This window comes from Alosa sapidissima, chromosome 5 (assembly GCF_018492685.1).
Source record: "Alosa sapidissima isolate fAloSap1 chromosome 5, fAloSap1.pri, whole genome shotgun sequence".
NCBI classification, from domain to species: Eukaryota; Metazoa; Chordata; class Actinopteri; order Clupeiformes; family Clupeidae; genus Alosa; species Alosa sapidissima.
Genome location: NC_055961.1, coordinates 34,749,767 through 34,810,714, shown reverse-complemented (window position 1 = coordinate 34,810,714; position 60,948 = coordinate 34,749,767). Strand labels below are relative to the sequence as shown.

At 41.0% G+C, this 60,948-nt stretch overlaps 6 protein-coding genes and 1 long non-coding RNA gene across 18 annotated transcripts; 4 read left to right on the top strand and 3 right to left on the bottom strand.

Annotated features, from left to right (window-relative positions):
• Nucleotides 1-991: 991 nt before the first annotated feature.
• On the top strand, nucleotides 992-10,132 carry LOC121709502 (serine-rich and transmembrane domain-containing protein 1). Of its 7 annotated transcripts, none has more exons than XM_042092939.1 (3): nucleotides 992-1,206; nucleotides 7,653-7,721; nucleotides 8,705-10,132. In XM_042092939.1, exon 3 carries the CDS (start codon nucleotides 8,748-8,750, stop codon nucleotides 9,075-9,077), a length of 330 nt encoding a protein of 109 aa, XP_041948873.1. In that variant the 5' UTR covers nucleotides 992-1,206; nucleotides 7,653-7,721; nucleotides 8,705-8,747; the 3' UTR covers nucleotides 9,078-10,132. The 7 variants fall into 7 exon arrangements, with proteins under 7 accessions (XP_041948873.1, XP_041948870.1, XP_041948876.1 ...); XM_042092936.1 differs by having other exon boundaries at nucleotides 994-1,206; nucleotides 7,653-7,700; XM_042092937.1 differs by lacking the exon at nucleotides 992-1,206 and adding an exon at nucleotides 3,796-3,850 and having other exon boundaries at nucleotides 7,653-7,700.
• Nucleotides 10,133-11,340: 1,208 nt separating this feature from the next.
• On the top strand, nucleotides 11,341-13,892 carry LOC121709501 (regulatory factor X-associated protein). The gene is made up of 3 exons (XM_042092935.1): nucleotides 11,341-12,120; nucleotides 12,529-12,639; nucleotides 12,956-13,892. The coding sequence occupies exons 1-3, from the start codon at nucleotides 11,743-11,745 to the stop codon at nucleotides 13,043-13,045; spliced, it is 579 nt and encodes a 192-aa protein (XP_041948869.1). The 5' UTR covers nucleotides 11,341-11,742; the 3' UTR covers nucleotides 13,046-13,892.
• A 201-nt stretch (nucleotides 13,893-14,093) lies between these two features.
• On the bottom strand, nucleotides 14,094-21,075 carry smad9 (SMAD family member 9). Of its 2 annotated transcripts, none has more exons than XM_042092930.1 (7): nucleotides 20,054-21,075; nucleotides 18,358-18,933; nucleotides 17,688-17,942; nucleotides 17,008-17,112; nucleotides 16,552-16,773; nucleotides 15,188-15,444; nucleotides 14,094-14,797 (listed from the first exon to the last, which is right to left on the bottom strand). In XM_042092930.1, the coding sequence occupies exons 2-7, from the start codon at nucleotides 18,767-18,769 to the stop codon at nucleotides 14,654-14,656; spliced, it is 1,395 nt and encodes a 464-aa protein (XP_041948864.1). In that variant the 5' UTR covers nucleotides 18,770-18,933; nucleotides 20,054-21,075; the 3' UTR covers nucleotides 14,094-14,653. The 2 variants fall into 2 exon arrangements, with proteins under 2 accessions (XP_041948864.1, XP_041948865.1); XM_042092931.1 differs by having other exon boundaries at nucleotides 18,358-18,860.
• Nucleotides 21,076-21,795: 720 nt separating this feature from the next.
• alg5 (ALG5 dolichyl-phosphate beta-glucosyltransferase) lies at nucleotides 21,796-29,115 on the bottom strand. Its single transcript, XM_042092932.1, has 10 exons — nucleotides 28,724-29,115; nucleotides 28,277-28,448; nucleotides 26,994-27,040; nucleotides 26,297-26,365; nucleotides 25,154-25,246; nucleotides 24,723-24,836; nucleotides 24,462-24,521; nucleotides 24,202-24,353; nucleotides 22,817-22,902; nucleotides 21,796-22,399 (listed from the first exon to the last, which is right to left on the bottom strand). Exons 1-10 carry the CDS (start codon nucleotides 28,787-28,789, stop codon nucleotides 22,284-22,286), a joined length of 975 nt encoding a protein of 324 aa, XP_041948866.1. The 5' UTR covers nucleotides 28,790-29,115; the 3' UTR covers nucleotides 21,796-22,283.
• A 353-nt stretch (nucleotides 29,116-29,468) lies between these two features.
• Nucleotides 29,469-31,809, top strand: exosc8 (exosome component 8). Its single transcript, XM_042092934.1, has 11 exons — nucleotides 29,469-29,546; nucleotides 29,826-29,862; nucleotides 29,944-30,007; nucleotides 30,100-30,173; nucleotides 30,264-30,309; nucleotides 30,407-30,512; nucleotides 30,592-30,637; nucleotides 30,719-30,815; nucleotides 30,929-31,049; nucleotides 31,262-31,365; nucleotides 31,584-31,809. Exons 1-11 carry the CDS (start codon nucleotides 29,530-29,532, stop codon nucleotides 31,694-31,696), a joined length of 825 nt encoding a protein of 274 aa, XP_041948868.1. The 5' UTR covers nucleotides 29,469-29,529; the 3' UTR covers nucleotides 31,697-31,809.
• Nucleotides 31,810-32,385: 576 nt separating this feature from the next.
• supt20 (SPT20 homolog, SAGA complex component) lies at nucleotides 32,386-46,349 on the bottom strand. Of its 4 annotated transcripts, none has more exons than XM_042092927.1 (24): nucleotides 46,176-46,349; nucleotides 45,591-45,681; nucleotides 45,440-45,475; nucleotides 45,200-45,325; nucleotides 44,923-45,049; nucleotides 44,653-44,756; nucleotides 44,240-44,356; nucleotides 43,997-44,050; nucleotides 43,278-43,417; nucleotides 41,761-41,917; nucleotides 41,546-41,602; nucleotides 41,361-41,432; nucleotides 40,992-41,161; nucleotides 40,673-40,705; nucleotides 40,458-40,575; nucleotides 40,105-40,201; nucleotides 39,535-39,684; nucleotides 38,999-39,314; nucleotides 38,429-38,559; nucleotides 35,449-35,504; nucleotides 35,216-35,326; nucleotides 34,891-34,987; nucleotides 33,910-34,010; nucleotides 32,386-32,882 (listed from the first exon to the last, which is right to left on the bottom strand). In XM_042092927.1, exons 2-24 carry the CDS (start codon nucleotides 45,591-45,593, stop codon nucleotides 32,736-32,738), a joined length of 2,520 nt encoding a protein of 839 aa, XP_041948861.1. In that variant the 5' UTR covers nucleotides 45,594-45,681; nucleotides 46,176-46,349; the 3' UTR covers nucleotides 32,386-32,735. The 4 variants fall into 4 exon arrangements, with proteins under 4 accessions (XP_041948861.1, XP_041948860.1, XP_041948859.1 ...); XM_042092926.1 differs by having other exon boundaries at nucleotides 38,429-38,562; nucleotides 46,085-46,348; XM_042092925.1 differs by having other exon boundaries at nucleotides 38,429-38,562; nucleotides 46,176-46,348.
• A 10,138-nt stretch (nucleotides 46,350-56,487) lies between these two features.
• Nucleotides 56,488-58,186, top strand: LOC121709505. 2 transcript variants are annotated; one of them, XR_006031967.1, is made up of 4 exons: nucleotides 56,488-56,574; nucleotides 57,299-57,384; nucleotides 57,685-57,772; nucleotides 57,875-58,176. It is a non-coding gene; the product is annotated as an uncharacterized LOC121709505 (long non-coding RNA). The 2 variants fall into 2 exon arrangements; XR_006031966.1 differs by having other exon boundaries at nucleotides 57,685-58,186.
• The last annotated feature ends 2,762 nt before the right edge of the window (nucleotides 58,187-60,948 follow it).

Sequence of the window (60,948 nt, the reverse complement as noted above, 5' to 3'; positions counted from 1 at the left end):
CACACAAACATCATATGTACACAAACACACACACACACACACACACACAAACAAACAAATATCATAGACACACACACACACACACACATAAAACACACACACACACACACACACACACACACACACACACACACACACACACACACACACACACACACACACACACACACACACACACACAAATATACGCACACATACTCAAATATTAAGAGAGATTCATCCCGAGTGCATCTTCTGAGGAGGACCAGCAGGAGACAGTCATTCAACCAGCACTCTCTCCCAGCAAATGAGCGTCCACCTCTCATTATGACCCACTCAGCTGGGAAAATAAAAACCCTGACAACAAAGAGCGCTAGCCGGTGAGAGGCCCTACAGATGCATCCCTGGCCCAGAGGTGGTGATTAGCCCTGTCAGATTGCAAGCTCACTGGAGCGGACTGCTGAGGTGGAGGGAGGACACCATCTTGTCAATGTGAAGTGCTTCCGCAATAGAAACTTAATGTTGTTGTGGATGTAGAGAGAAGGTTGAAGCATAGTCATATCACCTAATTAATGTTTGACCTGACCTGCTCTCATGAGATGTGGATTTGTTTGATTTGAATTATGTTGTGCCAAGTAAAATGCGAAAGTAGAATGTTTAATCAAAAGCATATTGTGAGTTTTTGAATTATGGAGTTTCTCCAACCAGGCCTCTGAACTCCAAAGAACCTCTGTGTCTGTGTGTGTGTGTGTGTGTGTGTGTGTGTGTGTGTGTGTGTGTGTGTAAACATAGAGGGCATAGCAGGGGAGAAAGAAAAGGGTGAGGGATCACTCGTGGGGACAGAGGGAGGTTGTGATAAAGGGGGAAAAGAGACAGTCTAAGAGAGAGGGATTGAGCAGGGCGAAAAAAAGAGATGAAAAACAGAGGAGACACAGGAAGCAGGGTGAAAGAAATGCGCAGAGAGGGATGGGGAGGGAAGGAGAGAGTGGAGGAGGAGGAGGAGGGAGGGATGGAGAGAGGGAGAGTGAGAGAGGGAGAATTCAAGCAGAACAGCTGTACGGTCAATATCCTGTGCACAGTTGTGAATCAGTGCTATAGAGCAAGTGCTCTCTCCCTCTCTCTTTCCTTCTCTTCCCTTTTCGTTCGTTTCAAGGCAGGCTACCAGATACAATGGAACGATACAGAATGGACTTCAACATTCCTCAAAGCAGAGTCGTCTGTTAACAGGTAAGTGTTCACTTTTTACTGTCATTCGTATAAGCAATTAGGGGATGTTGTCAACACTGCCTGTTTCATGTATTCAGTATATTTTTGTCACACATGAGGTATACCCTCTAGATGGTGTAATGTGTTTGGAATATGATAACATGCAGCAATATTGAACAAAGCAATCAATACAAACAAAGTACACACACCCATGGACACACATACACACACACACACACACAGACACACACACACACACAAAGGTGTAGGACATTAGCAAAATGATAGGTCAAATGTTGTTACTGCTATGTTTTATCCATACCCAGCCATCCACTGAAATTCTTCATTTAAATACAACTGTTCATTTTGTATTACAGTCACTGTCCTTTCTCTCTCTCTTTCTCTGTCTCTCTTTGTCCATCTCTCTCCTTCGCCTTCATTCACTCCATCTTTTGATCTCTTGTAGAACTGTTTCTGTATGGGGTCTCAACATAATGACCACATTCCCACTTGAGTCATGCAACCCTCCAAAATTAAATCTCAGCCCACAGACCTTCCTCTGTAGTGCTGGTGGGGGGAGAAACATCCTCATCTCTCTAAAACTCCAGCTGGGAGAAAGTAAGAAAGGATGTGTGTGGGGAGATTGATAGATACAGAGGGCATGTTTAGAAGCAGGGATTAAAAATCACGGCTGATGTGAACATTTTTTAAAAAAAGAAAACGTGACGCCATGCTTAGAATAAATCCAAAACAGATGATGTCATGTACGTCAAAGATATTCTTGAAAGGGATGATGAACACAATACTTGTAGGCAGGAATAGATGGCCAATGGCTGGAGAGAGAGAGAGAGAGAGAGAGAGAGAGAGAGAGAGAGAGAGAGAGAGAGAGAGAGAGAGGAGAATGAAGTGAGGGAGGTATGAAGAGACTTGTTTGTGCTCAGAAATTCAATGGGACAGAAAGGGGGGAACACATAAAAGACGCCCACTGTGTCAGTCACATAGCTATTTGAGGACTCAGACTCCAACTCACACCAGCCAACCGGGCTATGAAAGCATGAGAATGCCACCACAGACATAACATGCAAGTGCTTTTATTTTAGGGAACAAAACAGACCACATGAAAGAAAAGCGACTCAGGAGGAATTCCTATGCATCTGGATTCGATTGTCACAAAAAAGAGAAGAGGATGAGGGATGAGAAAACAATACATATGGAACACGCTTTCATGCCCACATTTGCACAGATATGAACCATGGTGGGCACAGCCAGACACTCTGGAAGTACCATACATGATACAGTAACACTTTACTTGGATAGTCCGTCGACAGAGACTTAATCATCTATAAGACTCAAGTTCAGTATGTATATTTATTGTCAAACAATTACTGAACATCAACTTTAAGGCATCCTATGTGTTCATCTTAATATAACAGCTTCAAAGTCATTTTGATGGTAAACTAACTTGCATTAGGGAGAATGGTGCATCTTCCCAGCTGTACCCTACCTGTCTATGGAGAGCCAGCCTTTCAAGTTTGTTCTCTCCAAGAATCACAAATTGCTTAATTGTGCAATAGCCTACTATTTGTAAATTGTATAATATTATCGTGTCAGTCAACATGACTCTTTGGAGATTATCTTTGCTGGTTTGTAAACAAATGCACATGTATCATGTCTAGGGGGAATTTACAATTCTCCTTATTTTTCACATAATACCACTCATCCCTTCTATTCAAACAAAGATCAAAGTTATGACATAGGGAGAAATGACCAATTATTATGACCGCCGCTAGCGAAGCTAGCGAAGTGGTCATATAGGGATTGTCAAAGTTTTTTTTTTTTTTTTTTTTCCCCCGTCATCTACTTCCTGAATGTTTGGTCAACGATACCCGGGACACCGAACCACCGGGGCACATGAAATTTGGTGGGTATGTAGCCCCACTAGACTTTTACGGAAAAATTTCGTTTGGTCCCCGGGGGCCACTCCCCCTCTGCGCTGGGCCCCCCGAAACTCAAAAAATGCAGTTTTTCCTAAATAACTACCTGAACCGTGGCACAGAGGATGAAGAAATTTTTATGGTATGTTGGTCTCAAGGGCCCACATCAACCTAGCCCATAATAACTCATTTGTGATTTGCACCCCCCCCCCCGGTAAAAAATGAAAATGCAGTATCATTCTGCTTTAATCGCCCCTCTCTTCAGAACTGAGTTCAGATGTTCAGAACTGCACCAAATTTTATGTGTATGATTAACCTAAAATTCTCTGGGGGTATGCCAAGTTTCGTAGAATTTCATCCATGGGGAGGGTCTAAAAAAATTAAGTTATGTGTACATTTAGTGACTGTACACTCATTGGCCTGTAGATGGTGGTGCACACATATACACGCACACACACACACAGACACGTATACCATCAGTATCGGCAATTAGAACGGCCGATACATAATTACAAATTCGGTAGGATTAAAGGAAAACCAAATATTCATCATAATAATAATTTGGCTGCATTTCCAGTATTGGCGTCACGTAGTCGTTTGTCCACTAGATGGCGCATCGTTGCAGTGAGAAGTAATTTTGTTGGAAGTTAATCTAAAGTGGGTTGGAAAGACACTACGCTTCCTACAAGGACAAGACTACGGTAGTTTACCGCAGAGAACGTCTAATAAGGGTAGGATGCTTTCTGCATGACATGTAATTCCCATTTCCTCTTGAAGCCAAAATAAATCTGAGAATGTTTATCAGACATGCTTGTTTTTTACTGCAGGTAGGCTACGTTAATCCTATCAATAGCAGGTAAAATAATGTTAATGTTACCGTTAGCATGGTTGAGTGATGGAGGCCGATTTGATTATTGATTTATTTGTAGAAAACCATAAATGCGTTTATAGGCTACCAAGCAAATTGATAACAGCACTAATTGTATCTTTCGACTGTCATCTCATTTGCTTATGACCATAACCTAGGCTACTAACAGGAGCTAAGTGAGTTAGCTGCTACGTGATGGTTTTCTAATGGAAAATATATAGGCTACCTGAAAGATAACCTGTCTATGATGCATCCTAAACACATGGCACATTTCTGCTCAAAGTCTCAAAAAGCATCTGAGTCAACGTTCATTCCCAAACACCCATATAGGCTACTTCAATCCTCTATTTTCAAAGGTGATTCAAGTAAGTAAGAGCATGTCTCAAAGTAAAGTAACTGAAACTACATAAATTCGTCAAAGTTAATAATTAGTGTCAACTCGCCGCAATGTAGATTTATTAACGCACCCGTGACCTACATCTCCAAAATGCATCAGCCTAATGTAATGTACATTTAAACCAGATGTTTTAGAGCGCACGTTGAGATGTATTCAGGGCAGGGCTGTACCTACACATATTTGTTGCACGTGCTACAAAAATCATTCTTTGCGATGGATGATTTAGTACCAACGTTACACCGGTCAGATACAGTTTTGCCTATGGCTATACCGTGAGACTGAGGCGCTTTTTGTTTGTTTGAAGTGCGTGTTTAGGGTGTGAGAGGGGAGTCGATGTGCTTTGATTCCAGCTTGGTAGTTGTAGTCTATGCGATTAAAAATACGTGTGTCTGAAGTATCTAAACTTTAGCCACAGACCTTGAGCTACTGTACAGTGGGTTGGGTTCCATTTAGAAGTATCCACTTCATTCACCCTTTCCGTGATTCACACAGCTACGTGAATGTATTAGCCTAGCCTACTACTGATATGCAAAACTATTAACTTTTCGCCAAGAGGTGGCAGCTTAAGTCCGCTTGATACTGTAAGCCATTGGTTCCCAAAGGAGATTTTCTTTGGGTCGCCAGCATAGCTTAGTGACCTTATATAGCTTATAGTTTCTTAACAGCCACGGTTTTGTCCCTCTATGCATTTTTGCATTTAGAATAGCTCTGAAACCGGGGGGCGAACACGTCGCGGGGGGGGGGTTGCGCCAGTGCGTGGATATCTCAATCGCAAAATTAAACAATACAGTATTTCTATCGGGCGCCTACCATGGAGTAGGCTGGGTGAAAATCAAAAGATTGCGTCAAAAGATTGAGCTTGGTCTGGCGAAAGCCAGACTAACCATGGACCTCATAGTTGCAAAATGCAAGGGAACATAAATCAGCATATTATTTGCACAAACAATAACGGACAGTAGCTCTTCAACTTGGCCCGTTAAAATGTGTATGAACAGTCTCGCAACGCATTTCATGAAGACCCTTTTGGACATGTCAGTTATTTGCACCACTGGGTAAAACGGCATTTTGTTTTAGACTACTGGTATTTAATGTGTGCATTGACAATAAAGCTGAATGTCATATGAACTAGATAACTAAACTTATGAATATGTAGAAGAAGAAACATTCACAAAAATCGATGACATGACCTCTCTACTTGATAGCTGTTGAAAACTGCATGGAACAGACAAGGATTGTTTTGTTTAATAATAAATAAATAAATACATTATGCTGCTACCTTCTGCTTTTCCCAAATACAATTTAGCCTACAGGTGTACCTTTCAACAGTCCAGTTGCAATGGATGGACTGTGATGAACTGCCCTACTTGTGATTGTTTAGAGATTTTAAAGGTTTTATAACAATGCTACAAATTTTTTGGCAAGTGCTACAAATCTATTCACCTTTGCAGCGCCAGTAGGCAACTTTGTGTGCGGAATGTGTGCAAACACACATTCCAAACAAGCATACACAAAAGTTTCAAGAGTGGGGAATGGAGTAGAAGATGGAGACAAATTAATTAATATGATTTATTTTCGTGGAATGGATGTACAGGACTGAGCGGCGGTCATATTTTGTACCGCTATGCGGTACATCTAGTTTGTTAATGAGCTTTTTCCCACAAAGCATACCTCTGTTGAGTGATGCTCATGACTCAAATTCAACTCATTTTATAAGCTTCCGATGAACTTTTTCTTGAGTGTTTGCATTTGAAAATGGTTACCAGGAAAGCTGCAAACAATCACGTTCCTGTAAACGTTCCTTTCCTGTTAGACGATTATCCTCCCTTTTGTAGGCACTTCTGTGAGCAAACACTGGCGTGGGCCCGGGCCCTTGTCACGTAGCTGGTTTGGGATAGGTCCCACACTTACGTCTGGAATGTCATGACATTTGCCCACTCAGATGCCTCGCCATCAATTATTCATGACTTGCTAAAACGAGCGTGGAAAACAACGAGAGAGTGACCTTCTCTCCCCCTGACACAAGCTCGGCAGTCACTGCCGTGCCCTAATGGACTATTACTGCTCGCAAAATCAGTTAACAATCAAATGATCACAGAAATGTTCACGTTGCCAGGATACAAAAAGCATAATTAAACATGATTATTACCCTCTTCACAGAGAGCAGAGTATACAAGTGTTTTCATAAACAACAACTGAATCTATACACAACGCAAACTAGAAAGTCGGATGGAGATTGGAGAATTTTAAAAGGATAAGACAAAAGGGCTTTAATTTGGCACATCACAAACATAGAAACTGAACATGGGAGATGATTGGTCCTTCTGCATTCTATTGTCATGGTGGAGTTCTCGCATCTCACTGGTTGTGTACATGCTCACTTGCACTTGTGCTTGTTTGCTTACTTTGTTTACTACCGGTGTACACTGCAAATGGGAGGTGATTGGTCTTTTGTATTTGATTATAATGGTCACATCTCACTGGTTGCATTCCTGCTCACTTGTGACTTGTCTTATTTGTGAGAATGGTGTGTGTGGGGGTAAGATGAGCCATTTTGTTTCATCATTCTAATGTGTAAAAGAGATTTTGTTTTGTAACCTTCACACCAAACCAAAATGCAAGGTGTACAACTTCTGTAACCAACAACTCTTTGATAACGTATAAAGGTAAAGAGATATGCTCTCTGCACAAAAGTGGGTCTTCTGGCACATACTGAGTGAGCATGTGTGGTAAGTTGATCCAAAACAAAGATTTCAGGTAAAATATTTTTATTTTCTTAAAACAATAATTTAATTTCTACAAACAGTAACAAACATAACTGAGAATTTGGCAAATAGATTTAACTGAAAAATGGCCAAAACAGATTTAGGTCTATAACATTTTTTGTTGCCTGCTTACCTTTGAAATTGCCCATTTAATTGACTTAAATAAATCAGATTAATTTGCTGCACTAACCATATAGAATGAGGTCACACAATCAAGGCAAACTCAAAAATCTTACAGATGCAATACAAGTACTAGTTAGCTGGCTCAACTTACCCCAGCCCTGGTGGCTCATCTTACCCCACAACCACCATTTTGAAAGAAAATGCTTCTCACAACAAGCTAAGGTAACATTCATGATTTTGTTTAGCCCTCACATCATATCTTAAAAGGGTACCAATTGAGGTTTAATGCATCTGAATGTTGTTCTATTCATGTTTTCTCTAAATCACCCTAACTCATGAGTATATTTTTTACCACATTTGCCATGTGCTGTACCTTTCCACAGATTGTAAGGAATGGTGCCCTCTTCTGTGGAAGAATTTTTAGCTTAAAGGTCTGTAAAAACTGAAATAAGGTTTGTCTTTCTTGTTAGTAGTTTATTAATCTCTGCGCAGAGAGGTCTCATAAGCATCAGGCTATCAGGATACAAAGACAAAGTCTGTGCACCCAAGAGACAATCTGTTGTTTTCTCACACACACATTTATACCTCGCACAGTATCATAATCTCATTGTATCATTGTATCATTACACCCTCTCTGCACATACATGTACACATGACTTCAATACAATGGGTTATTTAAGAATCAAGGACATTAAGAACGTTTCTAACGTCATACGTTACACATGATTTGCCATCGGACCATTAGTTATTGAAACAGAAGTATCAAATAATAAGAACTTTAAGAACTAGATTAGTGTCAAACAGAAAGAGTGAATTCACACTGCATTAGAAGTTATACGGAATATCACAAGCTAGGCTAAACACAGAAGAGTCCATTCAAAAGTGTGAAATCATACAGAAACACAAGTATCAAATCAAAGGTTAAGGTCCCTCTTTGTCATTATCCCCTCACACTTCCTTAAAGTGCCGTCACATGATCAAAACATTTGTTTACAGTTTCCTAAAAGGGGTGGCTCATCTTACCCCTTTCTACCCTACTACCGTTATGCCAGTGACAAGGATGGCTACGAACCAGCTTTATAAACATAGGAAGCTGGGTAGAAAATAAAAATAATTAACTTTTTGGACCTTTTCTCATGTGGGGTACGAGGAACAACCCATCTGGTTAGAAGTTCAAGAAAAATGTCAAATAAATAACCATATAGCACTGACAGATAGAGACAGAACTATTAGGCCTACTCCTAGGCCTAGGTACATTGTTAACACACAATCTAAAGCATTTAGGGCATTTAGTACATTGTTTCTAATAATTTCTCACAAAGACCAATTACATTCTGATGATGTTATGAATACCTCCAAGAATGCTTTAAAAAGTAACCCATATTATAATATTAACTGACTAATTTATTCTAACTTTTTGTGTCTTTTTTTAAAGCCTGGAAACATATAGGAACCTAGGAACCATCCCCTCCGTTAAGATGTCGGGGCTGGAACTCTTGGCTGAGGAACTAAATGGAACAGTATTAGAAAACGGGACTTTTCTGAACTTCTCCCCGACCTCTGTCTCCACGGCGGCTGCCACCTCGTGGAATCGCCCAGAGAATGTCTACATTTATGTGTCCATCTTCCTCAGCCTGCTGGTCTTGCTGCTGAGTTTGCTCATCATCGCCCTCTACAGGCTGAAGAACATCATCTCCTCCAGCTCCTCTTACCCCGAGTATGCCAGCGAGGGAGGCAGCACCTTCACCAACATGGAGATCTGCAGCCTGTCCTCACAAAGGTCAACCATTTCCTCTCTGTCATCCTGAAGGACTGCTAAATGTCTGTGGACACAGAAAACATACATGCACACGAGGACACACACACACACACACACATAGCCTTCACACACACATACACACACACACACACACACACACAGAAAAGATTTACATTTGGGAGACAAAGGATATCCGGCGATGTGGATGGCAAAAATAGCTTGCTTACATCTGTTGTTCCATAATCCATATCAATGACTCATTCTCTAGCAATCAACAGCCTTTGAAACTGCTGCAGATTAAGTTAAGAGAACAGATAGAATAGAATATTGTTTTAACAGACCTTGATTCATAAGGGAGACATCTAGAGTCATCCAGTAAAGTTGTCTGCCATCTTAGGTCATATATCAGTTAATATATCAGTTAATGTCCTATATGTCAATGTTAAAAGCCAGTCGATTAACTCTTGAAGCAAATGTGTCATTCTTGAAAAGGTTTTGCCTGACCTCAAGGCTACAACATTGTGAATTTAAAATTTCAGTTGGTTGGAAAGCATGGCAGGAATTAAAAAAGAAAGTGTTCTAATCTTGGTACCATTGAATTAAGTATAATGGCCATGAAGATTTTTTTAAATGCCAACCTACAATTTGTTTTTCCTGTTAAGACACCATAATTAGTTCTTGGTCTTAGCTCAGGTCATGAATTATCTAAGTAGATATTTCATATTTGTTCGATATTTGTTTTGACGATGTTCTGGTAACTGATGAGATACTGTTTCTTTGCACTGACAGTTTAACGTTTGTTAGTTTTTTTCAACAGATGAGTTAAATGTATTTTTGATCAATGGTCATTAACAATGCCATTACAAAATTTAATACAATGTTTCCAATCACAAAACACTGAGATGATGCCTGGCTGAAAATGTATTTGAATATGGATCTAAACTCAAGATTTCTTCTGGGTTGAGATAGGAAATGACATCATATAAATAAACACATTTGGTATATTTTATAATATTTGATGCCTAACAGAGAAAGGCGTCCTCTTATGATTTATTGCTGTGCATGTCCTCTTATTTGAAACAGAAAGAAACTGATTTTGTTACTTAATGATTCAATCAATTATCTTTTTTTTCTTCTAAAGCAATTGAATATAACACAGTTAATATTTAAATGCATATAATCTGACTTTACTAATTACTCAATGTTGAAATTCTTCTAATCAGTAGACCTACATATTTAAGAACAGTGTTTATACCGGATCTGTGTTTGCATATTTAATACGTTTCATATACGTGTTTTAACACTGCATTTCGGTCGTTGCTTTTACCTTACCATTACCTTACGCATGCCAGCTATGTATCCGCCAGCTGCCTGCCAGTCTACTTCCAAAACTCCAAAGTTGCTTGCTGTCAGATTTGGTTCCGAGGGCACAAGTTCAGCGTATCAACAACACTCAATAACAGTTTATGTGATGTGTTAATTAAATTCCCAACAATTTCACAACAGCTAGTTCTGGAGTAGGCTAGGCCATTCAATAGCCCGCTTGCTTATGACGAGACTCAGGCTACGCAGTCGGCACCCGCTTCCTTATTTGTATTTTGGGTTGCCAGGTTTTAGCCTATGACAAAACGGTTGCAATTGAAACTAAGTGATCGTGTATTTGTAGGGTGTATTTCATACACAATCTGGCAACCTGAATGGATCAATGATTTTAAAATGAAGTTTGATGGCCATGCAAATTACGGGAGTTTTCCGGGAGAAATAACAAAACGGGAGGGTGCTGGGAGATGACCTTGAAATACGGGAGAAACCCGGGAAAAACGGGAGTGTTGACAGGTATGCATTAGCCTGTATATGGTATTGCAATGCATATTCTGGTGCACTGATCCAAAAGGCTATGTTTAATGGATCTCTAGAATGTTTTCATTTTATTGTCAAGAGCCTGTTCCTTACCATGCAAACGACCATGATAAACTTTAAATTCTACATAATCAAGTAGGCAAGGCTACATAATTCCCATGACCAAGGAAATGCTCCCAAAGTTAGTTCTTCATTAGGCATAGGCCTACAAATAAATTGAGATGCCAAGGAAGGCCTGATCCAAAATAAGTTCTTTCTGCAATTTTGTTTGATTAACTGAGCTTCAAATATTTTACAATAAGTCGATATATTACAAAAATAACGATTTTCTGAGCCAGCATGAGATTATGCAGCTGCATAATTTTCAATAGACTATCGCTTGAGTGTTGGCAACATTCAACAGACTCTCTCGTTTGAGTGTGATGGCACCGCTGTTCCACACGAGGGCACCCTCAATTTGGCAACGTTTCCTTCCTTCACTGCAAAAGTAGACATGCTAACGTAGGTATCTCACTGTTTGTCCGAGACGTTTGGTGTCTTTCTGCTAGCGAAAATGTTCGGTCTTACCGTTATCGGTGGCAATCGTGAGGATTGACAGTAGACTGTTATATGCAATACATCTAGCACATTGGATAGTGTCTGTCAATACCTGTGCTTTTCGTGGATATCTAAATCGCTAGTGCATATGGTTAGCTGACAACAACCAAGCTAGCGTTAGCCAGGGTGACATGTTAAGTCCATGTTAGATGCAATATCTTGGTCACAAGTAGGGCACTGTTCTGTTTAATCTGATATCATTAACCAACAATAGCAACATAAAGTGAAGTAGCCTACGTTAGAGTGAACATTTCAAAATGAGTGAAGAGGACTCCGGATGTCAAGCTAGCAACAAAGATACGGGGGAGTTGCCCACCAGTGGTGTGGAAAGCAGGAATTTGGTTACACCACACGAACAAGAGAGCATGTTCGATGATGATGATGAGAGCGATAATGTGGAAACATCTGATCCAAGAGACAGTGCCGCAAGCCCCGAAGAACTCAACGACGAGGAATCTTTTGGCGACAATGAGAATGTGTCGAAAAAGTGCACATACAGCGGGTGCACGGAAACCACTACGCAGGTGGCTAAAGCAAGAAAGCCTTGGATGTGCAAGAAACACCGTAACAAAATGTACAAAGACAAGTATAAGAAAAAGAAGAGTGATCAGGCAATGTCATCAGGGAAATTAGACGTAAGTGTTTTTCTTAGAAGCGTACCTTGACACTGCCAGGACAGATATGCACCTTCAATGCACATTATCTGCTCTGTTTTTAGTCATGGGATTTTCAGATTCGCAGTGTTACCTTACCTGTTTGTAAACAGTATACGTTAGGCTACATGGATTTCCCTTTCTGATGTGTTCTATTCATAGCATTGGGGTTTCATAGCTATGATGGAGAGATAATCTGTGTCACGGGAACACAGGAACTTCTAATTCTATTTTGCGGTTGTATTCTGTTGTGTGCTGTTCGAAAACAAGGTTTCTAAAATGGATAGTTCCGATCCTTATTTATGAGCCTTCTGAATATGAGCTTTAAATAACAATTCCCGTCTCGGTGATGGCCAGGATAAACCTAACTGCCTTGGTTGTTTATTTCAGGAGAGTGGAGAAGACAGACCTGTCTCTGTCACAAAACAGCGTCTCGGGACGATGGGTGACCGTCCGGCCAGACCATCACTCATTGAACAGGTTTTAAATCAGAAAAGATTGGTAAGCAAGAGATGTACAACTTGAATTCCTGTCGTAACTTTTCTTTAGGCCAGTTGAAGGAAAACTGAAACTCCGCTGGTGCTGTTATTGTTCTATACCCTGCTCTTTGCGTTTGCGTCAGTGTTTTTTATTTGGAACTTTATGACAATGATATAGGCAGTTTGTGACTAAATGGGATTTGATCATATTTCACATGATCGTTCAGCAGCCATGAAACTTAACAATACCAGCAGGTCAAGCACATTATCAAGGACCCTGTGAGCAGAATGCATATTTCACCATTTTTTAATGACTATGTGTGTTTGATATTTTCTAGTCTCTGCTTCGGAGCCCGGAGGTCATCAGTTTTCTCCAGCAGCAGCAAAGGCTCCTGACTTCCCAGCCCAAAACACAGTTGGACTATTGACCGTAATGGCAGGGCCATGGTCTGTGGTATGTCTCCACTCCTGCTTCCCCCATGTCCCTCATAAATCTTCACAATCAATCTTCTCGAGACTACAGAGGGAGTCCTGTTGATGCACTCTTTGTTTAACCAAGAGCGAGTGGAGTACCTAGGACTGCCATCTATGTCACATTGACATGGCATTATCAGTGGAGGGTAACGGGGGTGTACTGCACAATGTGTAGTTTGTATTATCCTGTGTAAAGCAACCCGTGTGAAGACTGTTAAGCAGTTTATTTTTTATTTAAGTTGTCATTTTTAACCGCATCATGAAGCTGCACATTTATCATGCAACAGTGGTCATCAATATAGTTTGCTTTTATGAAACAGAAAATACATATACATCCTATACATAGGTTCTTTCTAGAAATGTGTGCCTAGGTGTTCCTGGCTTAACTGGTGTGCACTGCAGGGTGGCTCTCATCTCATTCTGGCCTGTTGATTAATGGTTGTGATACTCCAGCACCTCTGACCAAAGTACTGGTGCAGTCAAACCCCAAACTTTTTAAATATTTGTAATTCATTTGAAATCCATTTTGTTATATTGAGTGTTACTTGATGTACTGTAGGTTTCATTGAAATCATGTTGTGGTGTGATCTGTTTTAGGCGTATGCTCTGTGTGGTTTTGCTGTTAGACGTGGGCATGAGCTTGTGGGGGAAAAAATGGAAAGCTGTTTCATGAATTTGTCTGGTTGGCATCATTCACTAGTAGCAACCTTTTCATTTGCTCTCGATGGCAGCACCATGATGATAATGATGCCAAGCTCATGAGATTGCAAATGAATAAAACATGAATATGAGTGTCATTGAGATTGAGTACTTGTGATGCTTAATATTACTTACTGCTACAGTATATTGACTGCATTGTGTTGGTATCTGACTAGCTGCTCCAGTCTGTCCTATTAAGTGCTGACCTTACTGGGAGAGTGGATAGAATTTCATTGGCTCAGTAGTCAGACTTGACAGGGAGGGGGGGGGGGGGGGGCTTGCTTCAAAAAGATAGAAACTCCGTTGAAGAAATGAACTTTATATATTAAAAACAATCCAACAAAACAAATACATGAAATGTTACACAGGTTGCAGCTCAGTAATGTAACCAACACAAGCACCATCTAACAAAATACCAGGAGTTTTAGTACCTATGTAATGATCCCATCCGTCTCCAGGCTCTTGGAGTGTTCATTGACTGCATTGCACATACAGCGAATTTCAAGCCAGAAGTAAAAATTATTTAAAAATAAAACAGAAAGCTTTTCAAAAGCTATTCTACAACTGTTTTGGAATATCAGTCAGTTTAACTTTTGTTGTCTCGCGTAACTGAAATGAACATGAATTGACTTTGACAGTGAAGTGGTCACAGACCTAAATTTAGTGCATTTTTCCGTATTTGAGAGGAACCGTATTTCAGTCTCAGAGAGCAATACAGTTCTGAAATATGATACTTCAAATATCTTGATTGTGTCCACCACAAATACCCACACTACATGCTCCACTCAAGACAGGGTAATGTGCTTGCTATAAAACAACACAATGCCGATGGCTTCTCAGCCCCCCCCCTGCACTTTTGCTTGTCATGACACGGAGGAGATGGGATTGTGTGGGGAGCCCATCTGGGTCAGGACCTTGTCTAACCACTGCAAAGGTCCGTGAAGGTGGATTTCGATCCAGCAAGGGGTGCTGGTGACATCCTGGCGGTGGTACTCTGCACCCCAACCCTAGGAGATAACAGGAGATATCCAGTTGACTCATGGAACAATAACTGTCTGAACTGTCTGTATAACTGGCTGAAGAATATCTACAGATATATATCCAGCACATGCACACTGGAACGTTAGGTCTGACAAATCGCATTTTAGACCACTGTAATTAGATAGTAAGGACCATTAGTGTTTTGGCAGTTGAGCCTTCCAGCAGCAAGCCAAAAATCAGTACAGCATGCCCAGTAAGCACAGCTACACACACTGGCATGTCTTTCAGAACTCCTCCCAAAGAAACAAAAACTGCATGCACGGCCCAATTCTCAGATTAGATGACCTCTAACAGTATAACAGTGACCACTTTCAGAGATCACTGAGGGCACAACGTTTGATGTTTGTCTCCAATACCTTGACGAAGCTCATGCGGATGGTGCACATCTTGGTCAGTTCGTAGACCACCTCAAAGCCGTGGTTGACAGACTGGGAGAGCAACTGGGCAAACAGCTGGTTGTTGAAGATCTTCAGGCTGCAGCCGCTGGGGATCTTACAGACAGTTGTTGCATGGAAACCGTGCTGGTAGTTGCAGTTCCGACTCTGCACAAAGATGCTGCTGTCACTCAGGCATTCCGCATACACCTCTCCACCCACATAGTAAAGATGGACACCTACAGGTAAAACAAAAGGAACAATCAGAATGTAAAGAATGGAACTACATACATTTATAATTATGCTAAACAACTTTTTACAGTCCCTAACAATATATCACATTGAAATGGCAGATGAAAAGTTGTGTCTTGCCTCTTAAAAATAACCAAGAATAACTAAGGAGCCAGGACTTTATTTAAATCTAAGTGACATACAAAACAATTATATAAGCTACAGAAGATTTCAAACATTCATTTTCAATAAATAAATCACTATCAGGAAAAAAACAGATAACACAGCTAGTCAACAGGAATGCTGAAATGCCATCATGTTGAAGTAAAGCTTTGAGGTTTTACAAGTTTGAAAGAAAAAAATAAATCTGGTCCTAATATTTCAAAGTGGCTTGAACAGATTTATGACCACAACCGCAAAACAGGAAAAAAATGCATCTGACCTTCTCGAGCTCTCTGTAGCAGAGTGGAAATGAGACGGTAAATCTAGTAGATGTCTTTAATCAATTTATTATTTACAAACCTCACTTTGCTTTTTCATCGCTTGCCAAGCGGAAACCTTAATGGCACCCATTCTCCGTGAGCGCGGACCGTCTGGCTTATGTCACTCTTCCTGGCTTCGATCCACAGAAAGGGGCTCAAGCTTGCGGACGAAATGCAAACTTGGCTTCCCTCCTGCCAAAGCCCCCCCCGGGGAGGGCGATTCTTACTGTCACTGCCGTCTCCCGTGGCAACGTTTTATCTTTACCCAGCCCTGGCACAGGGGCCAAGATCTAACACTGCGAGAAAAGCCAACATTTGGATAGTCTGGAGTTTCTCAGTCTAACGGGGCTCCTTAAATGTGGCGTCGACAGGCCAGTGTGGACTGGCGCCACACAAAGCGTGACAGACAACTATTTCTTTTTTTCCTCTTCCCCTTTCCTTTCTCTGTACCCTATTTGCAATAATAATGAGGTAAAAAAAAGCATATTCTACAATCCAAGGACTCAGATAATGAGTTCGAGAATATTTTCCATCTGTGTCAGTTTATTTATTCTTTTTGAAGTAGCCCCCACCCTCCCCTCAAAAATAGACAGAGCCAAACAACATTCACAAGGTCAACTTGGGCAGACACACCTTTGCCTATGTGCCGGCGCGTGTGCTCTATCGTGGAGTTGCGGTTGACATTGGAGAGCAGGCCGAGGCAGAAGCGGTTCTTGTTATTGGACGGGTCGGTGAAGCCGTCCACCAGGATGCTGCGGGACGAGGCGTGGAAGGTCTCACCCACGCGGTTGTTCAGCTCGTAGTAGGCCACAGAGCACCAGTACTCAGGCTCCTCGTAGCACACTGGCCGCATGTCTGCGAGGTCAGAGTTCACAAGTCAGACATAGCATCACTCACCGAATAGTAGAAACAGCCGTCAGACACACTTAAAATGTTAGGAATTGAGAGAGAACCTCAGATTTAACATCAGCAATTCATCAAAGAGTCTGCCAGCATGTACATGGAAGTGAGGGATCACGCAAGTACAGAACCAGGATCACCAGCTGCAGCTCTGTGAGCAAAACTAAAGAGTGGAGAACTGAGTCCTACCTCTGTGTGGGGCGGAGAAGACGAGCTTGTTGGGATTCTCATCCGGCTTCACATCCTCCGGAGTGATAGTCTCCATCATGGAGTAGGGAGGAGGAGGAGTCTCTGCTGTTTGGGTGGTATAGAGATATTTAAAATAAGAGGCCTAGTGAAGGAATGACATCACACAAGGACATGTAAAGGAGAGGCAAAACAAGTTTCTGGGAAAGGTGATGAGAAATGTTTTTTAGGAAACCACACAGCTGGTTCCATGAGATCTGCTTGGATGATCATGACAATTTGCCTACTGATGACTAAAGTTCTCCAGACAAAAAAGGTTGCCCAAATCAAAAGGAATGTACCAGAACAGCAATACTCAGGAACACTGCCCAGCAACATTGTTCAAAAAGTTGGCTTGTGTATCATCAGTTTAAGACAGCATGACAGTAACTGTCAATCTCTGTGGTCACATCACTTTAGCATCAACAGCTGCAAAAATATGACAAATAAGCATCACCAAGCTTCTGACACAGCTACACACATGCACTTGACTCCATGAACTTCACATGTCATTCTTATAAATGATCTGTTCATAATGACAAGCAAATTAAGACTACAGTGCTACGAGGTTAAGTAAATATATATATTAATCATGTTAAATTGTTGCCACATGTAGAGTTTGGACACTTGGAGGAGAGGCTTACCAGTGATGTGGTAGGGGCTCCCAGGGTCGGTGGCACTGCTGGGAGAGTCCGGGTAGCTGGCGGCATTGGGCGACTGTGTGAGCGACCCAGAGGGGGAGGAGAAGGAGTTGCACGGCATTGTGGGAAAGGACTCGGGGTAAGTGGCGTTCTGGGGCATGAGGGGCTCGTTGTGAATGGAGGCGTTGCGGAACTTGGCCAGTAAGCTATGCTGCGGGTTGAACTCGCTGTGCCGAGGCACGAGCACTGGTGGCAACACTGGCATAGAAGACAAAAAAGGGCATTGGTCAGGGGTACAAAAAGGGGTGGGGGGGGGGGGGGGGGGGGGGGGGGGGGGGGTAGGGGCTGGTGTCATGCACTTTTGAGAGCCATATTTTCCTAAAGGAGTTAGCCTTTAGAGCTTCATGCCAGTAATACCAGAACACAACATACAAACATGTCCTCCATATGCAACATGTTACGATGCAACATCTCTTGTATCTATATTTTGTGCTTTACTTTCAAATGTAACTCGTGAACATCAACATTTTAGAATAAGGATATCTATTCCATAGGTCACATTTTCTATACATCAAGGCAGGAGTGAGTGGGCAGACATATTCCTCCAGTATACACATGAGGCATCTCAAAGATCTTTTGGTGTCCAAGAGTGGCTATGGAGTAGTGACATTACCTGGTGTTTCAACACGTCGATAGTGGTATGGGTTGATGCAGATGTCCTTCTGCTTGGAGCCGAAGGGGAACTCGCAGCAGTCCAAGGCCTTCAGCTCGTGGTGAGACTGCAAGTCAGGCCAACGCCACACGCGGCAATAGATGACGTGAGGGAGGCCCTTTCGGTGTGACACCTGAAGCCTTCCGTCCAGCGAGCGTGGAATGGTCACACATTTCGTGGGCTGCCCCGGGCAGCTCAGCGCTCTCTCCAGCTCCTCCATGGCCCCTTTCTTCTTCTTGAGTTTCTTGACCAGGGAGTCTACGGCCTTCTCGGCCCACTTCTCCTCCTCGTCGCCCTGCTTCCAGCCCAGGAGGCGCTTCACAGCCGGGCTGGTGAAGGAGAAAAGTGAGGTGATGGATGTGGTGGAGTGCATGGTTGTGGTTGTGCAGTCTGTCCGCAGGGGACACAGTCAAAATGGCAGGAAGGCCAGAGGAGTGTTTGAACTCTGCAGCAAAAGAGGTTGCCTGTTCCAGGGATCCACAAAACAGCAGGTGAGAGATGAATGAGAGCAGGGAATAATTTTTTTCCAGGAAATATCTGGAGGAAAAAAATCATAAATATTTTTCACAAAACTGATGATAAAGTTAATTACTTATCAGTTACCATTAAAACATGATCCGACATTTTGACCTTCTTTTTTGACCTTCATCAAAATAACTCTTCACATCAGGAGATATACACGACCAGGCCAAGATTCTTACTTTTCTGAGTGTCTCCAATATTGTCAGCTTTTAAAACACATAACTATTTGCATGCCATCTCCTTAACAAGTAAAGAAATAGTGTCTTCAAATTCTGCCCGTCATTCATCAGTGACTTGATAAATAAATCAGTGTTGGGCAGATTATTTTCTCCCTTTAAAAAATATATATAACCACAAACACGGGCAGCTCCAGCAATGACCGCATGGACTCATGGCATCTAAACTCCTGCATAAGACTATGCCTTAAATACTCTTAAAAAACCAAACAAATAAAACCAAACCAGCTGAGCAAAACGTGACAGTTATTTAGTCGTGAGTTGCATGACTCGTGAAATCTTCGTTATTTCCAAACGTTCCTGTGCTATAGTCTACAACAGCAGGACAGTAGCCTCAATGTATTCTGTTGGTAAGAGGAGGGCGTTAAAGTTCAGTGCGACATACTTTTGTTCCATTCTTGTTTTCGTCTTTATGAAACTGGCGTCACCAAGTCTACGAGCCGAGATAGGCATAATCACCTAATGCTGTATCATAGGCTGCCTGGAAACAAGCTCTTGCATTGTTAAGGTTTACTAAAGGTTTTTAAGACTGTTCATGCTCATCGTCAAAGTAAAATGCTATAAGATAACTTCTCCATACAGGTAGGCTATATAATTCCCAACGCTATCTGAGACTGCGCGCATGTCATTGACAGACAATATAGGCTGTAGTCACACGCGCTTTAAGCTTCCACAAGATAACCCAGTCCTTGAAGTTTTGGAATAAAAGTAGCAAAATAAGTTAAGATATAAGTCACGTGACACCCACATAACGAGACAAATAAAGTCATATTACTAGCTCAGGGCAGTGCCAGAATCATTAAAATTACCTTAACAATAAAAAATATATTTTCACGTCTTTCTCCAACTAAAGAACATGATATGGATAAAGGAAATGGAAACGTCAGTTTATTTCTTACCTCACGTTTCTCCAACTTGACAGTCTTCACTTTCAGAATCCCTATGTCTGCCCAGAGGTGTACCGCGTATGTTTGCAGGGAGACGGAGACGCTCCAGTCGCATAAACCGGCGTCAGCCAGACGGGAGCCTCTCCGCCTTTGTGCGGAATTCATCCGCTGCGCTGGAACGTTCCCAGAATGGCAGACGCGGTGTGATAGTTAGGCGTGCGTCAATTCTTGTTCAGTATATCCACACACAAATAGCCAGGTTCAGCTACTTCTTTACAAAGAGGCAGCGTTAGTCTTGTAATAAAGGTATTATTCGCCTTCTGCCACGAGTTCTAAATGTAAAAAAATACACCTGCTCAGTTGAATTGTTTGAGCTGAGCTGTCTATAATAAAAACGTGTACACACTATAAAAACTAGGCTATTCCCAACAACGCATTAATGCAACCACCACCAACAAACTTGTTTGCCTATTACAGGTGCCTGGGGGGAAACAACGATTTACGCTAGACGGATCTACACATTGGTGCCAGTTAAAGACCTATTTTTTACAGTCCATGTTAAAGACGTGGTTATTCTCAACAGCGGTAAGATAAAAGGGGAAATCAGGTGTATAATAGATAGTTATCTAAACCTGCAACTGTCTTCGGTGTAATGTCAGCGCTAGACAACCAGCAAGGGGTTCACGGTCTTTTCCCCATTTAACCACACTCAATTTGACCCGGTCACTGGCTTTGGCGACGAGCCAGAAATCATCGATCGCTTAATTTCTAGTCCCGTTCATTGCGGAGGGATACAGTTTGATTGTATGTGCGCAGAGTGGTCCAGTTAATGACGCAAGCCTGAATGGCGACAGAAAGTCTAGGAGTTTGACATTTTCACAGTTTACAGCTACACCGAGGGGACCTAACAATACAATAATGTGGGCAAACATTTGTGATGTGACGTGTCATCTCATTGTTGGATTAGAGTTATTAGTTGATTCGTTCGCACAAAGGTGGAAGTAGGCTAAAAAAGATTCCACGGTGGCGGTATAATAGGCTACTAACCCACCTTTGTAAACGAAGGTAGGCTATATATATTTTTTTTTTATATATACCTGTGTAGTTTTAGGTTTCATCATTTCAAAAATAACCTCCAGATGAATAGAATGCCAACAGTCTAACGTTACACAAACAAGTGCACAAACTGCAATTTCAAACCGGCCAGAGACAGAGAGGGAGGGGGTGTGGAGGGATAGCTTCCTCAGACAGACTGACTGGAGAGGAGGAGGACGGGGCAAACAGGATGTACTCCCCACGGTACGCAGCAGTCCACAAAGTGATCTACATTAACAGGCCCTTAATCTTTGCCAGACCTCAGACTGGTCTAATAGAAGTTAACAGGGAGATTTAATTTGGATTCAAGAACTGTAACTGTACTTCAAGAGATGAACTTCCCTTAGCATTCCAAAAGTTGCATCACATATTTCACAGTCACTAACATGGCCATTAAAAAAAAGTAAATAAAAAAGTAAATAAATTATATATATATATATATATATATATATAGATCACAAGGATTGCAAGGATACAATTGTTGTCGGTGCAGTCAGCCATTGTGCAGGACCACGTTGGTTTATGTTTATATATTTCAATTTCTTAGCAGACACTTTTGTCCAAAACAACATACACTGTACTTTAATCAAGGACCAAACAAATCAAAACAGAGAGGTAGCTCACCGCTGCCCTCAGAATACCCAGCGAAACTCCATAAAGTTTTTCATTGTTGTTTATTTCAGTTTTCTGAGCCTGAGCTGCCTGCAGAGACCTTTCTTTTTTGACAGTGTACTCAAGGGATGGGCAGCTAGCGGATTGTGAGATGTTGTTTACTGAATGTGACAAAAAATGTTATGGGCTTGAAATTACATATGATCGCTAACTGCACCTTTAAGGTGAAGACATTGAAAGACCAACATTTCCCACATTTCAGCTTTTATTGTTTATTATTTGGCAGATTGCATTTGGTCTTTCACCAATCAAAACATTCTACATTTCTAACCCTTCAAAAAAGACAGTAAGGAAAAACATACAAAAATTATGATCTCATAACAAGCTCTACAGTGTCAGTGTTTGACACATAAAAAGTAACTGTTCACTGACTGAAAATACAGTGCATGTAATTTGTGGCTGTCACCAAACATGATACCTTGGTGCAACTCACAAACATCTGCTTGTGAATTAGCATGAATTAAGGGCAGGGGCTCTACTGGGTCTTTCTAGGAGACTCAAGCCTCCAGGCACCAGTGATATAACGCAGTCTGATGAAGATGAGGTCTCTGCCCATCTGCAGCCAACTCCAGAAGGGTACCAATTTTGATCCTGACAAGAAATTGACCATAGAACATAAAACACACAAAAAAAAACCCCACTGCAGGTGATTACCAGGGGGTATTGCAAGTGTGTGGTTTCGTGACAAACTTGTGTAATTTAATCAGAATAAGTGACAACAAACAACCACAAGTGAAAACAAAACCGTAGAGCCATTTCTTATGAATCACATACTTGGAATACCCCTTTGGACTGACATTTACACAGCAATACTTTTTAGGATAATTTAACTTCAGTTCTTTTTAACTCTATTTTACTTTATTGTTGTGGAAACTTATTTTCTAATAATCTGCTTTACCATAACCATATTTCCTCAAAATGTGCCTAAACAGACCAAAATAATTTGCAAAGTTACAGACAAAATAGAAGCAGCATACATTTAAAAAAGTTAACCCGTTTCAAACTCACCTTCAATCTCTGTCCAATTAACAGCCACCTCTGCTATTGGTATTTTGAAGCACTGGGCAATGTACAAAAGTTCAACATCAAAAGCCCTTTAAAAGGAATCACAGAAAATAATCTAAGTCCACACATAACTAAATAACATGGAGAGAAATCTCTAATCTCCAAAGCCTTTCAGTAGGAAATACTTAAATGAGATCAACTACACCACCATACCACCACCAACAGCCTATTTACAGTTTTTCTCAGTTGCTTTGGCACATTTTTCATATCAGAATGGTAATTCTCAAAACTGATTGTTCAAACTACATATCATCTTATCACTTGTGCACATCACTGTAGCAGTTTCTCCTCATTTTGAAAAAATAGCCATTCTTTCATATATCCATGCAACTGATTTTGTACAAATGTCTGCTGTTTTTTTTTTTTTACATTTTCAATGGCTAATGTCATGTTGTTCAAAATGCACTACTGGTTCCCTGCTGAATAGTCCTACCCCAGAAAACAAATTGGCCTTATTTCATCGCTTGTGTCACAGTCTGTCTAGCATATATAAATATATGTCACCTGACAGACAGGAACGTCAGGATGTATAGAAAGATGTAAGTGCACAGTTCTGACCCAGGGGTGTTTTACTGTATATTGGTCATTTTTAATTTGCACACTGCTGTAAAAGCCTTTGTTTACTTTATACTGTTACAATGTATTGTCAACAGAAACAATTTTGAAACATATCCATTGTCTTGATATGAACCCCCTCCACACATAACTTTGTAGTTTTGAAATAGAAAATAGTGCTGCCTTGCACATTGCCCATTAGAAAATACTTAAAGAGTAAACTGTGATATTGACAACAAAACAAAACAGTTTGACTATCTAGACATAAACAATGACATCATGAATAGTCATTTTGATTGCACTGACCGTTTTTTTGGTATACATTTGCTTTTGAGGCATAAACTAAAGCTTTTGCAGGTTATCCACTATGCGGTGCAGTTTGCACTAGGCCTAATTGAGTATTGTACTAACTGTTGTGCAAATCTGCATTATGATTCCAGAAATGCACCAAAGCGACTGAGAAAAACTGTAACACTGGTAAAAGCTTGCTAACATGTTGACTGTCAGCTTTTGCCATTATTGTTGGAGATGGCATGAATGATGGGTGTATTCAGGTGTTCCTCGCATGGCCACATATACCATCAAAATGAGTTTGAAGATGATACCTAAACTAGCTGCTCCTTCAAACATAACTCAAAAATTGGCAAATTGTTGCTTTCCATAGTTTTTGTTTTCTTGCAACTAAACATTTAACTGTATAATGATGTTAACTATTCATAACATCAGTTTGTATAGGAGTTATGTGCAAATGCTGATGAACAGAGATGGCATACCAGCGTTCTACATGCAGACTGCAGAACGTTTTCAAGGCTGCCTCTCGTGTGAAGAGCTTGAAACCACACTGTGTGTCCCTGATCCCCCTCACACAGAAGAACCAGACCAGGAAGTGGAACCCATACATCAGGAATGTGCGGAACATGGACCGCTGCAACAGGGCAGAACAAAGCAGACCGTATTACAGATAAAAGGCTACAAACAATGCAGCGGGAGGAAGCAAATGAGCAGGGCTGGAGAAATGTTAAGTGGTGTTTACCTGAGCAACCGACTTCTCCTCTAAGTGGGCTCTGGATCCACAGGCTATGGCCATATTATCCTGCAATAAACATCAGCATGTTAAAACAAGGAAGAGCACGGTCACAGTGGCAGGAGAGCACACGGAAATAACTGGAGGAACCATATCTCACATTATATCCGAGGCTTAAATCCTCTAAAGTGTAGTCTTTTTGTAAATTCTTTAAAATTCTTCTCAGCATATAGTCTTTAAATGGTTACTTAATGGGTTTAGCACACATACAGGCTTGGGACTGAGGTCCTTTAAGCCTGCCTCCACCTTCTCAAGGTCTTCAAATTTGGTGGCCCCATCGGCGTCGGCCATGAGGATAAGTTTGCCACGGGAGCTGAGAGTTCCCTAGGAGACAGAACATCGTAAACACGGCTCGGAGTTACTTCACAGCAAGAACCTTTGGGTTTCCTCACTCCTGGTAAGCTCAATGACATTTGTTTTAATACAACAAGTCAACTGTTGTGACAAGTATGACATGAGCCATGTCTGTATTTATGTCTCTGACCTTCTAGAATGGTCCATTCTTACACAGCAAAGGAGGGTGTATGTGACTGTCAAGATGTTTGATGTGTAAGAATACCATCATTATAACAACAATCATAAGGTAGTGTGCTATAATATTCTACAGAAGTAAACATATAGAAAGTATAGAGCTACATTACCATTCTGACTGCTCCACCCTTGCCACGGTTCTTCACCAGAGTTAAGACTCTCACTTTGTCTGCGCCATACTTCTCTGTGTAACCTAAGGCAACCTTAAAAATAATGAGTATTTGAATTAAACAATGAGTCATGAATTTGAATAAATGAATAAATTAAATTTCTCTTAGTCATGGTTAATAGACAGTTCCCATTAAAGGCAATGCCATTTTTACATACACTCTAGCAATAATGAATGACAACACCATTGATTTTACTTGCATACTTACTGAGATTTGAAGTGCCTCGTAAAGTGTGCATCCTTTGATAATTAAGATATGGGATATTCTGTGTCAAATCAGATAAGACTGTTGCTGCACCGTACCAAGTACCGGTAAGTGTTTTTATCTATGACTTAAACATGGTACATCATTGGCACTTTATACACAAAATGACTATAACTTGAGCTATTCCCACATTGACTTTCATGATCCTACTAGCTATACCACATACCATCTTAGTCCTATGAAATTTACCAAAATGCAACCACATCTCATTTTATATTTAATATATTAATGTGCATTTGTTGTGAAGGCCTCACATATTGCCTCAACATGAATAAAGTATTGTGTTTGCTAACAAAATACTGATTGATGCCATGTTGGTACAAAAAAATAGTTTACAAGACTCTCAATACCACCAGTTTTGCACTTTGTTCCAAATCTAGGGCCTTATATAAAACTAATGGACGATGTACACACGTTTAATGGTCCAGTCATACTGAGAACCTGTTTGTCTTCCATCCTACTAAGTCTGGACAGGCTAGGAATAATACTTTTTAAGATATATGTGCCCAAACATGGCCTCCAAGATAAGGGATTTATAAGGGAGTGTCAAAATTATACAAAAATGAATTAACAAAAATATTGTACAGGTCTTAGTTTTGGGACGTAAATATTAGGTAGACAAACTTTGAGCAAAGTCTGAGACGGTCCAGCAACCGTGTTTTCTGGATTCTGTGTGATTTGACAGGGAATGACCCATATATTTAACTAAAACATGGATACTACCCACATAAAAGGCAATTGACTTCTGAATCTACTATCTGTGAACACTGTTTTTCAACATTTCCCATCAATACTGAATAACAGAATGCAATCTTGTACCTTGGATGTCTTGTCTTTGCTGCCATCATCAACAATAATGACTTCATAAGAAAAGGTAGGCTTCTGCTTCTGCAAAGACACATGGAAAATGAAAATGAACTACATGCCACTTGTTTTCTGTGCATTACTGCCCCCTAAAGTTGGGAAGATGCATAACATGTTTCTCCCCAGGTTCCCCCAAGGGCAGATTCTTTTCAAATTCACACAAGATCTGCTTACATATAAACAGCAAGGTCTTGGTTGTTCATAGCCTAATTATGATTAGACAGACTATACAAGTTATCCTCTTGTGCACTGCTGTCAAGGTGCAGTCAGGGATTTTACGCAATTTAAAGCCATAACATTTTTTGTCACATTCAGCAATCATCTCCTCATGACCACTAAAGCTGCCCATTCTGTGAGTACACTGTAAAAGAAACTGGTCTCTGTAGGCAGCCCAGGCTCCGAAAACTGGAAACAAAAAGTGGGGGCAGCCTGTCCCCCAAACAAAAACGAAACCCTGCATTTAATTTCTCTGGGAATACTCAAGGTAGGGGGTGAGCTACCTCTCTGCTGCGTTTCATTTGGTCCTTGATTAAAATATAATGTACATTTTTCTGCACAAAAGTGTCTGCTAATAAATTTCAATATAAACATAAACAAACACCACTTCCTGCGTAATCCCTGACTGCACCTTTAAGAGAGCCAGTATACACACCTGTCTTTTCTCCAAGTACTCCATAGTCTCCTCCATCATCACAGGCACTACAAAAAGGAGCACAGGCAAATATACAAGTGAAAAAGATAACATTAAAATAACCTACATGTGGTTGGCTATATATGTGAAGATGAGAAAACATCTTATACAAGAAGGTATAAGAATTATAACCAGTGGTGGACGAAGTACACAAATCCTGTACTTGAGTGAAAGTAGAGATACACATGGTCAAATGTTACTCTAGTAAAAGTAGAAGTCCTCCTTTTACATTTCCACTTGAGTGAAAGTACAGAAGTACTTGCCTTCAAATGTACTTAAGTATCGAAAGTAAAAGTCCTGAAATGTATAACTAACAGTTGCATTTACTTTTGTTGAAATTATTCGGCACAGACATAGGCAGAGCCTTTCTCCTTCATTCAAGGACAAATTCAACTAATAATTGTTGTATGTAAAAACAAACTAATGTGATATCTGATCTTAGATACTTCCAAGTAATCACTTTTTGCTTTGTTGAATGCTTTACACTTTCGGACCAAATCAAGACGTTCCCTTTTGTGTTTGATAGATAGATATACAATGATAGACAATTTGACACTATCATTGTCTATTATTGTCTATCAGCATTTGCTCGATGGCGTCATGAGGCTAGTTATGATCAAGGGGTCAACAAGGTACAGTAAATTGTGGATATAACAATAACATAGGTTAGGCAACACCATTATTTAAAGCCTAGCTCACTTAATAGAAAATACAACACATGTTGTAAGTACACATGTATTTGGACAGTCTTTTTTCCAAAAGGAACTTCAGCGGTCACAAAATGTAGTCGAGTAAAAAGTAAGATATTTGGCCTAGAAATTTACCGGAGTAAAAGTAAAAAGTTTAACAAAATTTAAATACTCAAGTAAAGTACAGATACATAAAAAGCGACTTAAGTACAGTAATTGAGTAATGGTACTCAAGTAATGTCCGGCACTGATTATAACCAATAAAAAAATATGCTGCAGATATATTCCTTACAGAAGAGATAAAAAATATAGTATTTTGATTCATGAGAACTGTCTCTGAGAATTTTCATCATTTTACAGTTGAGTTTTATGCTAAAACAACAGTTGCTACCAGCACTACAAAGGGCTTACAGAGGCTTATATTGAAACCAACCAAACAGGTTGCACAAACAGTGCCATGAATGAATATATGAATGATCCATAATGATGAACCATAATATGATGAACAAGGTTTTGTCACACCTAAGGTAACTTACACCGAGTAAGGTAACTTACATCTTTGTTCCTCATTGTAAGAGGGTACTACGATTGACAGCTCCAGTGAATGAGGGTCAAACAGGCTGGGGAAGCTCTCCTCCTTCCCCTGGGCAGTGAGGAAATATTTCTCCTTCTCATGACGACCTAAATCAACCATTCCAGAGGCACTGACGTGCGCTATAACTACAACCTGTAGTTCAAATGAAGCAAGACAGTTCATTGTTTACACTGAGGATGACCTCTGACATGCACTGTTGGAGAGTTCTGATACTTCCCAATGATTAATTTCTATTCCTTGAAATAGTCTACTCACACATTGTTTAACCCATATAAACCAACTTAAAGTTTACCTCATGATTTAGTACAATATGTTTCCAAGAGACAACATTTTGTGGTTAAAGGTAAGACAAATGTTTAATCTGGCTGAGGGGAGGTAGCCTACTAATCAAGAGTAGAAACACTTACCAACAGTAAAACAAGCGCTGCCAACGAAACCAGACATTGAACTAATTCACAAAGACAAAAATCCATTCTCCATTCCAAAAAGACACCCGTGGTGAATATTGGCAGCAATCTAGCAACCTAGATTCAACTGATCAACTAATAGCGAGTGACTAGATAGGCTAGTCACTTTCTGCTAGCAAGTTTTTTTCAGTGGTTCAAAAACACTCATTGGCGACACAGGCTGAAAAACAAAAATATCTACAAAAACTACCAGCTAATTGATAGTTGGTTATTCCCACCTCTGCGAATCTCTAAAACGCTCACATTAAACTTGAGAAAGCCAGCTATGCAGTCACTTCCATTCCATTCACAGAGAAACACCTATGCGGAAGTCCATCATGTCATGACAAACCACATCATCGCTATCAGCCAAGAGGGTGAGCACGATGGAAACTTTGTAGCACAAGGGGAACTGCGACCACTAGTGCTTGGAGATTTACCTACACTACAATATACACAAATGTACCTTAATGTATCGAGGTCTGGTAAAATGAATCATGATAAATTATATCTACTTCGATCAAATACAACGTTGGTTATGCAACATGCTGTTACTCATCATATCAGGATAGTTAAAAAATCAGCAATGTTTCGCAATTTCAAATTATATTTTTTATTTCGCTTATTTTTTTTTCTTTTTTTTTTCATTACCATAGGTTAGAACATATGGTAAAAGCCAGCGTTTACACCACACACATAATCTGACTGTACGTGTCGAATCTGCAGACGCAGAATCAACGTGCACTCACGTGGTAAATCAAAACATCATGGCGGAAGGATTCAAGTAGGTGTTACACCTCACACTAAATAGATGTTTTTAAGTCAATGTGAAAAGCTTAGCTTTAATGTTTGTTATCGTATTAAAGGGGAGAACAACTATGAGAGAAGCAGAATTAAATTCAAGAAACAGTGCCATGCAATAAAGCATCTTAATTTAAGCCTTCCGTTTGGTCACTTAGCTGTCAGCTAACGATAGCTAAATAATGTGTGAACAGTGATCACTTTTTCAGTAAAGAATAATGCGTAGATTAGTAATTTGGTTCCATTTCTTAATTTTGTTCAGGACTGCAGACCCGTTGGAATATCACAAGAGTTTCTTGGTGAGTTCCTCAGACACGTGTGAACATTTGTGCTGTAGTACTCGTTTGTGCTGGTTGACGTCAAAGCATGTTCTCTCGTAGAAAGAAAACTGTCGTCCTGATGGACGGGAACTTGATGAGTTCAGGACAACAACGTTAAATATAGGTATGCCATGCTTGGTGTTTGTATATAGTCGTGTCAGGTTTGTGTGTGGTTTAAAAGTGGCATATTCGGCTTCAAATACCCTCTCTCTCCAGGTCCCATATCAACAGCTGAAGGTTCTGCCTTGGTTAAGATTGGAAACACAACTGTGATGTGTGGCATAAAAGCGGTAATCCTCTAATTCGTTTCAAATCAATATGTTCTACACCACCCACAAACACATAAAAAAAAACATGCACTTCTGATTTATTTTGTGTAGGAACTGGCCCTTCCTCCATCTGATACACCAGATAAGGGCTACATAGGTAAGTTGTCTATGAGTACTGATTGGCATTACTAATTTTGTGTTACCACTCAGTGTTTTCTCATAGATATTTTCTGCCATTTGTTTTCATGTTTCAGTGCCCAATGTGGACATACCCCCACTTTGCATGTCAAAGGTCCGGTCTGGTCCACCTGAAGAGCAAGCTCAGGCTGCTAGCCAGTTTATCGCTGACATAATAGAAAGGTATGTGATGGTCTCACCCCTACTAACTGCTGTGGTTTGCTGTTTCACTCAGTTTTAGTAACAATCCTCTCTTGTTCAGTTCAGAGATTATCTGGAAAGAAGACTTGTGTATTGAAAAGGAAAAGGTAGAGCTGAATCATTTTTAAATAGTATTTGAGTTTTGAAAAGTTGATGAAGACTAACATTACACTTTACTGGGTTCACAGCTTTGCTGGGTTCTGTACTGTGATATAATGTGTTTGGATTATGATGGAAACTTACTGGATAGCTGCATTGTTGCACTGCTTGCTGCCCTTAAAAACAGTAAGTTCTTTTCCATGCCAAATGGTCGAAACCATAGTCTATAGTCGAAACATATATAACAAAGAATACATTCTAGCTAAGTCTGTACAACTGATTTGTCAATTAATTTTCAGCACTACTCCCAAAGGTCACAATAAACAAAGAAACAGACTTACCTGAAGTGGATCTCTTAGAGAAATGCCCCATTAATATAAATAGACAACCTGTTGGGTCTTCATTTGCTGTATTTGACAAGTAAGCCTGTCTTTTTCTTTTGAGAAAGTTATGCACACACAAAATTCTATAGAAATGTTGTCATATTTATGATTTTGTATGTGAATGTTTTACTATTGTGGCGATGATGGACCTCAGATGTAGGGCCAATCTATTTGTCAATCTACAAAATGTAACATGGTAGGTGGGACATGAGTCATAGAGCAACCAGCAAACCTTGTTCCTTTTTTTAGCACGATCATCGTTGATCCCACGGCAGATGAGGAGAGCTTAGCTACTGCAGTCATGACTTTGGTCATAGACGAAGAGGGCCGCCTGTGTACTGCACACAAACCAGGTATGAACACCTCTTATAAGTATGGTTAGTATTTCTATTCACATTGCAGCTTCTGTATTTTTACCATTAGCTGTGTACTCGTTGTGCTGTAGTTTGTAGGTGTTCAACTTGTGTAAAATTGCTTTTCTAAGCTATATAATGATGGCAAAAAAATATATTAAAACAAATGATGTTACAAGTGCAATCAAGGTTAAGAGTTTCTATTCTCTCCATTACAGGCGGTACTACACTCTCTGGAGAGAAACTTCAAGACTGCATGGGTCGGGCAGTCACACGGCACCGAGAGATCAGCAAACTGGTGGACAAAATCTTACAGAGTATGAAGAAATGATGGGACACATCAGATCTGTTTTTCTTTTGTCTAAAAATTTTATTTTCCACTGTCAATATATACTTTGTTTTCTATCACAATAAAACTGCTGACAAAGACCATTTATAAAAATCTGTCTTAGCCACCAGATATTCTTTTTTTTTCACATAGACCATTCCCTTCACCATCAACAGCTCAGGAATATACACAAGCTTTCTGTACTTACAATAAAATGGTGGGATGTGCTCCATTTACAAAAAAAAAGAAAATAGTAATCAATGCATGCTATGAACAGGCCCTTCATTCAGTTAATGACTCTACTGTATTCTCAAATACATGAAGTTGAGAAACGGAAGAATCAGGCACATCTGTTAAACTCTACAGTTAACTATAGTTTTACTCCTCATTTCCACTGGAAGGGCTATTCGTGTGCTGAAATGAAACAATGCTGTAATGAACCCAACAACAGTCTGAAATTCAGCTTTGGACTACATGGTAAAACTGCATACAAAAACGCATAACAGTTTCTTTTGTCACATAACAGCAGAGCAAGAATCAACAAGGCCCGTTCTTAACACTGTTTATGAAATTAGGCCAGGATTTAAAAGAAAGAGTTTAAAAGTTACCTTCTATCAAGAAAGAAACATAATTTCTAACAACTACTATCTGCCTGGTTTGTTTTGACCATTTCATCAGTTTGGTGTTAGGCATTTGTTTGCCTTTGATAACCTAAACCTACACCTCGATAACTACTACATCCTGGACCTTGTTTAATGTCAAAACAAATGCCATTTGGTGTATCAAGTTCTTTTGTTAAAAATGTATTAAGAGTTACAATCATAATTTACATACAAAAAATGCACAGCCTCTCTAAATATAGGTTCACCCTTTTAAAATGCTTTTGTCGAAAATGTACATAATGAGTTTGCCACCTGTTTCTAGGACTGTGGATTATAAAAATGATAAAAGGTTGGTCTCTGGGGACATTTCCACAGACACATTTGTCTTTATTTAGAAGAGAGGAGTTGCAGCGGCGTGACTGCATTTGGAGGTGTGGGGTCTAGGGTGTGCTGCGCTTCCGTTTACTTCTTGCTTGGCTGGCGGAATGCTGCTGTTGCTGTGGCAGCCCCACCTGCGGTCCCGCCCCCGCTGCCATAGCCATTTGCTGCTGCTGCTGCTGCTGCATTTGGTGCTGCAAGAATTGCAACTGAAAGGCAAAGGACAAAACAAAAGGTTAACAGATGCAACCGAGCTAACCCTTATCAACAGGCAACCATCTATTCAAGGGATGTGATAACGAGAGAGAGAGAGCAGCAAGACAAAAAGGTTAGTGTTGATGCATGGATGAGAGCGCTCTGAGGCTGGGGGAAATGGAGAGAGGAAGGGAAAGAAGGAAGGAAGGAATGGTTGGGGAAGAAAAACAGGCTACACACACACACACACACACCACACACACCACTTGAGGCAGTGGCCGAAAGTGCGCAAAAGGGGTGTAGTCAAGCAGCACCAGTGGCACAGACAAATCTGCCACCAGGCCTTGTGCAGACCTCTGTGTGAGCCACAGACTAACAGAGCCCTGTGGCCATGCCTGGAACTGCAGTAAGTCAGCAACTTCAACTCATCACGCTCCTTAGCCAGGCTTTGTTTTACAGAGTGCAGGAAGAAGGAATGACTGGGTTCTTATGTGTTGGTTTATCTTTATGTGTGGTGGGTAAAACAGGAGTATATAACAGGGATTCATGATATATGACCTATTTGTATAAAAAATATAAGATCCTTATTTTAAGTTTTTAACTTTTGTGCAAACATGCCTTGCAACCTTAGGAAACATGCCACATGAGCAACTGCCATTTCAGTAGTGAGTGCCACAAGCTCTGCCTGAGTGCATTACAGGAAGGAAGGGTTTTTTGTGTTACAATACACAATTTAGCTTTTACACCTACACAAAGAGTACAGATAACTTCGATGTATATCATGTGACTTATTGGCTGCCGATGATATCTAGATTGAAACTAGCCATCCCATTAGGACATAGCTTTCTATTGTACAGAGTTTACAGGTTTACAGTGTGAAGAGCGTGGGGAAAGGATGAAGAGACGCGTATCAGAACACCTCTAATGATATCAGCAGCCATCCTCATCGCAGCAGCCACAGCAGCTGGGGAGGGTGGAAAGCACATGGCAAAACACAAGAGAACGTCTAACAGGTGAGCTCAGTCAAAGTTGCTGCATTACTTGGATCTGTGGCTGGTGCTGCTGTTGCTGCTGTTGCTGGAGCCTTGGAGACGGCAGGCTGGGCCCAGGCCTCTCCAGACCGCAGCCCAGCTGCGACAGCACTATGGGCAGGCACCCGCGGTGGGGGGAGGGGGCAAGGGGTGGTCGGGGTTGTGGTAATGGGCCAACAATAGGGATGGGAGGAGAAGAGGGATGGGGAGGGTAGGGGATGGGGGGGAGGCAGGGTCAACAACAGAAACTCAATACAGAATGTAGCAGAAAAAGGATACATTTGTTTTAGATATGTTTGAAAAAAACAATGAATCTTCCGATTCATTTTTGATGAGCCTACTTAAGCTGTTAGACTAAGATGTATTAGTCTATTTTTGGGCTGTTAGTATATATTATGTTTAAAATACAACTCCACTACAGTTGTAGGCTAAATGTTTACTACAGTATATGTACTGTTAGATGGAGTGTGTGGATGCAACTAAACAAAGCTGCAAAATTTTAAGTTCAGAAAGGAAAAGTCCTTCCGTGTTTGGGCTCTTTTCCTGAGCACCGAAGCAACAGATTGACTGTACCATTACTACAGACAGAAAAGTTTGACAGCAGCAATGACACTTTTTCCTGAGACATTATAGGCAAAAACAAACCACTATTGGAAAAAATAATGGAAAATGACTACGGAAGACTGCCATGCTTAACATGATCCTGATGAACTGAAAGGCCATTGTTGTTTTGCCCCACCTGAACAGTTTTCACAATTACCATAGAAATTGCCACACTGAAATTTTGTGCACATCTAGGGAGCTCAACAAGCCCAAAAAGTGACTTAAAAATTATGTTTCATTCATTTAGGTAGCATCCTTGCTGTATGTCCAAAATAGCTGACTGTCACCTAAATGGCTGCCAAGTTTCTGAACTTGGGCTTTCCAGCGCTAGTAACAAGAATGACATTATATAGTGTAAGTGCAATGATATGTGTGTTTGTGGCCATACCAGCAGCCTGCGAAGACATGAATCCTCCAACTCCAGTCAGGTTGATGACGGCTGTTTGCTGGGCTCCAAGGCCCTGATCAGCACCAGTTTGATCAGTCTGGTCAGACAACAGACAACATTTAATTTGTTGACACAGCTTTGTGAATATATGAAATCAAAACTCCTGAACTAAATACAAGTTTAGATTCTTGTATTGTCAAAGCAGATGTAATGCAATTAGGAAACGGTATTATCACACTGGTACCATGTGTAAGAAGGTTCTGAAGTATTATGGACTTTTGGCCTGATCTGAGAAGAGCGTTATTACAGAAAGCCCCTGACTCACCAACTCCCCCTGTTGTTGTGGGCTGGATGTGGTCGACTGGCTATTCTGCTGCTGCGGGGAAAACTGGGACAGCTGTGGCTGTTGCAGTGGGTTGAAGATCATCTGAGGGATCTGAGTCACAGGACAATATCATCAGCATAACCCTCTCATGGCAACAGAGGAACCCAGGACTCTCCTTTCACAATGGTATCCTACATGCTGTATTTCTTAGGGAACAAGAGCCAACGTCTCACCTGGAGCAGATTCAGAGGTCTTAATCCTTGGGTGTTGTTCAGACTGAATGGGTTCCCTGTTTGACACAAAAAGTAACACTCAGACCAGAACTCAGCTCTTGGCTGTAGAAACAATTAGGGGTGGAACAATACAGTCAACTCACGATTCGTTTTAATACGAGATTCAGTACTATACATACATTCAGGAGTTTGATACACTTACTATGCAGCCTATTCAACACAACTGAAATCAAACTAGGATCTCAAAGTTAAAGTAAACTACAAATAAAATTGATCAAAAACCCTTCCTAAAAATTAAAGGAAAAATAAGAATAAATCATGTCTTCACATACTGTCATACTGTCTTCACATACTCAGTTAAATAGTTTTTCACAAGAACTTGTGTATTTTAAGTCAATTAAGTATAAGTATAGTATAAGTATATATACTTTTTTGATCCCGTGAGGGAAATTTGGTCTCTGCATTTAACCCAATCGGTGAATTAGTGAAACACAAACAGCACACAGTGAACACACAGTGAGGTGAAGCACACACTAATCCCGGCGCAGTGAGCTGCCTGCTTCAACGGCGGCGCTCGGGGAGCAGTGAAGGGTTAGGTGCCTTGCTCAAGGGCACTTCAGCCACGGCCCACTGGTCGGGGCTCGAACCGGCAACCCTCCGGTTACAAGTTCAGAGTGCTAACCAGTGGGCCATGGCTGCCCAGTAAATTACCGGTAGGGTTGGGTATCGTTTCAATTTGAACGATTCCGATTCCAATTCCGATTTCTTATTTCGATTCCGGTTCCTAACGATTCTCGATTCCGATTTTTTTTTTTAAAGGCAGGGTCAAAAAAAGTTTAGGATATTTTAAATGAGCTAGCTAACCAACAGTCTTTCTCAGGGTATCTGCACATTTTCCAAGTGCAAATTTAAAGACTTTTTAAGACCTTTTCAAGACATCTAAATGAAAATTAAGACTATACCACGGCAAAAAGATATATATGACTGTTTATGAAATAGTTGTTTTCCCTACTAATTGTAACCCCCACCCCATTTTGGATGTCTACAGAAGTTACCAAATATACTTTGGCGAAAGAAAAATAATTGTGTGTGAATTACCTTCACAGCTATAAATGCCCAATTTTAGGGTCTGGGCTGCTTGCTTTTGAAGCTGGCTGTACATATTTTGTTTTGCTTACTGCTGAGGCTGACTGTTCTTCACCTGTGTCTGTAGTAGCCTAGGGCTACTTGCCAAAGACATGTGCACTGGACTGGATTCCCTTCAATATTTTTTTCAAAGTTAGACTAAGCTATTTACATATTTTAATAAGCCTACTTTATATAATTTACTATGTGCATCTATTGTCCAATATGCAGCACAGCAAATTAAAGTTAATCCACTACTTTACATTTTGCATACCAGTTGTATCTAAACCAACCAAAGCTTGACTGAAACATTGTAAAACCATTGACTTGTTTTAAATTAATTAAGAGACAGGTCCTCCTCGCATGATCCTGCTGAAAACTGCTGGTTTCATCTCAAGCACGCACGTATTATGAACGCACATATATTTTTTTTTTTTTTATGTAGCAGTCGCCGACATTCAAAAAATATGCGGTTATATTTCACAACTTTTGCGAAGTAGGCCTAGCCTACTGGGAAACGCTGGCAAGCAAGCTGCTGGCAGATATTACAGGTAGGCTATTATAACTTAGACAGATATTTTCTTCCCTAGGCTAGGCCATCAACACACGCTGGAAAGATGCAAACGGATCAACTTAACATATACAGTATTTCCTCCTGATTGCGAAGCACTGCACATAATTTGACCAGCAGTCTTCGCGTCCAGAGTTTGTGAAACGATGCTGCGTCCGAGCAAAGACTTTAGATGCCAAGCGCAACTCCAAAAAGAACAAATGAGCGTCTGGCTTCAGGCTACGCCGGACGCCGGACAGGGCTTTTAAAATCCATATGTCCGGCCTAAATTTGAACATATGGCCAACCTATCGCTAACTGGCTTACCAACTCTTTCTCCCGCTCATTCTACCATAGGCTCCCTCATTCCACGTAGGCTACCTGTCTATCTCTCAGGCCTCAGCTACACCACGAAAACGTCAGGCATCTTATTTTGTACATAGGCCTACTGTATTATTACCGTTTTCACACCTTTAACCAAACCCGTGAAAAACATCTTCACTCCCATAGCCTAATAGCCTAGTCACTTATACAATTGCGAAACTGGATGGAGACATCACTCGCTCTCTTGCACTCGCTGGCGGTCCCATACGCACATTTAATACCTCTCTTTCGAAAATTCAGTTGTATTTAAGACGTTTTAAGGATCCGCGGGAACACTGCTTTCTGAATGAAATAGTCTGACATTCTCCATGAATTTTTATTCTATGAACTATGGGCTTCTTCGTTGGTGTTCAGCCGTTTCTTCTTCCGGTCGGCGGCCTGGGATTCGAAACTAGGAATCGAAATTTAAACTTTTCAACGATTCCGGGAAAATCGCAAAGATAGTCCCGGTTCCAACCAATACGCGATATTCGATACCCAAGCCTAATTACCGGTACATATTTTGTAATAGCCATTTTACATTTTTGGACCGTGAAATGCTATGGTGCATTGTGACATTCCAAGGTTCACATTGTTATTCTTTTTACCATTGCGGTACAATGGTGCATTGTTACACCCCTAGAAACAATATCTCCCTGCCAATCTCAATGCCATGTTGCACAGGTACAGACACTGTATAAAGAGTAGCCACATCTTCCCTTCACTTTTAAACTATGTTAACCACTTTCTCTTCTAAGCTAAAATAAATACTTTAAAAGAGAAAGTACTGTGCATCAACTCTCAATACGCTTCACAACACTACCCTAACCAGCCCCTCCGTTTTGGTGTGTTTCAGTTCTTTTTCTTTTTGTCCCCCCACACTGGCTCACACATGTCAACTATGCTAAGAGTATTTAGTGAGGGGAAGTGAAGGTGTCATACCAGCCTGCGCTGCGGACTGCATGGTGGGCAGAGCTCCTGACATGAGGCCACCAGAGGGCAGTATTCCACTCAGGTTGATCCCAGGACTGCAGCCCAGCATGGGGTTGGAGCCTCCCATCAACGTCTGCGGACTGCTGTGTACAAGACAGACAAGCAGACACACACGCATGAAAAGAAAGAAAGGAAAGACACACATACAGGAACATGTGAAATAAGGTGAAAGCCTGTTCAATTTCAGTGAATTTTAACTTACGTATAAGTTAAAATTTGTATAGATAGATAGATAGATAGATAGATAGATAGATACTTTATTGATCCCCAGGGGAAATTCAAGAAATATCTTTTCTTTTTTTTTTAAATTCGTATCAGAATCTCTTGAGTACTTAACTAATTCCATTTATGAAACAGCCTGACAACTGACAAATGTGTCTGTACGGTTCAATTTAACTGTATTTCTTTAGTTTGTTTGAGTTCCTGAGTGGTCATCATTTAGTCACATTTGACACAAATGTGGGGCTCATTTGTGTGTCCTCCTCAAAGTGCACAATACCACTGACTACACTCACTTACCAAACGGACCCGACCACGTTGATGAAGTTGAGCCCGGTCGGGCTGGCCATGACCTGGGAGGAAGTGGTGCCGGTACTGATGGATGTGGGCAGGGGGATGGTCATGACGGGTAGGGCCTGGCTCAGCGCCATCTGCTGCTGGGCGAACGGGGCGAGGAGTGTGGGCGGCTGCTGCTGCTGCTGCGCCGCCGCCACCACAGCTGCGTCCTGCGGCGTGGGCGTCACCGACGGCGTGGCACTCTGGCCGTCCGCCGGGTGTGGCGTGGAGCACGGCGTGTTCGTGGGGGTGGGCGTCGAAGGCTTTGGCGTCCCTGACCCTGGAGACAAATAAGCCATGATGAACACAACTGCACAAGACTGCACACATCAAACCACAGCAAGATAAGGGGCCAAAAGCATCTCTCAACTATGCGCATTCATACACATGAATTCATTACGAATGTGTCGACAGTGCCTTTGAGACAGTCCACATTGTGGTGTCTCAGACTATCAGCATGTGGACACTGTCCAGAGGTAGGCGTCACAGGGAGCACTTACTCTGTGATGAGCCCATGGGGGAGAGGGCGGCCGGGGACAGCAGGCCGACCTGATCCATGGAGTGCTTCCGGGTCAGGGACTGGTTTTTAGCAGGCGGGGGAGTTGGGCACTTTAGATGACCTGAAGAGGTCTGTGAGCTATATGGATTACCTACAGGAAGGACGAAACATTTGTTCTCAATTTGTTCAAAGAAGAGCCTGCCAGTCTCGGTCAGTAAATTACTAAATATATTGATGAGTGAGGGCACATAGATGCTGAAGGAGATTGCTTTTGTCACAGAGATGCCAATTCAATTGTTTTCAGGTCTGTTAGCTATTAATCCGGGCGGTGGTAGCGTAGTGGTTAAGGAACTGGGCTAGCATGCAGTAGTCAGAAAAGCCGTGCGTTCGATTCCTAGCTTCCACCGTTGTACCCTTGAGCAAGGCACTTAACCCGGAGTTGCCTCTGGGACAATGTAACACTGTCCTTGTAATATAATTGACATAAGTAAGTCGCTTTGGGAAAAAAAGCATCTGCTAAATGAATACATTTAAATGTAAAACAGCCTGCTGAGGTATTGGGGAGGGTTACCTGAGGTGCTAATGGCTGGCAGTTTGATGGGAGGTGGTCGGTGCCTAACTCCCTTTCCCAGAACTGAGGACTGCACAAGTCCTGAGAAAGTGTCAGTCTTCACACAAAGAAAGAGGGAGAGAAAGAGAAAGAGAGAGACATACATACACAGCTAAGTCTGATAACAGCATACAGACATTAAGGTGTAAGACTCAACATTGTGGGACACTCCAGAGTTTTGTTAACTTTTAATTCAAAACGTTGGTGTGCGGTCTACAGTACCACTACAGGCAATCTGTAATGGTGAAACAAATGTTGCTTAGACAGCTTTTAGGGCTGTTTCCACTGCGGTGGCTAGCATAAGTGCTCCTCACCTCTGCCTCACGGTTCGGAGAGAGCGGCACCTGGGACACGGAGCTTCCCGAGTTGTGGGACATCTTCACCTGACACTTAACGTCCCTCTCATACACTTCCTTATACTGCTTCAAAAACCTAACACACACACACACACGTCAAAGACTGCAAAGACGGACAGACCACAAACCTATAAAGTAATACATGAAGATGTATGAACATAACTGAAACCTACCGGTCAGCATCAATCTTTGAACCTATTAGGAACCTGGACCCACATTTAGAGAAAAGAAGAGACAGACATATAAGGTCATTTCAGAGGTATGGATGCATTTGACCACAAGTTTATCACATGTCTTTAGATGGCTGAATAAGTGTCTGAGTACTCGGTGTTAAGAAGTGGCTATGTATATGGTTTGTAAACCTGCGTCAATGTATACTAATCAATTTACATTGCTGTCGTAAAAAAAATGTCAATCGATCAGTTTCGACAGACTTCAACATGTACTATACGACCATGTGTACTATACACAGCAAAGGTGCGGCTTGCTTACGGTGGATGGATGAGGTGAAGGTCCGGAGCGTCCTCCTCACTTTTGGAGTCTTTGGCGCTGTAGATTTTCCCATAGAACAGGGGATCTCCCACCGACTGGAACATGGTCACCTTCGTCTTCTGAGTCTGACCGTTTACCTCACACTCAAAAATGTAGTCATCTTTCACCTCCTGGAAATGGACAGATGAAAGCAAACACCGTAAACGACAAGGGGGAGTGAATTGTCAAGGGCAGAGAGAATGAGCAGGCCTCCAGCCATAGATGGTATAGCCATAGACATTAGGATTCTACAGCCTGTCTCTAGAAATTGGGAAAGTACAAAGTTGAACACTGAATTCCTAAAGCTTAGGCCAAAACAATATGGCTTACCTTTGCTGGCCAAACCATAGGCTGTGATTCTTCTATTTTCACTGACTTCTCCACCACTGCATACTTCTCCACCTTCAACCAAAGGAAAGGGCAAGTTGTGTTAACTCAGATCAAACTGAGAAAACAAACAATACTGGCCTTGCTTTGAAATTATGTGTTACAAGTGAGAGAAAAAAAAAACCCACGTCGATTTCTGACGGGACGGTGAGCTGGCAGGCGCTCTGTTTCCACATGTCAACGCTCTGTCCATGACATGACATGACAGGAAGGAGAGGAGGAAGAGCAGAGACAGAGAAAGAGAGAGAGAGATAGATAGATAGAAAGAGAGAGAATTGTGTCAATAAGCAACATCTTCACATTTTGCACGCATACTAGACATATCTGGAGGTCGGGGTCTCACATTGCCGGCCTTGGAGATCTTGAGGTCTATTGAGGGTGCTGGTTTCCTCTCCTTCCTCTTCTGCAGGTAGTCAAAGAGCCGGAGCTGAGGCGGCGTGGGGAAGTGGGCCATCTCCAGCTGCCGGTTTAACGCAGCGCGTGAGTGCCTCTTGAAACACCTGTCAACACAATGGAACATGAGTTTTATTATTACAGTGAATAGCTGGAGCAAACATGTGGTAGGAGTTCTCCACCTCTGTGAGTGAGTTATGCTACAACAAAGAAGGTTCATGTTCAGAGTGTTTGCCTATCTGAAGTGTTTACCATGCCATCATATTCTAGGCTATGTCCATATGTAGCCGGGTATTTTTAAATGCAGAGATTTTTGAATGCGTTTTGGCCTTTTGTTCATACAAAAACTCTGTTGTGGGTCACTGAAAATTATCTCTAAAAACTCCAGGCAAAATTGATATGTTCAAAAAGAGCGTTTGCGTGTGCACAGGGAATACAGAGTTTTGGGATTGTGATGTGATTTCCTTTGTTTGAAATGTCAACAGTTTTAGCAGGCGGGGGAGTTTTTAGTCAACCATCACCATCTGTTTGTTTGATTACTGTTGACAACCTTTCCCTGCTGTTTTTGTGCATCAGTGTGAGCGGAATTATTTTGAAATGCTAGCATTTTAAAAATGCCCAGCTACATGGGACATAGCATAAATGGCAAAAAGATTTGTTTGTAAACAACACCTTGAATATGTTAGAAAACTACAAGGATTGAGAAAAATCTGCTTTCTGGAGTAGATTGACACAAGATGCATTGTGTGGACATCTGCCTGAATAGGTGTGTTTTTCTGAGTGGTTATTGACATCCTTTTCTGTAATTTCACTGAAACTGAATTAAACAGTTTTATGTTTTGCTTACAGGGACTTTAAACCACAACTCTGTATAATTTGCCAGATGTGGGATTTAGATAAATACAATTAAACTGAGAAGTACTGTTTGAGTAACTTAGATTGATGAAGACAGAAAAACACTCAAGGAAAAACAAGATGCCTCTTTCATCCTCTTTGAAACTCTTGGCATTACTGTTGACAAACAAACAGACCACAGTCTGTGCAGACAGCCAGACAGCTAAGCCAAGGACCTGGCCAATTATTTCTCACCGCTACAACAATCACCACCTCATCTGCAAATCAACATTATACCAGCGTCTCTACTCGCAACATTCATAGAGAGTGCACCAGCTTGTTCCATACCCACAGCAACATGCATCATTCTTCCAATAAAATTATCCTTTTCCAATGCAAGCTGACTTTATAAATAGGAACACAAAAGTCTCAAACAAACACAGACACACACACAGACACCAAAACAATGTCTCAGATCCTTACAAAACATTCCCCCCTCTTACACAAAAATAACCCCTATTTTTTCCAATGTGGGGTCAGAGCTCAGACCACACTACAAAACCACAGGCGGCTCTAGACCACACACACTAAACTGAAGACAGACATTAGCAGTATTCGCACACTGCATGTTACCGTTTCATGGAGCGCGTGTTCATCTTCTGTTTGTTGTAGAGAAGGCGGTTGGCTGTGCAGGTCACAGAGATGGAGGGGTCCAGGCAGAGAGGCTCTGCTGTGGCCAAGATCAGCTGAGACTCCAGCTGCAGCTTATCATCCTGACAGGGGAGACAAAAACAACAAACATGCAGGAAAACTACAGTTGGAATGCACTGCTATACAATTTAACATACAACCAATCCCAATCTTAAAATTGAAGCAGTCTGTTGGATATGTACATATCAGGCATTCAAAGCAAATGCTTGTTTATCTAATTTCTCCAGGGCTCTAAGAGTTCTGTGGCAAAATTAGTCAGTTAGGCGGGGATTACATTAGCCAGCGGCAAGCGGCAGGTTTCCTATTGTTCTCTATGGTTCGGCAGCAGAACGGTGGCAACGCTGGCGTAACGTTAGCGATGAACAAGCTGAGCGTTGAACTTGGTTCAACTTTCAAAGCGCAACGCGAGCGTATTTAATTGACAAACCATTTGTGTTGCTTAGGAACGTGATAAAACTTATTACGGTCTGAGCGTTGCGTTACGTTTGCCACTGGCTAATGTGATTCCCGCCTTAAAGTCCATACTAAGTACAACTGGAAGACTAAGATTTAACATAACAGAACTCATGGAACAACAGCCTTTGTCCTGCAAAATCGGACTCATATAATGGTTGGGGTGACCCTTCCAGGGTGTGACTCACCTGGGTCCATCTGTGGTGGTCACTCGTCATCGAATGGACATCACAGATAAGGGTCTGAAAAGACCAGAGATGGAGTTCAAGAGAAAGTGTGAGGTGAAATGATTTTGATGTGAGGCATCAGTACATGTTTGATGCCACACAACACCCCAAATGTACATTTAGGCTAGGTCCTCGAGCAGGGTGATGCTCTGAAACACGGCTTGGTTTGAATTTCTCCTCTGAGCTGATAATGAGGATAATCACCTGCATAGTAGGTCGTAATAAAATGTGATGGGTTTGACAGGAAGGAATCTTGGTGTTCCCAGACTGCCTGTAGTCTCGGACCTCAGCAATAACGCAGCCACAGTGGAATATATTCACCTTTACATAGTTCAAGAGAGAGGGCACCGGGAAATATTTGCATTAATACAGCTGACACACACCAACATGATGACTGCATTAGGAAAACAATACATTAGTACTTTAACTATACTGATCATTTAAAATAGAAAGTACATTAGGACTTTTAACTATACTGAAGTGGAAAAAATGTCCCTTCATCAGTGCAGTTCTTCCTTCTTTTTTGAAGTACATTACTAGTGATTACATTTAAAAACCCACTGACAGCACAAACACTGACAGTTTCCCCTTTATGACTGGGCAAAGATGACAGTCACCTGTGATTTTTCCAGAAGGTCAACTAGGACAGGGGGCAGCTCCTCAGCATCGAGGTACTCCAACAATTCTGTCTCTTCATATGGTAGCCGAATCGTCTCTGAATCTAAAGGCAGTGAAGGAGACAAATATGTTTGTGACACTAGGTAAGGTAACAGAGACTACAATAGCACACTAAGACACCCTGACTGTAAGAATAGAGTCTAAAGTGAAGTGTATTTAATAAGTCCTGACTATCTTGATGAAACAGATTAAGCAAGAGCATAACCTACCAGATCCATTCTTTCCCCTCAGCATCAGCGAGTACCCATCATTCCCAGGGTATAAGTTAATCACAAGGCATGATATGGACTCCTGTGCAACCAACTTCTCAAGCAGATTGACATTTCTTCTCAGCTTCTACAGAAAATCACAACTGAGCATGAGCTTGTAGGGCATTTTAAGCAGGTGTGGCCACAGTTATGCAACCACTAGGGTTAAGTCTTTATTTGGAGGACTGCTTGACTGAGGTGCAAAAGGGTGATGGAAGTACAGCCAATTCAACTATACCTTCAACTCTGGTTCTTTTTCACATTCTTCAATGTATAACTCGTAGAGTTTCTGATATAATGATTTCCTCCCACTAGAAGAGGCTCTCCTCTTTGCAGGTCGCTGACGAGCGCTTTCAACGATGTACTGAAGAAAGAGGCAGCGTTTTATGAACATCTTGCATTGCAACAATGCTATAGATTTTTTGAATGCAATGCACATAGAAATCTAGTAATCTCCACAAGTAACATCAACATTTACCTCGGCCCGATCCAATGCATATTCCAAACACTGATGCTGTGGATTCAGAGAAAGCTATTAGCTACTTTCCTCTAATGTCACGGAGGACTTTCTTACATTTATGCCAGAATAGGTACAAGATCAAAAATTCCAAATTCAAAGAGACACTTACCATTGTTGTACAACACCAGTTGCTATGTGACAGGAGACGTTGCTGCCCTTTCCCCCGACACTGTCACCTCTGCAAATTTACCATCCAAGCCCTAAGACAAGCAAGCAATATCTTAAAACGCGATACAGTTTGTCTTTATGCCTTTATTTGCATTGCAACGAACTTATCTCATCGTTGCCTTCCAATTGCAATAGGCTACATCGATGGCAAACTGTAACCTTTCAACTATGGAGCGACTAGGGTTAGCCAAAGACAGTATTGCTAGCTAGCGAGACATGGCGAGCAAGTTCCCAGCCATCACTGTACTGCAAAGATTTGAGTATATATTTCAAGTGCTGATGAAAGTTGAATAATCAATAACTGTGACAAGGAACCCTACGTCAAACCGTGTAGCTATGATGATGCCGTAACATTGGTCATCCATGTGTGATCATTCTGGAAGTTATGTTAACAAGAGATTGGCCGTTTCACAGGCTAACTGGTATGCCACTTACCCTGCAATGTCTTCAGGTTAGCAAGTTAAAATGGTGGAAATGCACAAAAACCAAATATGAACAAAAACGCCCGGCGCCATCAAGTACTTACACCGTGGATCGTAATCCCATTGGATGTACATTCCGTGCAACAAGCAAAAATATTCCAATTCCTTCAATGAAGTGAACTCGCGGCAGCCATTTCTCCAGCGTAACAACAAAGCCAAACTTCCGGTGTAAAGGGGGCGGGTCTTGAGCACAAAACTCAAACACCATCCGCTGTAGTTTTTCCTACTTCTCTCTCCTTGGGAATCAACGTTCTACCGGAATGACAGTCATAGACCAAAGTGATTAACTAGTCTTAGCAAAATGTGTCCCTTTTCACGTGTGTTAGAGGAATAGTAGCCTACTTAGGCCCACTAATTATATTAACAATAGTAAAAAGTGCCTACAAAATCTGTGCCAATGAAAAAGATTACAATACAGACATAATCATACTATGAAATGCATCCCATTCAGGTTGATGAGACTGTGAGACAGGCAAAAGGCAACAACCATCAGGAAAGGTAAGAACTGCAGTATACATTACACTCACAATGGCCATTCCAGAATCCTGTAGCATGGTGTAGTATTATTTTACACATATGCTTGTCTGCAGATGTCTCATGTCAGTTTGTAGAAAACATCCACACAAATGGGTCTATCAGTTCCCAGAGTCAGTGAGAGTGATGCAATTTTGAGCACAACCCCTCCTAGCTACCAGTTACATGTACATGTACTGTATTAATTTAGCAGACAAGATTCAAGATTCAATACTTTAATTGCCATACAACAGAAGTTGTTAGGAATTTGCTGCAGTGTGCTCTACAGTACAACAGACAAGACGACACCTAACAAAGATAAGAAGCCAAAGACATAGACATCAGACATAGTACATTCATTTATGGCTCGTCCCTACATAGGCAAGAGTCAAAAGTGGCAGTTGACATTTTAGGTTTTAAGTTCACTTCCAAAAGTGCAAATGTAACAGGATGATGATGAAAATAAATAAAATAAATATACTGTATAGTACTGTGGCATATAGCAAGAATACAATAAAAAACATATTGCTAAAAAAAACAACACACTTTCCAAGACCTATGCTGGCTTGATCTGCTTCCATGAGGTATTGGTGCAAGGATGGAGTGTCATTTCAAAATCTGATTACACTACAGTATGTGTTATTTAAAAAGTGGGAGGTCTTTGTGTTAATAGCCCTCAGCCTTCTACCTGATGGAAGGATCTTAAGGAGGTGGTTGGCAGGATGAGTTGCATCCAGCATGATTTCATGCCCTTGCGTTGCATGTGGGCCTTGTAGATTTCTGATAATAATAATAATAATAATAACTTCAATTTATATAGCACCTTTCAAGATACCCAAGGTCGCTTTACAAGAGTGGGAGTAGGGGGGCAGGGGCAGGGTAGGGGTTTAGGGAGGGTAGGCAAGAGAGAAGAGGTGTGTTTTGAGGTGCTTTTGGAACTGTGTCAGAGAAGTGGCGGAACGGATAGGAGGGGGCAGGGTGTTCCAAAGGGTAGGGGCAATTGCACAGAAAGCCCTGCCACCAAAGGTCTTGAGTCTGGTGCGGGGAGTGGAGAGTAAGTCCTTGCTGGTGGAGCGCAGGGACCGTGACTGGGTGTACGGGTGGAGGAGGTCAGTGATGTACTTGGGTGCCAGTGAGTGAAGTGATTTGTAGGTGAGGAGGAGGATTTTGTAGCTGATGCGTTGTTTGATTGGCAGCCAGTGGAGTTTCTTAAGGATGGGGGTGATGTGCTGCCAGGGCTTGGTGTGGGTTAACACCCTGGCAGCTGAGTTCTGGACATACTGCAATCTGTCTAGGGCTTTGTTGGGCAGCCCAGACAGGACACCATTGCAGTAGTCCAGACGGGAGGTGACAAATGCATGAATGAGAGTTTCGGTGACTGAGTCGGTGAGTGACTGCCGGAGTCTTGAAATGTTACGGAGGTGAAAGAAGGCAGATTTGGTGATGCTCTGGATGTGGAAACTGAATGAGAGTGTGGAGTCCATAATGACGCCCAGGTTCCGCACTTTGGGAGATGGGGAGGTGGGACAGCCGTCGATGACCAGGGTGAGGTCTCCAACCTTCCTGATAAGGGGGTGAGTTTGCAACCTATGATCTTCTCGGCTTCTGTAGCCTGTTCTGAACACTGGCATTTTCATACCAGACAGTAATAGAGAAGGAAAGAATACTCTCAATAGTGGCGCGATAGAATTGCAGCATCCCCTTGCAGGCCACCCCACATTTTCTTAGCTGCCGGAGAAAAAAGAGCCTCTGGTGGGCTTTGCTAATGATACAGCTCAGGTTCTCTCCCCATTTCATAGAGGATGAAACTATGGTCCCTAAGAACCTAAAGCTGCCCACCCGTTCCACCTCTACCCCATTGATGGTCAGGGGCTGGGACACTTGCCCCTTGTGGCGAAAATCCACTACCATTTCTTTGGTTTTTAAAACATTTAATTCTAATTGTGGTGGGAGCACCATTCCACTAGTGTGAGGACCTCGTTCCTGTAAGCCACGTCATCGTCCTTAGAGATAAGCCCTACCAATGTTGTGTCATCTGCAAATTTATACATCTTGACAGAGTCTGTATGTGATACACAATCATTAGTGTACAGTGAGTACAGTAGGGGGGACACATCCCTGAGGGGCGCCAGTGCTGATGTATTTGACCCTGGAGATTTTGCTGTTTACTCTTACCACTTGTTTCCTATGCAGCAGAAAGTCCAGGACAACTACCATATGTTAATTATATTACAAGGGCATTGTTACATTGTCCCTAAAGCACCTCAAGGTTAAGTGCCTTTCTCAAGGGCACAGTGAAAGCTGGGAATTGAACCCACAACTTTCCTGCTACTGCATTATCCCAGCTCCTTAACCATTACAATATCACTGCCCCATGTTTCAGTTGCTGCTGCACTGTGGCCTAATACCCTGTCTTTTGTCATGAGGGCACAGAGCTGCATGATGCAGAATCATTTGAAAAGGCAAAAAAGACAGGAGGCACGTCATATTTCTTTGAAATAATTCATTACACTCCTAGTGACCCTTTCTACCATCCTGTTTCTAACATAACACCTTTGCTGTTGCTGTATCCTTTCTAACTGACTCGCACCTTTCCATCTCTCTTGGTGGGCTTTGTGGCTTATGGCTGGAGGTGTGTAAAGGTAATACTCGTAAAGGAAACCTGCAGTTTGTTTTGTTCGCCTGTAGAGGGCACCGTTGTGTAACTTTTTTATGGAAGCCCTTTGATCGTTCAACTCTACATAAAATAACCACTGGAGTGTATAGTACCTGTGTTATGAATGACTTCCACATATCATCACCAAAAATAAACAATCTCAGTAACAGTTTGGATATTATACCAAATACATGCTGTAGTCAGGCCTATAGTGCATTTCGAAAAAAAACAAAGACTAACTTAGACAAGTACATTAGTGTATGAAAAAGCAATGTGTTGTACATGTTTTATTCAGTTATTTTATCTATGTGCTTGATTTTCTATATACAACTGCATATTTTGTTTTCAACTGCATTTAACTTTTTGCTGCTTTTTTGCTGCTTTTTGCTGGTTTTAGTGGAACTGCAGCGTGAGCAAACCAGAAACTGACATCTATGGAACATTAGGGTTACCATGCAATCAACTACCTGCTCTTTCGACCCGCTGCTGTAAACATCACTCTACAAAATGTACTAAATGAGCTCAGCACAACAAGAACACATTTACACTTTCCGCCAAGCGTGGCTCGTTAGAGGGACACTGAGAGATAATGAAACTGGTCGTATTAATGGGAAAAAAATACACCATCACCAAGGCAGCATTTCAGCATTGGAAATCCAAAGCCCCCCTGGGGGTTAATTTAAAACAGTAAGGCTGAAAATGCATGCAGCACCACATGGAAAAAACATCAGGGTATGCCCAGTGTTTTTAAAGGAGAAACAAATCAAAGAACAATTAGTGTAGCAGAGACAGAATGTTTTTTGATGGGCCTCATAAATAATATCATGCTACAGCTTGGAATTTATATTCCCATGAAATATTCTGCTGATTAACACTTATCAGGAGAAAACTGTTGGGCTCAACAAGATCAACGATGTAAACTGTGGCTATGCTGTTGTGCAACTATAACACACACAGTCTTGAAATCATAACACCTTGACTCTCTGAAGCCTGCCATCATATGTCAAAAAGAGTAGACATGTCTAGTAAAATTATAGTGAACAAATCTGTTCTTCCTATCAACATGGCATTTAAGTGCTTACAAAGGAAACTGGTTTCTCGGTTAAGCTTCAGACCCACAGAAGAACATTTTGTCATCAGTAGCCACGTCATCCTCATCAGTGGTTTCTAATGCTGGTGCAGTCATTTTCTGTTACGCTGACAATGGAATTATAAGAAATACTAACAATGACGGCATTGACACACCTGTATTTTAGCCATCAGCTCATATTACATGTCACTCCTTCTCTTATAGCACAAGTCTGTGTGTGGATAATGAGGAGAGTTTGTCTTTATGTGCTGAACTGCCCTCCAAAGGGGTAGGGAAAGGGTGAAGTGATCCCTTTCCCATGGAACTGTTGACTCTTTCAATTGTAATCTATTGCTCTTTTTTCTGAGAGGCCAAAAAGTTGTGGCTGGTGGAAAGTTTCAAGAATAATATAACAAAAATAGATCTGGCCGAGCAATTATTCAAGTTCGTGCTCAACCAAATGTCACAAATCCATTTCTTCCTGGCTTGAAAGTTCCATCCTGGACCATGGAGTAAAGAGGCCTCCGGAAACCTCAGTTTCCTTGGTTTCCAGCCTCAATGTCCTGTCCCAGTGCAATGGGTGGGCTCCAGGATGGGCTATAACGGCTGCCTACCTAAGTGCTTGAAGATCGCGATCACTGGCAATGAGCGACAGAACTCCTCACTGCTGTGATGATCAAACAATTAATGAATACACTGTCTCTACTGTTTGTGTCCAGTGACCATGCTAGAAAGTTATGCTGACCACATGTCTATTGCCAGTGATGTACTCCTCATCATAGGTCCAAGATCAGCTGTCATGCATCAAAGGAACAAGGAAATACTCATTATGCATTGCTGTTGTAACGGCTGACTGTAAGTCAGTGAACATCACCATGTCCTGTTATGTGAGTTAGGTTCTAAGAGTGCACACCTGAAGGTCATGGAGTCTGTGGATCCTTCCTCTGTGTTGACTATGGTGCAGTCTTGACTAATGAGCTCTTGGAAACATCTGATGAGCTGAATGCCGTTGTTCCTGTACAGCTCCATGTGCTTCATTAACTAAGCATGTTGAAGGAACTTGATGACACCTGGGGTATAGAGAGGAAAGGCAGATAGCGGATACTTAGCAAAGAGTGCAGTCCCCTTAATCAGTGAAACCCACTGTTGTGAATAATGGCACTGTGGAAGAATTGATGATACTTGGATGCATTCTGATTATCTGGAATCTTCTCAAGAAACAGTCAGATTTGTGAAAACTGCTGTCTCAAGGTGAAGATTTACCAAATTTAGCAAAAGGCGCATTGGACACAGAGTTCATTTCAGACATCTGTTTGAATTCAGCTCTTTAATACATTGTTTTATAGCTTACCTTTAAAATATACCAATAGCACAACTCTCACAAAGCAAAGCTGGCAAGGAAAACTACAAAGCCTCACCACTGGCAAAGAAAGAGGCAGGATGCCGTTTGTTAAGAATGAGAATTCCCAGAGCAAGTCCTGGATGATTATATTGAGTAGCATAATTGTATGGTTTGCTTCTAAACCTTGTGTAAAAAAATGGTTGATTTAGTTGCACATCTTGCACATAAAATCAATTTATCATAAAACCATAACATTTATGTGTTGTTTTTAAATATGTACTGTAAATATTGTAAACAAATACAAAAGAAAACATTTATTTTATTTATTAGTGATGAAGTTTTCAATTTACTCTTTTCCTGCCCCTTCAGCCTCTTAGTTAGTGACCCAGCTGACTTACAAAAATGATTTCCCAGGAGGGAAAAGGACTCAACCTTTTCTAATCAAGACACCCCATGAGGCCGCTTGCATCACCTGAGTCTGTTGTCTGACTGTGGGAAAGATAGCTGCAGAGGCTCAGGGCAGGTGTCCAGTTCCCAGTGTGTTTATGGGCATACCTTTTTTGCAGTGGAGGCACAAAGCTCATAAACCAGCAGCCCCTCACTCTCAGAACAATTCTTTTCTTCAGTGCAGTCTCATATTGTTATGGGTGGCGTTCCATTCTTCCCCTATTACCATTTCATACAGTAAAGTAACAACAGTGCAATAAAATTCAGCCGTGTGGAATGTGGAAAGCATGTGGCGAGGAATTTACAGATCATACCAACTTAAATTGAGAGAAAGAAAAACAGGACAGAAACTTTAACCTGTGGCCTCATTACATCTCTTAACCAATTTTGGTTTGATTTTCCTTCACAAGCCTGTAAGCTATTCGGGTCATCACAAGGGGGATCATTCCCAGTGTTGCTGTTGTTTCAGCAGTTTGTAAAGTTTTGCTTTGATGTAAATATGCTCACAAATATGCTTTTTCTAGGGTAATTAAGAGAGGAGAAGGAAGAACAGTCAATTGTGTGCAGGTTTTGTATATTGATAGTATTCATAAATAGAGATGATGGAAAACAGAGTGGGTAAATTAGAATGGTTTTAGAGAGAAAGAGAGAGAGAAAGACGGTGAGAGATACAAATTGTTTATGCTCTATTGCATTCTCTATATCAGTGGAGAAACATAAGGCTTCCAGATGGCAACCAAACCATCGGTCCTTTTCTCTGAATGTGAAGTAACGTGCTCTTTCTGAAATCAAATGCAAGAGCTAAATCCATAGACTAAACAGTACCAACCTGCAGCACCTCTGCTTAAAATAACACAACTTGGGCACACTGCATTTGTCTAAACACTTCACTTACAATAATAACAGATTGGAAATGCCCTGTCTTTTCATAATACCATATACTATTTATATACTATTTAATACCATATACTACTTTGGTATCCTCTGTGAAGGAGGACGTTGTTAAGCTGGTCAAGCCACTTACTGATAAAAATCACTACAAAATGAAAACAAGGCAGTCACACTTGTGGAGAACAATGCATGTGTACACAAGGACGGCTAGAGAATTAGAGAGTGGGATGGACACAACTTTCACAACTTGTTGGTCATTTGCGTTTATTCATTAGCAAATTATTTTTGTTATCACTTGGTCTTTGAGCCAGTGGGCTTGGCTGGAACGATATGAGGGGAACAAGTCAAGTCAAGTCAGTTTATTTATACAGCACATTTTACGCAACAGAGTTGACCCAAAGTTGACTCATATTGACTTTTGTTAAGGCAGGGGTCTCAAACTCAAATGAGCTGGGGGCCAATTCTGCCAACGTCATCTGATTGGAGGGTCGGCTATTTCTGAAAATGCAATGTTCTTTTTTTCAAATACCACACAAAACTGCAAACAGAAAGTGCAAGTGTTTTTATCTAGTTTTAGACACCTGTGCTAGCAACCTTAGCTTATAAATAAAATAATGATAAAATAAATATTAATACAAATTATAAAATAAATGAAAAACATAAAAACAGGTATGTGTGTGTGTTTCACACCAAATAAAAATATTTCCTCTCATAACTTTTTTAAACCTTGCAAACTAGGCATCAGGGTTAAGAAAGCCATTGCCAACACCATTGGATTTTTATATCAAAATGTCAAAAGGCCATGGCTTGAAAGTGGTCAGAGATAAAGTCCTACTGTAAATGTAAAAATCTTTGAGTAAAACAAAAGTTTATGAAGGGGGTAAATTTACCCATCTAATTTGTCACTGGATGGCAAGCACCTCAAATTATGCACCTTTCAGTAAATACTGGATGAACATATTTAAGCAGGTTTACTTTCCTTTTTTCATATTACCCACATAACAAATTAACAGGAAAACACCTAAGATGTATACCAACACCTAAGATGTTGTGGTTTAGTAATAGATTACTACAATATAGGCCTACAATAAAGTATTCTGGTCAAACAGTTCCTATCGCGGGTAATCTGCCCAGAAGTTCGCATCATATTGCGGGTGACTTTGTAGTTCTTTAGAGCCCTATTTCTACTAGCCCTGCTGTCTGTACCACATCCATTACGGACACTATCATCACGATTACCACTGCAACCTCCAAGCTATGTTGGGCAGAGGGTCGAAACAAGCATGGTATGCTTAGTGGACACCGTTGTATACACGCACCTCCATTCACAGACGCACCGTGACTATCACTGTCATAGACGATCGATCATATCTCCAAAAGGATATTCTCCTTCAGAATTAGAATAGGTGAGTAACATAGCTTACCTAAGACTTCATCACACGTGAACGTTTTTTAACATTTGGTGTAGGCCTATTTCTGCTTAATTTCTGCTTCAATTTCTGCAACACTATGGCCTGCATCGCTTCCGCGTCATTACATATGCACGTCTTTGTGTTTCTAGCGTGTAATACAAGTATTTCCTGAAAACTTTGCGCAGCGATTTTGGGTTTGAATCAAGCTCTGGATGTCTTGCACATAGTGGAGCAGAGTAGGCCTACAAATGAGATTTGTCACCGTACCTGGATCTATCGTCTATTTTAATCAGTATCGTTGTTTGTCGCAATTAATAGCCTCAAGGGCCGGATTACATTATTATTTTGTCATACGTCGCGGGCCGGAATTGTGCAGGACGCGGGCATGATTTGGCCCGCGGGCCGGGTGTTTGAGACCCCTGTTAAGGTATACAACCCTAAAGTTGGAATAAATTATAGCTTTGCATTGGTGGTAGCTTTTTGTGATCACCCTGTCTGTGTCTTTGATATGCCTATGCAGGGATATATTACAAGTCAGTATACATGATAATTACAACAATAACTTCCCTGCTGATTATTTAAATTGAGTCAATATTTTTTTAATAAATTCACAACAACCTTAACAAAATTCACAACAACCTTAACACTGGATAAAGTCAGGTTCAAAGTTCTTCTTTTTGTTTTTCATTTTGGTGACACATGACATATGAGTATTCTGCTCGAAAGGTACTTTAGAAGGACCAAAATCTGGCTCTAGGAGTAAGACTGATATTATAGAAAGATAAAACATCAGGTGCTGCTCCTGCTGCTGCATATTACTGCTATTGAGTCCATAACTTGTTGGGGTTAGTTAGTGCCTTATTGCTACTTTGAGCTAATAGACCTGTCACAGTAAATTTCTTCCACAAAAATCCTCGCCGTTCATGTTTGATGGACTGCCATTACTTCATTTTGTAGCCTACTTCGTTCTGACTTGCAGTTTTCACTCAGATTACACATTATTATACACTGAAAAAAATGGAAATAGGGGGTGATTTGACACAAATTGATTTGATATATGCAACATGATTGTTTTATATTCCGCTTGCAAACGTGTTTTAATTAAGTAGATTTCAAGAGATAATTTTGAATGCTGGATGTAGACATTTTTTTTGTGTTGATCAAAAGTAGCCTGGCTAGCGCCACCACTTCTCAGACGTGGTCTGGGAACCAAACGTTCATTTTCTCGTATTTGAAAAAAATGCCCAGATCCATTTATTGGGTGCCACGGATGTCTATCAAATGCGTCTGTGCATAGCTCATCATCGTCTTGCTTTCCCCCCTGTTCTGTGATTGGTTCCCTATCTCAGGCGAAAATTTGCTCCATGGTCTCCAGGCTGCCCTAGCAGCGTGAATCAAATCGCGCGCAAGGCAGCATGGGAACACCCAGACTAGATCAAAAGTGAAAATTTCAAGTTCAGACATACTCCAGAGAAGTAGGTGGCTGTAATGTGTCATACGTAGTAGTAGAAGAAGAAGTGTTTGAAGCATGGTTTGACCAAAGATTGTTAAGGCGGAGCAAGATATTTCATCAGGAGCCACTTCCGGGAACCCGGATCGCACGAGGGGGGGGGGGGGGGGGGGTCAAAATCCCTCTTCATGCAGAGCAGAGGCAGCAACTGCTCCATTGAAGTCTATGGGCATAGCTCAGAATTTCACCACATATGCTAAGGTCTTGGTTCTATTGAGTTAGGAATGTGAATTGGTTCTATAGAGTTAGGAATGTGAATTTCTGGCACATTTTCATGATCCTCAAACCCTTCTGAACATTTCAGGTACATTTTTAGCATTTTTGAGCAATCCAGTCTAGAGAAAATCAACCTTATATCAGGTGTGCGCCGGTTATTTATGCCGCTGCTGTTGGCCGGTTGCAACTTACGCTCGTCAATACGTCATCGACACGCCTCTTAATGCAGACAGGATTCGATCCCCATTTCACGCCCATAGACATGAACTACGACGAAGTATCTTGCTCCGCCTTAACAATCTTTGGTTTGACCGTTAAAGTTTGAATATCTATCATCAGTGACTGAAGTGGAAGAGAGAATAGCAGATCGAATTAGCCTACTGAAGGGTAAGTTTATCAACCTTATGATCATCTTATATTAGACAATAAATCTCCTAGCTGTTTTCTTACAGTATTACAGCGTTGCAAAGTTGACCCTTGATGTCTTTGTATTTTTTGGTCCAATTCTTTTTACAAAGTTAACTTTAGCCTAACCAACCAGTTAGCTGCATCTGTTGGGCGGTTGGAAAAATACATAAATCATAGTAAAGCTAAATTGGGCTTGGTTTGGTACAGTCCATTAATTTGAACACGTTTGAAGCATAATAAGTTGTATGTGAGTGAAAAGCCTGTTAGCCTGTGTGCGCCAAGTGTGTTGCCAGCAAATGGCTGCCTAAAAGCAAGCTAGCATAGCCACGTGGACAAAAAGCCATTTGCAAAGTTACATTATAGCATCCAAAAACGTTTAGCCCTAGGAAGTTGTCTCCCCATATGATGAAAATATGAAATATAAATATTTTGATTTGTTTGTGCAGGCAAAAAAACAGGTAGTACAGTGTACGCATACAACTTTTTTGTTACTGAGTCTAAGATGTAGTGATGTTACTGTTTGAAGTCACTGAAGTTTGATCTTTTATTTATTTATGAATTTACTGTTGATAAAATGAATGTCTTATACACCAATAAATGGCTGTTATGCCAGATGTGTGGTGCAGTATGCGTATGTTTTTTCTGGCACTGTCGTATGTGTGATGGTATGAAACTAATTTAATTCCTGCTAATCTTATTTCAGATCAACACGGAATTTCAAAAGAATCACAATTGTCCCACTTCAATCCAAGTTCCTGTCTCCAAGCAATGATTAAGCAAATTACTGATGTGAGTGATGCAGAGTTTTAATCATGCAAACCTTACAGAGGCTAATATTTTTGATCATGTTGATATTGATACTTCTTCACATATTGTTCTATTATTATTCTATTATTTATCACATCCTAAAATTTGTGATGATCTCAGGAAGAATAAAGTATCTATCAATCAATCAATCTATCTATCTATTTATCTATCTATTGTATTCGTCTAACTTTTTGTTTCTTTTTATCATATGGTCGTTTACAACAGTGGCTGACTTAAATGAAACTTGGATTAACGTGCTAATCAATAATGTTTTTATTTCAGTGTGATATAGATGCTGGCCAAGTGTCTCCTGAAGGGACTTTGTATCTACACGGGGGAAGATCCTGAAAACTTTGTGCAGGAATATGTGGTATGTACATGAACATGTCTATTTTCACATTCATTTCTCAATAGGGCTTTGTTAGAGGGTCTCATTTTCTTACTGTTATGTGCATTTGTCTGCCTAATTCAGGGCATGGATGAAGTTGATGTCATTGAAGACAACTGGGGTTTATGTCCTGAGAGAACATGAGTCAAGTGAACCAGAGGACATTGGGGTTGTACTCCAAGGAATAAAGTTTTGACAGATCTACATGGCATACCGTTAGCTGTCACTATGATGTCGTTGTTGATAACCTCATGTACCTGCCCATGCTTAGATACACCTTTGAGGCATTGCAAAAAATCTTTATGGAGCTGGATGAAGGCAAACTCCCAAGGTTGGTTAAAGAACAACCTGTTTCAGTGAATGACTTTCCATTTTTATTTTTTGAAAAAGAATACTGTTTTTACTATGTTGAAACCTGAAAGGACTATCAATGGCTGAGTGACTACGGGTCATGGAATCTTTTTGTGTATGTTTTTTATTATTAAGTGTGCTTGCAAAGCAGCACACTTATTGTTCTTTCAAACGAAATCGGCGGCGAAGCTCCGAAACAGGAAGTTGTCCATATCTCAGGAACACTGTCACATATCGATACCAAATTTTGTATTTGAACTCGGGACTCCAATGTGAGGGTGCATAAGCTAAAAAAAAAAAGAATATATTCCAAAAGTTTCCAGCATCTGGCAAACCACTCACCCGTATTTGGTAACTAGCACCTTTCACATTTGCAGTTGTACTACTACCACAATGCCTTCCAAGTATGCACAATGTCTCTGGGCAGCCTTGCCTAATCATGAAATCCTTGCTCAGCCATGGGATAGTATGGACTTACTAACTGAAATTGAGAACATTAGCTATTTATTGCTGACGTAGTACAGTTATTTTCACATTGACGGTATTCAAATTCAATTTTTCATTATTGTTAAATATAATGATGGGAGAGTATTATTAAAAATGTTACAAGTATGCAAATGCATATGTTTACGGGCATTTAGGTTTTACTGTGTTGTTTTGTTGTAAAGACATGCAAGGCATTCTGGGCCATGTAATGAACAGTGGTCGGCAGCACTCCATACGTATTAATATGAATAGGTGTTTCTGTAAACCTAGGTACAATAAACAGCTATCTCTGTTACAAAAACGAGCTGGTAATCGCTCATTGAAGAGGGAACTATGATAAAAAGATTGTTTTCCTAAAAGCATGGAGTTGACGAAAGAATAAGCAGGAAATGTCACGTTAATGTTAAATAGCCTAGGCCTACATCTGAACGCTAGGTGGCAACGTTGTATTACATTTCACTAAATGCGGGAATTAGTGTGAGCTTCACAAGTAAGGAAGGTGCAAATATTATGTAATTTATCTTGGGAAATTATTGGAAAAGTTGGAATTTCTTGTTTATTCTAATTGCAAACCACACACATCCATTCGTAATCACACGTACACTTTTAATACCTGGAAGACTCATTTAGTTTATTTGATGTTGCCTAGCAACGCTGGGAACGGCCTTCAGAGCAAAGATTCTAGAACAGAGCTTCATTCAACACCAGAGACACCAGAGCCCGTCTACGGAGAGCCTTGCCACTCCGTATTAAGTCCCATTGTACCGAATTTTGGATGCAGTTCCACCAGAGTTCCACTGGGGGCGATCGCCATGAGTGCAGAATGAATGGGAGTCAATGGAGCTAGACAGCTAAATTGGTCTCTTTCACCTGATTGTCGTTGACAAATCTCAGATTTGATTGTAGTTTGTATAACTTCAACATGGGTTATAGGTCAAAAGTTGAATGAACGAGTACTTATGTCCTTTTGATTTCTTACAGGTTGGGTCGTTGTTGCACATAACACGCTAGCATTGTGCTAATGAATGACGTCATTGACACATTTGAAAGGCTTTTTAGAGCAATTAAGTGACTTTAAAAAATATAATACTCAACCAGGTGTATTTTCTTTGCCTCTCCTTTCGAATGCAATACTCAAATTACTTGAAAAAAAATTATATCCCAAGAAAAGTGGATTTTGAGGGGTACAGCTCCATAGACCTCCATGCATTCTGCACTCGTGGACGAGCGCCCTCATGTGGAACCACAGAAGGAACTGCAACCAGTTCAGAAACCGGAAGTTTTCCGAGAGTGGCAGTTCTCCCCTTATTAGACATTCTCTGGAGACACGTTTTGAGTTTGTGGCCAAGTAGGCCTACCTAAAATATTGGTTTCCATGTTTATGTGCTGGATGGTGTGCGTCCTTTATGAAAGTAAGTGTTTTATAGAGTTACAGACATAATGAGTCATGTTGTAGTGGTCAACATGTGCCCCTTCTGTTATTAGAATGCTAAGCAGAGATTTAACATCATTCATTTCTTGTGTGGCTAGAAGTTAGTTTGCTATGTCATAGGAAAGAGATGTTGCTGTATGGGATTTATGTTGCTTAGTGTAATGCCATGGTCATTTGATATGAGATGCTTGTACTCGTAACTTCGTCACTCATAACTTTAGGACTCCTATTTTTTTTACTAAGAGTAATTCAGGAAGAATTTTAGCCTTCTTTTAAGCCTACGGCTTAAAAGAAGTCGCGATTCACAAACAGTTTTTTGTGGTGGCATTTCACGTCGCGATGTTTTGAAATGCGTCTACAGGAGCTTCCAATCGCGAGGGAACAATGTTGCATTGTAGGCATAACTAACTAAGGGATGCAGGGAACACCCTTTCTTTTACTGTCTATGGGAACACCAACAACAACAACCAAAACTAGCCTACTCATTGTCAGCATGATCATGTACATTAAATGTAACGTTTCATTGTGAATCAAATTAAAATGTTCTCCTCTTTGCAAACGTAGGCATATGGTGACAGATTAATTTAATAATGTTGCTGCGTGAATCAAGGTAAGCGCGAATGAAGTGGCCACTTCTTAATGGGACTCACTGTATGGAAGTAGGCTAAGTAATGTTTCAAATAAAATAACTTAATAGTCTAGTCGTGATTTCATGAACCCAGAAATGTTGAGTACCCTAAAGTTTTATTGCAGAAATGTCATCTATAGTCCTAGTGGGTGGAATTCAACTTGGTTGCCTAAAGTTGCACTTTGGGCAATTTGCATAATTAGCATAAATAGGCAATTAAGGCGAGGCATGAATAGGGTAAAACAATTAAATAATAGATAT

What these genes read in the sequence shown, in the direction of transcription:
- supt20 (XM_042092926.1), bottom strand. An exon ending in ACCTTCTGGAAAAATCACAG is followed by an intron (nt 44,357 to 44,652) that starts GTGACTGTCATC and finishes AACTATGTAAAG; the next exon opens with GTGAATATATTCCACTGTGG. An exon ending in CTATGGTTTGGCCAGCAAAG is followed by an intron (nt 41,162 to 41,360) that starts GTAAGCCATATT and finishes GTCCATTTCCAG; the next exon opens with GAGGTGAAAGATGACTACAT.
- alg5 (XM_042092932.1), bottom strand. Translation starts at nt 28,789, where the DNA reads ATGGATTTTTGTCTTTGTGAATTAGTTCAATGTCTGGTTTCGTTGGCA. An exon ending in GCAAAGACAAGACATCCAAG is followed by an intron (nt 25,247 to 26,296) that starts GTACAAGATTGC and finishes ATTATTTTTAAG; the next exon opens with GTTGCCTTAGGTTACACAGA. An exon ending in AGGAGAAGTCGGTTGCTCAG is followed by an intron (nt 24,354 to 24,461) that starts GTAAACACCACT and finishes GCCCTGTTGCAG; the next exon opens with CGGTCCATGTTCCGCACATT.
- LOC121709501 (XM_042092935.1), top strand. Translation starts at nt 11,743, where the DNA reads ATGAGTGAAGAGGACTCCGGATGTCAAGCTAGCAACAAAGATACGGGG. An exon ending in TGTCATCAGGGAAATTAGAC is followed by an intron (nt 12,121 to 12,528) that starts GTAAGTGTTTTT and finishes TGTTTATTTCAG; the next exon opens with GAGAGTGGAGAAGACAGACC. An exon ending in TTTTAAATCAGAAAAGATTG is followed by an intron (nt 12,640 to 12,955) that starts GTAAGCAAGAGA and finishes GATATTTTCTAG; the next exon opens with TCTCTGCTTCGGAGCCCGGA.
- exosc8 (XM_042092934.1), top strand. An exon ending in TGATGTGTGGCATAAAAGCG is followed by an intron (nt 30,174 to 30,263) that starts GTAATCCTCTAA and finishes TATTTTGTGTAG; the next exon opens with GAACTGGCCCTTCCTCCATC. An exon ending in TCATTTGCTGTATTTGACAA is followed by an intron (nt 31,050 to 31,261) that starts GTAAGCCTGTCT and finishes TCCTTTTTTTAG; the next exon opens with CACGATCATCGTTGATCCCA.
- smad9 (XM_042092930.1), bottom strand. Translation starts at nt 18,769, where the DNA reads ATGCACTCCACCACATCCATCACCTCACTTTTCTCCTTCACCAGCCCG. An exon ending in CTTCTCCGCCCCACACAGAG is followed by an intron (nt 16,774 to 17,007) that starts GTAGGACTCAGT and finishes CTGACCTCGCAG; the next exon opens with ACATGCGGCCAGTGTGCTAC. An exon ending in GCGCCGGCACATAGGCAAAG is followed by an intron (nt 15,445 to 16,551) that starts GTGTGTCTGCCC and finishes TTTTACCTGTAG; the next exon opens with GTGTCCATCTTTACTATGTG.
- LOC121709502 (XM_042092939.1), top strand. Translation starts at nt 8,748, where the DNA reads ATGTCGGGGCTGGAACTCTTGGCTGAGGAACTAAATGGAACAGTATTA.